This window comes from Mastigoproctus giganteus, chromosome 7 (genome assembly GCF_048544385.1).
Source record: "Mastigoproctus giganteus isolate SK-2022 chromosome 7, ASM4854438v1, whole genome shotgun sequence".
In the NCBI taxonomy this organism is placed as follows: domain Eukaryota; kingdom Metazoa; phylum Arthropoda; class Arachnida; order Uropygi; family Thelyphonidae; genus Mastigoproctus; species Mastigoproctus giganteus.
The window spans coordinates 28,096,354-28,168,442 of NC_143581.1; the positions used below are offsets into that span (position 1 = coordinate 28,096,354).

The window sequence follows — 72,089 nt, forward strand, 5'->3', positions numbered from 1 at the left end:
GTTCTGGAATATAGAACAGATAAAAAAAAAAATAGCTGGTAACAAAAGTGCATTCTGTTGTTATGTCAAACTAGTGTTGCTAAAGAATTTTTCTGTTTTGGGCTGATATTACATTTGGTTACTTTTGGAATAATAAACTGATTGTTTTACCAAAAGATACAAGTCACAGAAGATACTGTTTTCTGTATTAAGTGGCCTAAGGATTGATTTCTAAAAACACCCAAGAACATATATACAAAAAAAAAAAGTTATCGGTGTGGAAAGATTTTTCCCTCAACTCTATTCACTCAAGTGAATAGAGTTGAGGGTAAATTTGTAGGTAAGGTCGTGATGGATGAACCCATTAGACTGGTATCCCACCTAGCTAAACAGCTAGGTACAGTCCACTAAACAACTTATTTCAAAAATTAAATACAGCTTCTGCTTTGAAAAGTTAAATGGTTGACTGGATTAACTAAATTTACTTAACTGGGTCACATCTACTGAATCTCATAGGATACAAATACAACACAGGGTGCTGATAATGCATTTAATTTTTGCAGCACATACCACTGTCATTCATCTTAGTTTTACAAGATCTTAATATAGAGGATGATTCATAATGAAGTAGACACTTTTGTGGGAGTGGAGGGAGACGACTTTAGAAGATAAACCTGATGTTTGACAATATGGGTCTTCAAACAATGTTTGAGGTTACAGCTGCATAGGAAGCAGATGACAGGTATTCATATTACCAAAAGCATTGGTTCTCCAAGGTCATAAGAAAATGCACATCAGAGGTTGAAACTGTGTATTTGATATCAAATCTATTATTTCACTGAGCAAATAACAAGTATGTGTCTTTACATGCACATGACTTTAGCTGTCAGTATTTGCATATTGAGTGAACTAGAAAAAAGCAACATTCTTACCACCAATCAAATATATTGTTAATATTTATTAAAGTTTTTGAAGGTACATGGGATCTCTTTTTTTTTTTTTTTTTTTTTTTTTTAAATCCAAAAAAAAAAAAAGACATGGTGGACCCAAGTCTTTGTGACCACTTAAAAGTTAATCTGAAGTTATAAGCACAATAAACAGCTGAATCTAACTGATAAGCATACAATGTGTACTATATATACAATGTATACTACTTTCTGTAGTATACGTTGTATACTACAGAAATAAATTTGGTAACCCATATTGATTATGCAATTTTCATCTGAGGTGAAAAATGCACTTTGAGATTGAAATGACAAATACTGCCCTGCATGGATACTAAGTAATGAATAACAGTAGATAACATCCATTTTGCTTCATCTATTGCCAGACACACCTGGAACCTCCAAATTTTGAGGAGGCAGAGGACATGTCTCTTCTTTGGAACCCCCCAAGTTTTGCCACATATGAAGGTAAAAGCAAAGTAGAATCAACTGAAATGTATGTCCCCCCCCATCAAATTAATTTTAAAGTGTAGTTTTCTTTGTTTTATAGAAATTTTATTAATTTTTTAAATTAATTTCTATAATTACTCAGTATCCACATAGGATAGTGTTTGTCATTTTAGTTTTGTATACCTGTATGCTTAATAAGATAATGCCTTTTAAATCACACTTCAAAGAAATTTTAATAATAATCTATATCAGATAATCTCAGAATTTAAATTAAACAGATCTTAATAAAATATTGGATTTTCTAATGTCAAACTGTCTGAAACGAAGTAGGCCTGTAATGCAGAGTTTTTTCTTTGTGCACTATTTATACAGGAACTAAGAATAATATGACAATATACAAATTAAAAGAACTATAAAAGGGAATATTTATTTTATCATATACTCTTATATTTTTAAAAGTTTATAAAGAATCAAGGCATGTGTTTACAGCTTCCATAAACAGTATTTTGTACTCTGTGTGAGAGAGAGAGAGATGGTGGAAAATTAAAACACTTCCACAGAATGAATTCTCTACATGGGAGATTTCTGCATCTTTTTAAAAGTGCTTGGTCTGATTTTAATCTCTGTTACAGCAAGAGAATATTTTATTCCTTTCCACTGAGACCAGGCAATTCCTCTTGAAGAATTGCTTTCATCTGCTTTCAAATAAAGTCCATTAAGATGAGCATGGAAGCATTTTGAAAACCACCATCCACCATCATACATTTCTGCACAGTTCTTCTCATGGGCATCATTATCTCTGTCTCTTGTAGAAAACTGCTGTCCATTAGTATCACTGAAGGAGTCACCTAAAATTAAAATAATCAGTTGGGTTTGGTATAAGGCAACTTGTAATTGCATATTGGGCTATCTTATCTGTAAATTGCATGTGCAGAATAGTTAGTCAACTTGTAAATTAATAAATTTCTTTAATTTTATTAAGGAAATAAGATTAAATAAATTTCATTAACATACATACATATATATACAGTTTGTTAGCAATCAAGAACTTGTGGCAATTTTCCACCTCTTAACCCTTTGCAGTCTGACGTTGCAGCTGCCATAACAAATTCTGCTTGCCTGCCTGCTGATTATGAAATTTGTTTTCCTGCTTGCTGGTGTAATTACTGTACAGCCATCAGGCTTGACAAAGTTGAATGGTCAGGAATGAGAGTGCAATAGCACACACTCTTTGAGTATACTGTGGTTCAAGCCCATTGACTAATTATGATTAACAATTGTATTCATGATTTATTGTAAACTCCTCTTATTCTATGGTCATACTGGAGTATAAACAAGACCATCTATAGTTCATATAAACAATGCTGAAAACTAATGTTTATGTTCATTTGTTAACAGCAGGCAGCAGTTATTTTTCTTCATTTTAGAAATCGTGGAGTATTCTGTGTTAGAAGTGAAGTATTTATACCTGGCATCAACTTCTCATAAAAGCCTTTGGTGAAAAAAAGGAAATTGAGGAATTGTTCGAACTTTGGAATTCAGAATTTGAATGAATTAAAAGCAATTTTTAGTGGTAACATGGGACAATGAAAAATAAAATAATAATAAAGGAACATTGGTCTAAAGAATGGACATACAAAACTCCATTTTCCAGGAATATATTTAAAATAGCAGGAAGAGATTTCTTCTGCAGATATCATGAATGTTGCACTGCTGCTTACCAACAAAACAGAAAACAAATGGAATTCAAAGTAGGGAATGAAAATCAGAAATATTTTTGTTGATCTGAATGAAAGGTTTTGTGAATATTCAGATCACTAGGTCTAATGCAATGAGAGGGAATAGTCAAATGAATGATGAAATTTTACTATTTTGAAAATCAGACAACCCCAAAAATCACAACTTTTTGTGATTTTTGGATTTTCAGAATCGCACAACATTCCTGCAGCGGCCAATGTGGGTTATGGCTATGGGAGACATGTTCATAGGTTGATTCACATTTTGTGCAGGCTGGAAAAAAAAAAATCCAGAATAACTCATGGAAGAAACCCTACTCCCTCTGTCTGAAATCTACAGCCTCAGTTGAAGAGGACTTTAGAAATTCTTCCATCATCAATGGCAATCTAACCCAGATCTCCAAATGAGTGGTAAACAGCAATGTGTCATGCCACGAAGGACTTTGCCACCATCATAACTTGCTGTGCAGCTGGTTAATTGTATGACTAGTTATAATGGTGGCAGAAATCTTGGTTGTGTGGAATTAAATCTATTGTTTGTGCACATCAATAAGTTGCTTTTTATGGAAAATATTAATCAAAGATTTAATGAAGCATACATTTTACCATCTGTACCCACACCAAGCATTTTCATCTCTCTCTTTGCTGTTCTGAAGTGCCAAACTGTTCAATATTCATACCAGTGCTATTTGTTCACTATTCATTCATAAGAAGATGTGGGCTAATCATTATTTTTTTTTATATACAACAGGATAATCACATCCTTATCCCTGATAAGGATGTGATTATCCTGTATATTATTGAAAAAACTCCATGAGCTGTCATGAAGCTCAGAGAACTTCACTTAAATCATATCAGTACAAAAGTATAGTAGTACTTTAACATGTTCACTGCCTCTGATGCATATTATTATTAGCTACATGGTGCAAGGAAGCCTGAGTCTTTCCCGAGTTACCCTAAGAGAGAGAGAGAGAGAGAGTGAGTCAAAAGTGGAAGGGAATTACCAAGAGGAATGATGATATGTGTCAAATGGCACTAGAAGTGATATGCCATGCATATAAGCATTCAAAAGCACCCAAGTGGTGTACCATAAAACATAAGCAGCCAACAAACAAATGCCATAAAAAGTAAAGCACATAAAATTAACAGCTCCTTGATATTGATACGGTGATCGCACTCTGGACTATTTACAGCAACACTTGGTTTATGTATATGGAATAAAATTTTGAGGTTTGTTCTGATTTACAGCTCAGTTAAAAAGTAAGTATTCACTTTTAGCTACAAATTCCAGACTTTTACTTTTTCAACTATTATTTATGAATTTTGGATTGTTATTGTTTCTCGACATTCTAAAAATTATGGCACAATGGATCCATAATTAACATGTGAATTTCAATAAGGTTCTTAATGTAATTGAAATTGTGCAGAGTACTGGAGTCTTGCACTAACTGCCCTTGTTATATAATCCAGTGAAGGTAAGTTTTGATCTTGGAAATTTTGAGTGGAATGCAAAGCAATAATAAGCTTTATTTTTTATAAGTTTAATCTCAGTCACCATGGTGGTCTATGACTTGTGGATCGCTGGGTGAATAGTTATCACAAGTTTTCTGACCTATTAACCAGTCTCCAAAAAAAAAATAATAAATAGTAGCAAAATAAATAAATATAAAACTTCAAATAAATTTTAAAAAATGAGGATACTCCCATAATTGACCTTTGTATTAAAAAAAAAAGGTGTGATTAATTGAACCTCTCTATAAGCTGTGAGATTGTTAAGGTTATGATTACTGTTTACAAATGTATATAAACATGTATTTAGCCCACAAAAGTAGAGCTATGCACATGTTTGGGCTTTCTGTTGCCCTAACGTAGCATGTGTGACTGCTGGTATGCATGTTTAACTCTGCATGCCATTACAATTGCAGTTCAATTATAATGCCATAGTTACCATGAGCAGTTATGGTGAAGCTGTGAATGGCTGTACTGAGCATAAAAGTCCTCTTGTGGCAGCTTAGTCAGCACAGTACATCACTGTTTTTCACTTGTTTGGAGAAGTTTAGATTCAATTCCTGTAAAACGTTTTCTGTTGAGACTAATTTGAGCTCAAGTAGAGGATTTTCCCTGTGACATTCTAGGTTTTCCTGCAGGTACAACATGCAAATCAGCCCATGAACACATAGTTCTTACTCAGTCTATTCAAAGCCTTAAACACCTCAACCAGATCTCCTGATTTACGGACACACACTCCTTAATCAATCTATTCAAAGCCTTACACACCTCAATCAGGAGATCTGAATAGATTGATTAAGGTTGAGATATGCTAAGTCAGAAATATAGATTTTTCTCACTATTATAGCTCATTTATTTTACATGCAAAATATTAAGGTTTTTTTAGGACACTCAATAATGTTTGTTCAGCTTCAGCCACTACAGCAGACCAGCTTTTTTTTTTTTTTTTTCTTTTTCTTTTAACTGATGGTATCTAGCATATTCCTTCTGCTGAATGAAAAGCAAATCTTGATTTCTTTAAACTCCATGATCAAATAGTATTTTTTTTTTGTTGGTACATTATGTAAACCGAACTCTGTAGAGAATTTTCTTTGCTTTAACCCTAGAATTTCCATTTCTCTAATACTCTTTCACAATGAAAACTGTGCTACATAGTGAAGGCTACTTTGATGTTTGGAGTTAAAATGGGCATTTATAAATTTTCCAACATATATTTTCCAGATATGTGCCTAGGGTCTTTTCAATCTCCAGTTCTAAGACTGCAAGTATTAAAAAGTATGTGCAAATAAAATGGCTCAATGAATAACAAAATCACCCTGCACATTATACAGAGTACTACCACAAATACTGTCACAAAAGTAAGACTCCCATAAAAATAGAAAATAATATCGCAGAGCTGTGGGTTTTGCATCATGTGTAGCACTAATGTATGGTTTTCTTTAACAGGTATCATCAACTAGTAAAGGAAGCCAGTGAAAATGGAACAGGGAGATAAAAAGAAAACAGGACTACTGTCATAGGTCTTCATAAGGCAGGACATGATGCACCTACAATTTTTAAACTTTTGAAACTACTTGGAATAAGCCAAAGATTTGTCTACAGGGCAATTGATAGGTACAATGAACAGAGAATTGATGACAGGCCCTGGTTTGGCCACCCAAGAACTGTGAGGACCCCTGCAGCTATCAAGGTGGTGGAGAACAGAATTTGTAGGAATCCCCTACGAAAACAGAAAATCATGTCCAGAGAAATGGGAATATCACCAAGGTCAATGTGATGCATAATCAAAAGTGATCTAGGGATGAGTGCCTACCACAGGAGAACAGGACGGTTCTTAACCCCAGCTCTGATGGAATGGAGGCAAAAAAGTTCAGAGGCACTGCAGAGTCGGTACGCGAATACTCTTCACAGATGAAAAGATTTTTACTATTTAGGAGAGTTACAACTGTCAAAATGACGTGTCTGCCCATAGCTTTGCAGAGGCATGTCAGGCTGTTGAAAGGGGTCATCATCCAGCATCAGTGATGGTTTGGTGAGGAGTCTCCTACAAAGTGTAACAAAGATGCATTTTTGTGTTCATGGGGTGAAACCAGTGCAAGGGTGTACCTGAAGCCGCATGTGAGACCCCTCAATCAGACTCTCTTCAATTGTCAGCACTGGATCTTCCAACAGGACTCAAGTGCCTGCCCACAAGGCAAAGATCACCCAAACATGTCTGACAAAGAATGTGCCTGAGTTCATCAAGCATGACAAATGGCCTCCTGCCAGCTCAGATCTTAATCCATTTGATTACTGTTTGTGGGCTATTTTGGAAGGGATGGTCTGTGGTAAAAGGCATGCCACTTTGGAGAGCCTGAAGAGATCACTGGAGCATGCTGTGGCCAATTGCGTACTTCTATTGATGAATGGCCAGAATGTTTGAGGTCTTGTGTAAAAAAAACGGGGGGGGGGGGCATTTTGAATGAGTGTTGTGTTGCTTCATTTGTTGGGTGTTCAGAATAAACCCACAGAGTTTTGAGTAACTGTCTTTTTATTTTGTGGCTGCATGCAGTAATATATGTGACAGTATTTATTGCAGTACTATATATATATATATATATATGGCTGAACCTGAACAGATAAGTTAGATTTTTTTTATTTTTAGATGTCTTCCATTTTGTACTTTTGTGTGTAAGCATACTCATCCATAAGCATAACTGGTAATTTGGGAGCATAAAGGTCTGCCTGTTTGGATGAAAATAACCAATCTTTGGAGCTATTTAATCAGAAAATTCCACTCATACATTACCTGACATCATTTGCTTCAAAATATTAACTTACCAGCACTTCCTTTATAACCATCCACATGTGCTGTATAATTATTTTCTTCACTGTCAATCCAAAATTGATCATAAACAGCAAATCTAGAAGCCCTTGTAAAATCTTTTAGATCAAATCTGATTGAGTATTCTCTCTGATTTGTTAGAATGAATATTTTGTCATTGCCTACAGAGAAAAAAAATTGTGTATTTAATTGTTTAAATTACAAATTATCTATATTTCAGTGAATAAATCTGCATTAGTAATGAGCTAATCACTGACAAACTTGGGGGGAGATAACAGTTTTCCCTCCAGAAGCCTGAGTAAATTGGAACAAACACTATTTTACAATTTAAGTTTTTATCATATTAATTACTCTTTCCCTAGAAAAACAGTTTAGATCCACCCAAACTGTTTTTCTAGGGAAAGAGGTAGAAGCTTCAAAATTATTAATTTAAAATAAAATGTCACTGAATTTCAGATTAATTTGATATTTTTAAGGACAAATAATAAACTAAGTATCTTTGTATTAATAAATGTTGGCATTCTAAACACAAACAGCAAGTACTTGCCTAGCCAGAAATCTTGTTCAATGTCACCAAATCCTTTCTTATATTCATCCCACTCTTTGTAGAAATAATTTTGTGATCTTCCAAAGTTTCCTCTTCTTTGAAAAACCTACAGGTCATCATAGAAATGATTTGCTATTAGAAGTGCATTTGACTTATTCAGCTGCATACTGTAAAGTAAACTACTCATCATTAAAATCGGCACACCTAAAAAGAATGGACAGATTTACCTGAAAACTTGTATGCATAAGTGTGATTTATACGATTAGTATGTCAAGCTTATTGGCACAGTAGAACACAATGTGTCTGTTACTGCCCTCACTTGAAGTTGCTGTAAACATTAGCAAGCAATCAAAACGGCATGAATAATCATCCATGCATACAGGTGACTTTGAAATGGATTAGACTATTGGGTTGTCAGAAGCTGGATGGTCAACACTGTCAAAACACAGCAAATCATTGTTTAGATTGTGATGCCTGAATGGTTGAATGCTGTTGGCAACAATAGGTACAGCAAGGTACTGGAACATGTTGCCAGGATTCCAGTGGCATCAAAATGGGAGGATCGATAAATCTATTACAATCGGCCACATTTCCAATATAAAGTCATCTCTGTCTATTCTGTGTTGAGCAAGATTAGTGCATGACTGCAAGAAGTAAGGCAGTAAATTCTCAACACCTCTTTCTTCCAGTGTCATCCCATCATCAGTGTCTGTAATGGCCAGGGAGATGGCTGCTTAGGGACAAGAATGGTATTTTATCGTGTTTAGTGGTGAATCACATTTTTGTTTGAAATCCAGTGACAGCTGTGTGTGCACATATGGAGACATGCTGGGTACAGGTAATCTAGTCTACATAAGGAAGTGGCATGCTAGGCTAATGCTTGAAATCCTGTACAGGGAGCCATCAGTTACAACAGCCATTCACCTCTGGTCATTACTGATGGCACACTGACAGCAAGACATTACATTGAAACCATTCTGAGACTAGTGCTACTGTTCTTTCTACACTCCATCCAATATTTGTTTTCCTATAGGATAGTGCCCACTAGGGCTTACAATACCAGGATACTGGTAATTTTTTCCCGGTATTCAAATTCCGGCATTGATACAAAAATACCGGTTTTTCGGTACTAATTAAAAAAAAAAAAAAATAGTTTATAATCTAATCACATAAAGGTTATAAAATCACCTTTATGTGATTATGACGTCCTCATCTCTACTAGCAAATGTTTGATAAATTATCAATAGGACACCATGCAACATTGCAACCTGTCCACAATTCTCTGACAACTTCATGTCTGACCGTATCGTAACTCCCAAATCCCGTTCCTCCACTACTGACTTTAGTTCAACTCCACCAAGTGTATAAGTTATTTTGGGGTTGCTGTTCCCCAGGTGTAAGACCTTGCATTTTGCTGAATTAAAGCATATAGCTGCCACTTAATGAAGTCTATCTAGGTGACCTAGATAGACTTCATTAACTACTCTACTGATCTTCACATCTGCAAGTTCACACCCTATATCCCATCATAGATGTCATTTAAGATAATCAAAAACAACAGTAGTCCCAATAGTGATCCTTGGGGAATCCTGCTTCTTACATTAACCCAATCTGAGAAATAATTTTTATCACAACCCCCTGCCTGGTGCCCTCAAGCCATCGTGCTATCTATCTAAGGATTTTCCCTATGATTCCACCCTGCTCCAACTTATAAAGTAACCACACATGTGGGACTGAGTCAAATGCTTTGCTGATATCTAAATAAACAATGTCGAAATTATTCTCTAAATCCAGCTCACAAGTGACCTGTCAAAATGGCTAACCAGATTTGTTAAACATTATTTTCCCTTTACAAAGCCATGCTGTGTATCCTACAGAATTCCATTTCCATCTAAATGATCCCGAATTCCGACCTTGATCATTGCTTCCATGATTTTCCCTACTACTGAAGTTAGACTGGCCGGTCGGTAATTTCCCGTTACACTCCTAGAAACACCTTTATGTTCCAATTTACACCAATCCAACGGAATCTCTCCTGAGTCCAGTGATGCTCTCATAACTAGCCTTCATGATTCAGTGCACTCAATTGCCACTTCCTTTAAGATTAAAGGGTATATACCATCAACCACAGGAGCCTTACTCACCTGTGGGTGTGAAAGTTTTCTCATTAAATCAGCATGTGAAATTTCAACATCATTAATTACATTTTTTTCAACTTCACTCCCATAATTTCTCATTGACGTGAAGGGTTTTTCTTCTGTAAATATCGATGCAAACTAACTGCCGAGTTCATCTACAACATCAGTTGGGGTATCTAATACTATCCCACGCAATTTCATATGCATCTGATCTGATTTGTCCTTCTCTTCTTTGCATTTATATATGTGAAGAATTCCTTAACTGCACTCTTTGCTCTCTTCTTTATTCCTTATCCCCACTCTTTGCTCTCTCTCCCAGACTCAGTAAAGCTACTATAGTTAAAATTATACTTTGCTGAATAAAATGTCTTTCTCCTTCAGAAAATGATGAACATAATTTAACCACGGAAGACCGACATGGAACAGAACATCAGTGTTCCGCAAATTCTTTCCAAAATAAGAAATTGCCTGACTCCAATGAGATTTTAAAAGATGAACTTGAGTCGTAAATTAATGAAATACTTTTAACTTTTTTTGCCAAAAAAGTTCAAAGCCTAGAAAATATGGACTGAGATCATCTACAATTATCTCAGTACAATAGCACCATCCAGCATAGAATCCGAAAGGGTGTTTTCTGCCGCTAATCAAATACTGTATGTACCAAAATTAGATCCATTTTAAACAATTACTGCAATAAATGTTCATTTAAAACTTGAATTCAAGTAATTAGAGTACTTGTTTTTTCCTTACTTTATTAACTGTCATCAAAATTTATTGAGAAAAACATTTGTTTTTGGAATACCGGTATCTAGGTTTCATAAATTAAAAATACTGAAATACCGGTATTGTAAGCCCTAGTGCCCACCCACATACAGTTCACATTCTGAAAGCACCTACTTGAAAGGGACTTGTTTTCTCAGCCTGCTCACCAGATATATTGCCTATCAAATGCATTTGGGATATGATGGGGTGTTCGTTGATCTCTCCACCCCTACTACTGTTGCTCAACTTGCAGCACAAATGCAAGAAGCATGGCTCACAAGATAGAATTTGCCCCTTTTTCAATGTTTATAATGCCAATATTTCTTGTCTATATTGATATTAGTCACTTCACTTATTCTGAGTTCAAAGCATGCACCAAAACAATTCTGGTGACAAGCAGTATACTAATTAAAATTGTAAAAACTCCTGTTGTAAACCTAGATGGTCAAATGCAGATACAGAAAAACAAATTATTCTAGTTAGTAAGTAATGTCTTATGACTGTAGTTAGCTAATCACAAGTGGTTTAGATTTTTACAAGATCTGGCTTTTCATCACACAAACATGGAAACTGGCCCATTAACACATGCAGTTTATGAACACAATAGAGTACAGAAACTCTCCATCTCTATTCAGCACGGAGATTTAATTTAACTGAGTCTCAGATTAGCTTATCCTACAGAGATGATAAGATGGACAAAAAGAGTAGAAGAAAAAAAAAGTGAAAATGGGCATATCAATAAAACCATTAAATGTAAGTAAGTACACCAATATGATTGAGGTGTACAAGGCCTTGAATGGTTTGAGCAGGCTCGATGCTGATGGGATACTTCCACTTGCTGAGATTAAGAACTGGGGGCATAGATTCAAATTGAGAAAAGACAGTTGTAGAATAGACGTGTGGAAGTTTGCCTTTAGCCAGCAGGTAGTTGACTGCTGGAACAGACTTCCGTCTGTTGTTGTGGAAGTTGATAGCTTAAATAAATTTAAGGCTGAACTAGACAAACATTTGGAATGACCGGATGGGTGAAATGGGAAGGTTTTTTTTTTTTTTGACTGACGCTGTATAAGCTTGCTTTTTTGCATCATATGCAAGACTAATGCTAAAGTAAATAAATTAAATTTAAAAAATCACTGACGACAAGAAATCTTCAACAAAATTGTCATGGATAAAAAAATGCAAAGTAAATAATGTTATCTTGTAAAAGATCTCAGCTAAATCACCTAATTAATATAGTTTTTTCCAGTCGCTAAGAAAGATCAAATTCAAAGAACAAACTGGCAACCCAACTTCACTATAGTACTGTATGTGGTTATACCCTAGAGGAGCCATCTTTGAAGAGAAGGAGGTCTCTCAATAAATTTCAATTGTTTAATTATGAAAATTAAATTATTCACAAATAATAAATTTTTTTAAACAAATTTATCAAGTAATGAATTCAAAATGATATTGTGCCTACAAGAAAAGCAGATTAGAAACAGACATAAATGCAAGTAACTATAATTAGGATTTTGTTAAAAGATACCAACTGTCCAACCTCCTCCATCAGTTTCCATATCACAGTAAACATCAAAGCCGCTTGTTACTACCCGATTTCTTGGCAGGATCTCGTATATTCCACTCTTGTTGTATCCTTGTTGAAGTACTTCAGCACAGTCCATGGGTTTCACATTCAGTTGCCCTGGACCTACTGTGGAAATAACACAATATTCGCTAAGAACAGTTATTAATTTGTTCTATTGTGTCATTAATGAAATTGATAAAAGCATTAATAAATCCAGTCAGTCAGTTAAAGCACACATACTTGAAAAAGCATTAGGGATATGACTTAGGAAATGGATGGTGTCGCATGGTATATAGCCACACTTGTTTTGCATTTGTGTTTTGTGAGTAGTATGGTATTCTAACAGATGAGTGATATCACTGAGCAGTTACTTTATAAGCAGGAACAGGTTGGAATCACAGGGAAAGCCCTTAGGTGGATAGCTGAATGGCTTCGGGGCAGGAGACAGAGGGTTGTGATAAATGGTTATTCCTCAGAATGGGTTGATGTAAGAGTGGGTTACCCAAGGATCAGTATTAGGACCACTGTTTTTGATTTTCATAAATGACATTGATGAAGGGATAGAGGGTGTGATGTCTAAATTGCAGATGATGTAAAGATTGGGAGAGTAGTTAATGATTGCCGCCAATCAACTACAAGATGGAAGCTTTAGAAGACCTTTATGCCAAACATAAGCAAAAGACTGAAATGTCAAGAGCAACTGCTTGAGTTTCCAAACATTTCCATTGAATTTATCCACAGATGGGTAACATAAGCCAGAATATCAGAAGTGGATCAACATTGACAGAATACATAATGGTGATCATTTATCAGATGGAAAGTTTCTAGATAGTTTAGAAGTTGGCAGTTAATGCATTTTTCAATTACTTTAGAGTAGAAGTAAGTGCAATGGGATAATAATTGGATGGGAGGGAACTGTCACCCTTTTTAGGAACTGGCTCAATATGAGCAAATATCCAAGTAGTAAGGAAAACACCGGTGGAATAAGAAAGTGTAAAAAGCAACACAGGACAGGTGTAAGCTCGGGAGCACAGGTTTTGAGAAAAGTGGAGAAATACCATCAGGAACTGCTGTTTTCTTAGCATCAAGACTATTCAAAATTCTTCTGACATCCTTTTGATGAAATCCACAGGAGGCACTGAATGGAGTGTACTAGGAATGGTAAGAAGTGGTTTACCAAAATCATCAATACATGAGTTAGAAGAAAAGTAGGATGCTAGTAGGTCAGCTTTATCTTTAGCTGAGTTAGAAACAGAAACATTTGGTTTTGAAAGAATGGAAATAGAGATAAGCAAAAGTTGTGGCCAATAGCTTTGGCAAGAGACCAGAATGCTCCACTACCATTTGGACAAGAAGCAAGTTTTCTACTCTTAGCCTGTTCAAAATCTAGTTCTGATTGGTTAATAACTGCTTTACAATTGTTGCAATCTTTTATGTAGGCAGAAAATGAACCTGGTGATTTGGATGCAAGCCAATTGCAATATGCAACATTATTACCTTGAACGGCTTTGCTGCATTTATCGTAAAAACCATGGTTTAGTTAAAGGACGAGATTTTAAGGCAGAATGTGGAATAAAGGATTTCATCCCTACAAGAATAATTTCACCGATAAGATCTAAGCAGACACTGACATCAGAAGGTTTAAAACAGTAATCCAACCAAGGAAAAGAAGAACAGAAATCTTGCAGATCATCCCATTTTGCATTCTTGTAATTACAAACAACACAAAGTTAAGAATGGCCACAACAGAAAGGCTTCATTGGAGAAGAGACCATTAACAAGTTGTGATCTGAGGTGCCTAGAGGACCACTCACCTCAACTCTGTGTGTGTGGAAGCATTGTTTGTGAGAAAAAAGATAAAGAGTGTTGGCTGTGTGGTTAGAACTGTCTGGTATTCTGGCAGGTAAATGAACAATCTGTGTGAGGTCATTAGTAATTGCAAAAGCTACAACATCTAGACCAGCCGAGTCTGTGTGACTAGAAAATGGAAGTCAGCTGGAGTTGCCCGCATTAAAATCACCAAGGAAAATTACTTCAACATTAGGAAAGTTGAACTGGAGAAAGTTAAGTTTCAAAGAGTTCCAAGTGATTAGTGGAGTTTGGAGAATGATTCACAAAACAGATGGATTTTACAGACTGGGGAAAAGAGATTTAAGCTAGAGAAGATTCCAAATTACTAAGTCTCTGACAGGGAATATCAGAGTGGATATATGCACAAGTACCACCTTTGAAGCAAAAGTTATCATACAGTGAATAATTAGGACAACTGAGATGAGCAGTGGTTGAATCAACTGATAATTAGAATTCAGAAAAAGTAAGTGGGGCTTTGCATACTGTAAGTAAAAGTGGACATGACTGAGATTGAGACCACATATATTTGTGAAATGAACAAGTAAGTGTTTGGGAGGTTTATAGATAAGTTTGACTATTCATGATGTATTCAGGGGTCAGAAAAGGACATGTTGTATGAAGTAACAAAATATTTGGATATGGCATACACATGGAAAGAATACACACACAGCTCCTTGACATAACTTTGCTTCGACAATGTCCCCTGCATACACACTATTTGGACCTCTCCAGTCACTATCTGGCAGAGTAGAGACAGTGAAATTTGACACTAGCTGATTCAGAAGCCTTCTAGAGAGTTACAAATAGGTTCAATCTGGAAGACTATCTAGCAGCTGGCATGTGAATACTGTTTTAGAACTGTACCCTCTTAAAATGCACAATTTTGAGGAAGAATGGCTCTTGCCATGATGCCCATCATAACTTCAAAAGACATCAATCATACTGCATGATGGAAGAAATGGAGAATTGCAGGAGCTTTGCTCTGCAGCCTAAACATGATTTCACCACTGTAAGTGTCCAATAAGCAAAGTGATGGTATTGCACCGGCTGATGAGAGTCATCTACTACCTGGAATAGCCCTGTAACACAGTGGGGGAAGCATTCTTCCATGCCACCCCTGCTTACATTAGTTTGCACCTGGATGGCCATCTCCAGTATACTAGGTGCTGTATTTCAAGATTTGCACATGGGGGGGGGGGATTATACCCAGGGTTACTAACAGTTCCACCATTGTGAAGGTGGAAACAGGATTTGAGTATCACAGAATGACTCAAGAGTCACCTGAATATCAGTTCCATCAGCTTTTTAGACTCCCAGGTAGCAAGTCCAGCTTGAAAGAATGTTTCTGACAGCCTCAAGGACCAAGGACCAGAAATGACTTGATGCTGTTCAGGACTACTAAAAAAAGGTGTTACTTGTTATTAGATTGATGTAGCTAATAAACTTGCCACTTATACTGTATATTTGCATATATACACAAATAGTATGTTCATGATGGATAATTTAGAATTGGCTGACTACTGAGATTCCCCCATCTTCAAATCCATATCCCCTCACAGAGTCATAGTACTGGTAATTTTATTACTAAAATTTATATAATATGATACAATAGTTATTTTAAATAAATTTTACCTTTTATATGAAATGTACAGCTGTGCTCACATTTTGTAAGTGTTTATATTTTAGGGAAATATAAAAATTTTCTCATTCTGCAGCTATGGAACATGCTTGGTATCAGTGACCACAAAACAACCAGAATTACAAATGAAACATTAGATAATGGAAATTGCCAGATAAAACCATAGTTTTAGCATTAGCAAAGGCACATGATGCAAGAAAGCAAGCTTATATAGCATCAGCCAAAAAAAAAAAAAAAAAAAAACAACCCCTTATTTCACTCATCCACTCGCTCCAAATGTTTGTCAAGTTCTGATTTGAATCTATTTAAACTATCAACTTCTACAATGACAGATGGAAGTTTGTTCCAGCAATCAATCACCCACTGGCTAAAGGCAAACTTCTGCACATCTATCCTACAATCGTAGTAGTAGTGGCATGTGATACAAGAAAGCAAGTGTATGAGCTTAGGCAGCATCACCCAAAAAAAAAAAAAAAGAAGAAAATCACACCATTTCTTCCAAATGCCTGTCCAATTCCTCCTTAAATTTATTTAACCTATCAACTTCCACGACAGATGGAAGTTTGTTCCAGCAATTAACCACCCGCTGGCTAAAGGCAAATTTCCGCACATCTATTCTACATCTGTCTTTTCTTAATTTGAATTTATGCCCCCTTAGGTTCGTAATCTGAACAAGTGGAAGGATCCCATCAGAATTCAGCGTGCTCTATCCATTGAAGGCCTTTCCTCAATTTGAATTTATGCCCTCTCAGGCAATTATTCTGAGCAAGAGGAAGAATCCCATCAGCACTGAGCATGCTCAAACCATTCAAGGCTTTATACACCTCAATCAGATCACCTTGCAGGTGCCTAGTCTCCAGACACTGTAATTTGCAAAATTTAAGCCTTTCTTCATAAGAGCAACCCTTTGTTCCATTCACTAATCTTGTTGCCCTTCTCTGTACTCGTTCCAACAGCTCTACATCCTTCTTAAAATGAGGCCTCCAGACCTGTATACAGTACTCAAGGTGTGGCCTGACCATCGTCTTATACAAGGGGATAATCACCTCCTTATCCCTGCTAGAAAAATTCCTGTATATCATTGACAAGACACCATGAGCTACTCTTGCACTGCTCAGAAAACTTCATATCTGCATGCACAATTACCCCCAGTCCTTTTCATTCTCTACCACTGTCAGTGTAGTACCACAGAGTTGATACATTACGCTGGGGTTACTGCTTCCCATATGTAGTACTTTACATTTGTCAATGTTAAACTTCATTTTCCACCTCTGAGCCCATCTGCTCAACTTTTTTAGATCCTGTTGCAGCAGCGTACTGTCATTAGTGTCCTTAACAACCCTGCCAACCTTCGTATCATCTGCAGACTTGGACATTAAGCCTGATATACCATCATCAATATCATTTATAAATACAGAAAACAACAACACTGAACCCTGAGGGACTCCACTAATAACATTAGTCCATGAAGAGCAATGTCCATTAATTACCGCTCTCTGCCTTCTGCCACTCAACCACCCCTTTATCCATAGCAGCAATTTGCCTCCAATGCCACACTGCTCCAATTTGTGCAGCAGTGTAGTTACAAGATAGCGGCTTAAAAATTCTCATATACTCTATTAATATTAGAATGTACTGATATGGAAATATATTTATAATGTCCTTTTTTGAAACTTCTTATCTTTGACACACCCAGTTTCAACCAGTGGAGGGTAGCTAATTTTTCCAGAGTTCTTCAGTTATCAATTCTGTTTAGTGTCCATTACTATGGCTAATTTAAATTTAAATATTCAAAAAATATATATTTTAAAAAATAATTTAAAATGTGATTAGTTTTATTCAATGATTTTTTAAGTGACATTAGTACACCGAGTCATTTATAAACTGCAAATTGGATACCTTTTGCCAAAATTCCAGATAGCTTCTGCATAGCCTCTTCAAAATTCTTTTGGGCAATACTAAAGCTATATTTCACACTGTCCAGGTCACAATTGTCTGCCACAGTAACCAATAAACAAGAGAAGAGGGCCCAGCCACTTATCAGGCACATTATCTATTACAACAAGTAATGAAGTATATCATTAAAAGAGTAGCTTGCAGTAAATAGTCAGTTTAATTTAGTTAAAATATATATTTTAGAATAATTTCATTTAATAAATTATAATTATAAACAAAATTACTTAGAAGTCATCACAAGACTGCCAGTCAGTCATTTGATGACTTCTAAGTAATTGTTTAATATTAAAAAAGTAATTGTTGCTATTAGCACTAAATTTATATCTATGTACCCTGGTTTCTAAAATCAAAGGAACAAAAAAATAAATGTGACTATCTTAAACTATAACATGTATGGCCAGAAAATTTCTCTAGCTAACAGGTCAAGTTGCAAAAATAATAACCTGCCAAATTTTGAACCAAAATCACCATTTTAACAGCATAAAGAAAGCAAACAAATAAAGAGACATTAAAAACATGTGCTGTTTATAGCAACCTCAACATAACTATTACATTGAGCTGCTAATTCTAGATAGCAGTTTCAAAAACACTCACCACTCTAGAACATTTCCAAAGATCAAACATATTTCTGCTCACTTAAATCCAGATTTCATTGGCTGCATACTGCTGGTCCAACTTTTATTCCCCCATCAAGCTTCCATTTTAAATTATGTAAATTTTGCCTATGAAACCATCACCTCAGATGTAGTGATTACACAGTGCTTAAATATCAAACATTTATTAAATAAGGTGCAGCCACAATGATTTCCAGATGTTAAGTGTGTGTGTATATATATATATATACATATACACACACACACACCATCATCTCATCTACTGCATTTCATGAGCATACATACAGGATAAAATTTGTTTACTTTATTTTCTGCTTATTTAAACTTTATTGAAAATACTGCAATTTTTGAAATGTGTACATCACAGCTGATCATCTGCTGTGAAGTTAATTCCATTTCTAATAACAAATTAGAAATACATTTACGTTCTGGAAAGAACTAAAAAAGTTTTTTTCAAAGTAGGTCTTCAACAGACAAATTTTTACAATTAGGGGCAGCCTCTTCCCACTCTTAGAAACAGTTATTATTAATATTAATGGTATCAATACAGTATTAATATCAGCCCTATAATGTAAATAATAATTCCCTGACATGGGTGGAAATACATTTGCATGTGGGATATTCCCAAATGTTCAACTCATCGACCATGCACAATTTTTCCGTTGTAGTGTGCCACTGGTGGCCATATTGGCAGCCTTAACCTGGTTAATGTGTTCCAAAACAGTTTCAGACTTGAAAATCTCCATTTTTAGTAATCAATTTTCCTGCACTGCTTTTTTTTCTTTTAAGTTGTTTTATGTACCTTTTCAGTATTTAACAATATTATGATAATTATATAATAAGAATGTTATTGGTGTTATGTAATAATGGTTAGATTTTCGTATTTAAATTATTAAATTTTAAAAAAATAGTAATAAAATAAATTGTAAATATAAACATTGATAACAAAAATTTAATTTTATTTAGTGCTAAAACGCAATTCTTACAACCCGTTTCCCCAAGAAAGTACCTTGCCAAAAAAAAAAAAAAAAAAAATTGTACTTACTGGCTGGTGCACCATAAGCCTCAGGCTTCCATGCACGGTGCACCATATGGCTAATAATAATTAATAATAATTTCTTTTTCTCAGCAACTCTACAATATTTTTGTACAAAACGTTTGTGTGGGGGGGATAAGAGTAAAATGATAGTTAAAAAAAAAAAAAAGACAAAAATTACGTTGCACCAGGGCCGAAGCCTACGACATGCCACTGACTACGTACGTTAACATTACAATGTAATAGTAGTAGTGACAAATGATGCATGAAAACAAGCTTATATAGCATCAGCCAAAAAAATACCCTATACAGTACACTCGTCCATACCCCTCTAAGAATCTGTCTAGTTTTTCCTTGAATTTATTCAAACCATCCACTTCCTCAACAACGACAGATGGAAAGCCTGTGCCAACAATCATCCACCGGCGGGCTGAAGGCAAACTTCTATACATCTATCCTGCAACCATTCTTCCTCAACTAAAATTTACGTCTCCTCATGTGTGTAGTCTCAGCAAGAGGAAGAATGCCATTCATCAGTCAGATCACCACACAGGTGCCTGGTCTACAGGAGCTGCAGTTTAAAGAACTGAAGCCTTTCTAGGCAAGCGCACCCTTTTGTTCCCTTCACCAATCTAGTTGCTCTCCTCTGCACCCGTTCCGGCAGATCTGCATCCTTCCTAAAGCGAGGCCTCCAGACCTGTATACAATACTCAAGATGCGGTCCAACCATGTGTCAAATTGTCGTTTTGCAATTTCTTCAAATTTCAGAAATCAGTGAGTTCATTTTCATATCATCACCCTAAATAATTAAGAACTAGATTAAACTTACTTTAACATGCATTTCAGTGAGATTCAAAAAACTGAAACCGAAAAACTTTGAATTACATTAAATGAAAATGATTCACGTCTCTTCAAGCTATGTCGCAATAGACAAAAAAAATGAGGTTTATCTAGCCCGTTACTCTTGTGGCTGCTTCTTTACTTTGAGTGAGCTTTTATACGCCTTTAATGCATTTTAAGAACGACACTTTTTTTAGGCTAAGGGTCAAGGCTTTGAGAGCATCATCTTCGTTTTCTCCCGAAAACTGATAGTTAAAAGGCCTGTTGCCAGAGCTTTAATTTTGAAACCAAAACTAACTAAAATAAGACGATGATATCATCATACAAGTAATTCTATAAGGTGTTAATAAAAAAATGAAGATAAAAACTGCTATAATTGATAGATTTGTATTAATTTAGTAAACACTATTCCAGGTTACCTTAATTTACCCTGGTTGTGATTTGATTGTTTAATGTCACTCATTTTCTTTTGTTCAAGAATTCTGAAAAATAAATAATAAAATAAAATTTTAAAAATAATAATTAAAAAAGAAATATAAGTAAAATGGAAATAAAAAGAAACCAACAAAACTCTCCAAAAAATGAATAATAAAAAAAAAAACAATAATAATAAAAAGTACAAGTAGAAAATAAATCTCAGATTTAAATAAAGTATACATGTATAAAATCCTTTATTAATAAGTAAGAGAGATTTCAAAACATTCTTAACAAAGATACATTTATCAATAGATGCAAAAACTGGGACGCTCCTGTTCCGAAGTCATTTCTGTAATAATGTAGGGCGCCTGCTGGGCAGCGTTTAATACGGATATCAAGACTCCCAGGCAGGTTTCCAGCACTAAAATGAGAAACCAGAAAGACTAGGATTTTATATGAGCGTCTAGCGTTAAATTAGGACAAGATTCTGTGCTCTAAAACTCACCCAGATGGACGTTGGGCAAGAATGCAGCAACGAGAATTGCGTTGTGATGATTAACTCTAAGGCCCTTTGTGTATTGGCCTTTGAGCCCGCCTTTAATGATAGTCTATTTAAATATATATATATACGCTATCAAAAAGTGTGTATTTCGGAATAGTCCTGAAGAAAGATAGATCAACAAACAAGGTATAGTTTATTATACATACATGGACTTGTGTATTTATTTACAGTAAAAGAATTAATAAGTAAAACAGGGAATTAGAATTATATTATGTTGTAAGTGTTAGCTTTACTCAGGATAGCTTTACATTTTCTAGTTAATGGATAGTAGTAGCATGGCACCTTTCTGCCATTCTGTCGACATTCTTCATGTAGTTTCGGTAAACAATCGTTGTTAATATACAATAAGTAGAAGAGCATCCAGCTATTCGAATTTATAGGTGAATGTGTAAGATTGACATATAGTTATGTTTACCGTTACTGGAAACGCAGTATCCAGTAGTTGGTATAATAGATGACACATTCTGGCCTTAATATAGAAAATACATATGTGAATTTAGCTGGGAGGAGAGAGGCTAGTATGTGATATTAGGCGGGGAATATAATAGTAGCTGTGGTCGTTCAGTAATTCCAGATAACCGGTCGCTAAACTAAAGGACGAACTTACCCAAATACTTTCCTACCGACTTGCCAGGTACGACTTCTTCTTCGCTATATCTCATCATGGACGTTTTTAACTCTGTTTCCATCTTCATCCCACCAAAAAGACCCTCGGTTTTCCCATAGTCCCAATATATACACCCCTTTCCCCTTTGGATGGCCCCTTTCTTGATTGGTTAGGAGCTTATTCCTGTGGGGAAAAGCAAATCTAGGATCACCTGTCCTAGTAATTAGACACGTTTAATTTGAGAAATCTACCGTGAGAAAGGAGTAAATTATTAATTGATATACGATGATACTTCCGGGTTATACCAAGGTATTCTCTTCACTCAAAGTCTATTTACCTCTGTCCATCATTTTTCAACAAGAGTCAATTCGCAGTAATCAGTTCGAATTTCTCTCAAGAATACCTTCCTCATTCCGATTTACTCACTAGCCCCCACAGATTTTGCCATTGTATATCTGAGTAATGCAAGCGCAGCACTACTTAGCTGATCCTATCGAATGTCGGCTTCATGTAGTGGATTGACCGAACTATGGGAGTGAGATGGAAATTCGATTACTGCTTTCCTAAGAATAGAATCGGACAAAACAACTTTCAACACGGCCTTATTACTCTACACATATAGTGACTGGCAAAAGTAATGTGTGGCTATTTATGAGAATATTTTACGATATAAAAATGTTCACATTTTAATACACCTCCCGTCTACGACGAAAATTTTCGAGCAGGGGGGAAAGAAATGACCTCTTGCTCAAAATTTTAGGGTTTGAGATGCTTTTCTAATGAAAAAAAAACGTTTGCATGGAGCTTTTTGGATGGGGGGGAAAGAACCAACCTGTCTCCTCTAACAAATTGAACTACCCTAATCTAATATATATAATGCAATATCGAAAGATAATAACATAACAATTTTCCAAGAGCCTTTTGGGTTCCTCTGGACAATAAAGTTATCTTGCTACTTTGAACAGAACAGTTCCTCCCTTCTTTTGTCTCTTCAACCTACCTTGGTCGTCACAGATTTCTTTCTGCAAGATCACTGATACAAAAACACTAATATGTTCTGTAATGTTCTGTTTATGAAATAACAAATGTCTATAGGTTGTATAAAACATAAAAATGTCTCTTGTATCGCGCACTGTTCTTTATTGACTACGTTGTAAAAGTGTTCTCTCATTGATGACTGTCAATCTTGGGGAAACCATGCTTTGAGCTCCTGGAGAAACACTAGACTGACGGTCCAAAGGGCACTAAGGTAATTTTCTCTTCTAGGACTGGCTGCATGTAGCTGCTCCGTCAAACTCTTCTCTCCAATGTAACATGATATGAAACAGAGATAAACAACAATTAGTATCTGCTCTTGGCTTTAAAGACATTTACAAAGTATCATATACCTTTAGCATTAAACATGCTTCAATACCAAGTAATACGTTATACATACAATATTATTCAATGATTTGTATAGATATACATATATATATTTAGCATTGGATATGAATTTTGTTCCTGACCGTTATTATATAGTCAGCTTATACCTTAAACACACGTGGTTATTATACACTCACGTTGATAAACATTTTGGTTACACATAAAATGAACTAGTTACTCTTCAAAATACATAAAGATTTACTACTATAAATGCCCAGAGTAACTTACAATAGTAAAATTTAGGAATCTATTTATACTCAAAATTACATATTTGTGGGATTACAATGATTTAGACGTTTACATTGTCTTATCTTATTATAACAATGAAGTTAAAAAAATATTTATCATACAAAGTATATATAGTGATAATTTTAGTTAATAGGATAATATATATCTGGTTAATTAATGGTGTAAATACGCTGTAGGTTACATTTACATATAATTATAAGTGGGTTTTAATGATTACATAATGCTAAAATTTTTTTTTTTTTTTTTTTTTTAGCTCTAATATTTCTTACATAGTAATTTCCTGACACCCTGGGCTGTAAATTTTATTACTCCCACCATTCCGTTATGGGAGGAGACAGTCTCGCCTTAATCAACCCCTTACCCTCGAGCCACTGAGTGTATAAATCAGCCGTGTACACGGCACAGCGCTCGGTGGGGTGATTCCATGGACATCTAACGGAATGGTCCCTCACCGTTGGCAGTGATCCCTTCTTAAAAGTAGTGAGAATCCTAATATTGACAACGGTTCTAAAGGGAAGGAGCTCTTCAAGGCGCTGTGCCTTCGCTTCCCCCATGGTAAGGATCGTGTGGTATTCTCTCGTTATGTGCGACAACCAAGATCCAAAATGTGGTGAGGTGAGGGCCCCTGGTTTTAGGGAAGAAGTAATAAACTGGTTGTCCCAGGTGATGCAGGCGATTTCCTCCGCGAAGAGTGTAGCCTCTATCTCGTCCGAGGACAGGAAATCTATTACCATCCACTGGTTGAAAGGAACCTGGTACTGCTGGGGAGGAGGGCGTCTCATAACTGGCATCCTGTTTGTGTGCTGGGTGCGGAATGCCCCGCACACCCGTCGTCTTTTAGAAAATCTTTCTGGGGTAAGAATTAGTTCAGCCCCAGAGGGCACTTGCCGGGTAACTTCCGATGTAGTGACAGCACGTGTTACGCTTTTGTACAGCCATCGACTGTATACACCCAGGAAGGACCATAGGGCGAACAATACCCTCCTGATATTCTTCCCGATTGAAGTGGCTGAGAACAATAAAATACTTACAGTAAGTAGGGTACAAATCCCATCATCCACTCTTCCTCTTCTCTTTCACTCAAAAGATTTGCTTCATTTACTCTTGTTTCTTTCTCCTTTTATGCATAAGTCCATGGAGAGAGAGAGAGAGAGAGGGAGGGCAGAAGATCTTATAGCAATTACGCTTCTCAGTTATACTTCCCATTTATTCTTCTTATTCTCACTCTCTGTCATAATTATCACTGTTTTGCTTCCCTTTCACTCGTCTTCAAGCAAAATGGATCATTTGGTTTATTTGCGAAAGCATGCCAAACATGAAGAAACCACAAATATACTCAACAAGGCTATAGATAAGAGCAAAATTGGTATTTTGATCCAGGAGGTAAATCCTCCACCAACTAATTGATGAAACCATACTGACCAAGGTGATTGCCCTGGTGCAAAACTAGATATATAGGATACTTGTGAAAAGTTAGGGTGACTTATTTGTAGCGTTGGGTCTTCCAAACAAAACTCTATGTCTTTACAGGCTGTGATAGTTCGAGCAATTAAGCACAAATTTTCTTTGTGACATTTAGTATCTGTCTTGAACTGGATAGTGTAAGTGGTTGTTTCTTGGGTTAATTTAACTGATCTTGTGGCCACTAATATGTTTTGGAAGTTTACTGAGACAGTTCCAGCTAGGCATGTCGAAAATGCTTGAAAAGTAAGAGTAGCTAGTGTGTCACATGTAAAACATCCAATTGGTCTAGTAATGTCTTCCACAAATTTGGGGCACACTGTATGTGTTTCCAGATAAAAATCAAACTCAAAAAATGACAGATCCAGGGTCAATGGGACTGATTGTATCATTGTTGATGTGAGCCGACCTGAGGGCTCGATTTCTAACTGGTGAAAAACTTGAATTTTTGGAAGTTTATTGATTTTGTTTGCCACCATTTGTTCCAAGTAAGATTCACTTTTTTGACATCTTATCTTCTCTTCATAAAACTGACATTGAATCATCCGGTCATCAAAAATGAACTGTTTTGAAACACTGTAATTTGCTTGTACATCACCGATTTCTCCGTATTTTGGTCTGGACACTAAAGCTGCTTGGTCTAAATAAGCCTCACTATTATCACCTACCCTCAAAATCACATGATGTTCAAGGATATCGGTGGGCTGATCAAAGGTTCCCAAGACTTGAATCTCAATATTATTTCGTGTAATTGCAAAATTCTTTAGAGAAATAGTTTCAACGGTCTCATTAGCACGTGTCTGAACTTCAACTATGTAACGACAAGAAACTCCTTCAATTTTGCGGACTTCGTACACCCTTGTAAAGTCTGGAACTAACCATACTCGATAGTGTAAACAGGACTGACTATCAATGATGAGACAGTTTGAACCGCTGTCTCCTGCGATGCAGTTAGTAATTCCTGGCCAACTCAAGGATTCTTTGGTGATACCCTCAAAAAGGTAGTCACCCACACAATGTTGGCCCCAAGCACAGAAGGCATTCTGGGGGCATGCCACTTGACTTATGAGATGTAATTCTGTGGGGAAAGTGTAGTACATTCGTTTTGTCTGCCAATGACACTGCACTTGTTTAAAGGTTAACTGCAATTGGAAAAGAGTTTGTTCTGCATCAGAAACGAACCATAAGCACTGTTTGTATTCCAAATTTAACAAAGTCACACGGGCTTTAGTGGTGATTTTACAAGGTTGAGATAAGTCTGCTTGACATTCTTTTATTTTGGCATGTAAGATCTGGTGATTGGTACATGTTGACCCAACTATAAGTATAAGGGCTGATAGGTATACTATGATTTGCAGGGGTGCAGCCTGCAAAAGTCGTCTCGGCTCCATGGGGATATGTTCTTCCAAATATTCTTGTACCCTTCCTGTGGTTGTTCTAATAGTTGCCCCGGTGGTTAGGCCTGCCATACTTGTTAGGCGCCAAACAATTCGAAACATTTTCCACATGACACTAATCAACATGAAAAATCCCCTGACTGTTTGCACTATAGATTCGATGATGAGCTTAGAGTACCAAATAATGATTGCTGCTAGAATACCCAAAACTAGGTATATTAAATAAGATACAATAGGTGGGAAGCAATGTCTATTGTTTATGAATTCCCAACAAAAAATACAAGTCATCTTTTTACATTCATCTCTTCCGGCCAAATGTATTGTTCCTTGCATTATTTTCCCTTGTTGGGAAACAAAAAGAAATTTTAATGGTCCTGGGGTTAACATAAACTCGCGAGGAACTTCTGCCTGAAATGGTTCTTTATCTATTACAAAAGTTCGTTCATGGCCAAACCTTCTTATTATTAAGGTACCCTTTTCTCTCGTAGAGAAAACCGGGTCTGTAAACTTGACGTCTAATCCTTGCTCTTCAAAATGAGCTTGCTCATCAGACAACACATGTCTTGTGTGCCTAATTCGATGCACATGTTCAACGGGTGGTGTCAAACAGACTTTATAGGAAATCACTGGCGGATTCCTGATAGTCTGCGAGCCCCACTCCACTAACCAATATGTTTCAGCTGGTTGTCTCTGACATACACATGACGCTTGCTGATTGCACTCAGTTTCGAAACAATACTCAATACTTCCCTTGCATCTTTCCTTGCTACACTCACAACTCTCTTCATTTCTTTGACACTCATAAATAACTGAAGTGCCATTCTCTTTCAGGGACTGTTTTAATATAAAATGGGCTGGTGGGACCAAAGTGCCGTTTTCAAGGAGAATTCGAGATACCCATTGCTTGAGGCAATTTCCGCAGTTCATTATTGAACAACTATTCTGGGGAAGTGATTTTCGTAGAGACAAAGATGGTTTGGTCATCTCACACTTGTACACTCCATGTTTGACTTGACAAATTTCAACTTCAGCTTGACAAAACAGGAGAAAAGTTCCTAGGATGATCATTCTCAGCAAATAACTCATATTGGGCGTCACACTTGTTATAGGACACGAAAACCAAACTATAAAGGGAGGAAAAAAAAATTACTCAGGTGCGTCTTTACTGCGTCCCACTAACAACAACAAAAATAACAAAAAAAAAATCTCTCTCTCTTTTTTTCAATCTTTCCATGCATCTCTAATAAGACCCACCAAATCAAGTCCTTTGTCTTCATGTTGTGGGTCTAACCTTGATGCAAGCGGACCTAACATCCACTGTAGTGCTCTATCGACACCACTTGGCTGTTCGTTTTGATTAATATTTTCCTGCTCACTGGGTGGATTATTTGGTTCTGCTCTTTCTCTTCCCTCCGGAACTGATTCAGGAACTAACACTTCCTTTTGGGTTGGAGGTTTGATAGTTACTATATGTGGAGTGTGGGTCACATGATCACGACTGCGCAAGTTATACCCATGTGCCGGGGTTGGTTTATGGGCAGCTTCCACTAATGCTTCAGGTTGTTTTGTCTTTGTTTGCTCATTTTGATCCTTATTGGGGAGGAGGTTTAAAGGGATTGACACTGGAATAGTTGCAGCTCTTCTAGTTAGCTGGGTTGTCACTGGTAGTGGGTCTACAGGGGGCATACAATCACACTCTTCCACAAGGGGATCATCAAAGATCCAGGTTTCTTTAGGTATTGTTTCAGTACATGTTTGATCTGATAATTCACTGTCTTCTGATTCCTCCATTCTGAGATCAGGAAAAACTTTCCTATCAATTAATTTTGTCAATCTATCTACATGCACTAACTGTCTGTCCTTTGGGACGTATAAATTCTGTATTTCAAAATTGACTGGAGAGGTTTGATTGATTACACGGTACGGGCCTGTACTCAGGCGAGCTAGTTTCTTGGTTGTTCCCACCTTCACCTTAGGTGTAAAAAGATACACTAGATTTCCCACACGAATGTTTTTGTCAACAGCTACTGCTGCTCTACGTTGCTCTTGTTTCTGGACAGCTTCCTCCAAATGTTCCGAAACAATTTCGTAGGTTCTACGGAGTCATGCACACATCTCTTCTGAATAATTCTCCAGGGATGAGTATGACTGTCTCGCTTTAGCGTGCCATAAATCTGATGGTAACACTAGATCTCTTCCATAAATTAAGAAATTGGGTGTTTCTTGAGTAGAACTGTGAGTGGCAGCATGATATACAGCGACAGCCAATGGTATCATCTCATCCCAATCTGACTGGGTCTGATTTATGACGTGAGATAATATGTTCGCTAAGGTACGGTTTAACCGTTCCACCTTGGCATTGCACTGCGCATGAAACGAAGAGGTATGAATTTGGTGAATGTTCAATTTTTCACATACTTGTCGCAATAATGAGGACATGAAATTAGTACCTCGATCTGTGAGTATGTATTTAGGAATTCCATGTCTCGCTATCACATTGTTTATAAATGCTGTGGCTACTTCATCTGCCTTCTGAGTTTTGAGTGGAACTGCTTCAACATAACGCGTGAAATTATCTACTGCTAACAATAGATATTTATGTCCTCTCAAGGACATAGGGAGAGGTCCTAGAATGTCTAATGACACTCGCACCCAAGGTGAATTTTCAACGGGAACTCTCATCAGAGCTGCTTTGGCTTTAGGGTTATAACCTTTACGTTGCATACATGATGGACATGTCTCAATATAGTTCTTCACTTCCGAAAACATCCCAATCCAAAAAAAATTTTTCCTGAGTTTCTCCAATGTCTTCTGTAGCGCAAAATGGCCTCCACTTAAAGAATTGTCGTGGCATGCCTTCAACACTTCTGACTTCAGGCCAACGGGCACTACTAGTTGTTCCGTTGGCTCTTCTCTTGTCGCTCCAGGGTCAGATAAAGTGTAGTGATATAGTATTCCCTCTTTAGATAAGTAGAAGGAATCTGGGATTTTCACTGATGCTTGGGGTATTCCCTCCAACTGTTCGATTAACTTCTGCAAAATTGGATCTTCTCTTTGCAGAGTTTTAATCAGAGTTCTGGTTTGTTGCTGAGGCATAACCAGTGATTCTATGGTTACATCAGCCGATATGGGAGCGACTAACTCAGTTGTTCTTGTTACCTTTGATCTTTTTGGTTTTTCCTCTGCTTCTAACACAGGTCGCGAGAGGAAATCTGCATTTGAATGCACTTTACCCGGACGATACACAATTTTATAGTCATACTCTTGTAACAGCATGCTCCATCTCGCTAAGCGGGGCGAAGGATTTTTCAAATTGAGCAGAAAGCTCAATGGTTGGTGGTCCGTTATGAGTGTAAAGTGATTGCCCACTAGAAAAGGTCTAAATTGCATAACTGCAAAGATAATAGCCAATGCTTCCTTTTCTGTTGTACTATAATTTACTTCGGATTTCTTCAATAATCTCGAAGCATAGGCAACTGGTTGTCTTGAATTTTCATCTACTTGCGATTCTAAACATGCGGCAATTGCATAGGACGAGGCATCAGCCGAAAGAACAAAAGATTTAGTGAAATCAGGGTAAACCAATAACGGAGGAGTGGTCAAAATAGTTTTCAGCTGGTCAAAAGCCTGCTGCGTAGAGCAATCCCAAACAAATGGCGTTTCCTTTTTGGTCAGCTGGGTCAATGGACGGGCGATTTCAGCATAATCTGGGATAAATTTCCTATAAAATCCCGCCATTCCCAGAAACGATCGGACTTGTTTGATAGTCCTCGGAATTTTGCAATCTCGGATTGCCGCGACGTTGGCCGGATCCGGACGAATACCGTCACCGCTGACTAAATGACCTAAATATTTCAATTGCTCCTTCAGAAACTCACACTTCTTAGGTTTCAATTTCAGATCATATTCTCTGAGACGCTGAAAGACTTTTCGCAATTTCAGGAGATGTGAATCGAAGTCGGATGAGGCGACAATCAAATCGTCCATGTAAGCAAAAATGGAGTCTTTATGCAAATTTTGTAAGGTCAAGGCCATTGCTCTCACAAAAGAACAGGGCGCGTTCTTTAATCCAAACGCCATTTTTCAGAACTGATATAAGGATTCACCAGTGGTGAAGGCAGTTTTGTGACGATCAGCGGGGTGAACTTCAATTTGGTGGAATCCGCTCTGCAGATCAAGCGAAGTAAAGTAGCGCGCTTCCCCTAGAAGCTGAAGAATTTGATTTAAATCCGGGATTGGGTACGAATCCGAAACAGTCTTAGCATTCAGCTTGCGAAAATCTATGCAGAGCCGATATGTGCCATCCTTCTTCTTTACTAAAACTATCGGGGCAGAGTAAGGTGAATTGCTGGGTTCGATAATATTTGATTCCAAAAGATCGTTTACCTGCTTCCGGACTTCATCTTTCAACTTGAAAGGAACCCTATAAGCTGATTGCCTAACTGGTATACTGTCTGTCAATTTAATTCTATGTTTAAATACCTTTGAATTTCCTAGCTGAGCTGGACACTTGGCAAAAACATCTCTATATTCATACAACAAGTCCGATAGTTTATGTTTCTGATCACCAGTCAAATGATCAAGATCAAAATCTTTTAAAGTCACAGGAGATGCCTTATTTTCTTCTACTTCCTTACCTGCAAAAGTAACTGGATTATTTTCAACCCTTTCCAAACTAGCAATGCCCATCCCCTTTGGAAGATGTAAAGGCTCAGCCGACAAATTTGCCACCAAGACTGATATCAATCCATCGGACTGTACTTTGTCGATTGAACACCTGACAGCTAAGTCTTCACTACTTAGGTTAAAATTAGGCTCTGTTAGCACCAATTGTTCAGTGGGAACAGCAAGTTGGTTACAATATGCTGTCACTACCCTCTCTGACGCAGGGGGTAGCACATGTTTACATGTGAGCTTAGCTACCACGGGTTTAGAACTCATGACTTGTTCCCTAACACCTACTTCTCTTAAACAAATATTCAATGGAATTGATCGGATCATTTTTTTGCCTAAGTCAACTATGAAGGAAAAACGTCTCAAAACATTCAACCCCAAAATAACGTCATAATGCCCCTTAAAATTCCCATTAGCCACCAAAACATTATCCTGAAAGGTCGCATTATCCAATTTAAGATTAGCTGTAATTTCCATATTGATAGGAACAATGTAACCTGATACTCCCGTTACGGTCAAATCTGGTGACCTTGGGTTTAATACTTTCTCATGCTTGATTTTATTATATAGATCGGTACTCAAAAGGGAGACACTTGCTCCTGTATCGACTAAAAATTTAGCTGGAACATTTTGAACAAATCCGGATATTATCGGTAATTTGGCGTCATTGTCCAAAATATACACCCCATGTTGCACTATTTTATGTTGGGTACTAAGTTTGTGGGTTCTATAGTAATCTTGACATGGTAAAACGGTTCTCTGACCTTGACAGTCTCTTTTATCTAGTCCTGACCTTTGTTTTAGTCAAAAAGATCTCTCTGCACCTTGTCTACAACTTCCACTGCCTACCTGATTAATTGGCCTACCTAAAACCGCTTTAGGGGATGTTCGATCAAAATTAAACTCATTTCTAAATATGCCCCTTCTTTCCCGTGGATATGAGTTCATATTTCTGCTATTCTGACCGTTATAATACCTTCCATTTGCATTATTGCCTCTATACCCATCAAAATTGTAACTTTGCCTATTAACATGGGGCGTCCTAAATTTTGGTAATGCAGTGTATTCGTTCGCTCCGCGATTTGTGTACCGATAAGGAGAAGAAATTGGCGTCGGGCGATAGGTGCTCTGTTGGCCGCGATGTGTAGAACGATTCTCCCTTTGTCTTGCTCCACAGGCAGTATTTGGTAATAGATGCCTCTCAGCATGGTGTGTAGCAGGAGAACGTCTCCAGTAAGGTCCTCTGACCTGCGCGGTCAAGGCCACGGTGTCTCCTTGCCTGTTTGGCTGTGGATATTGTGAACTAAACCCTTCACAAGTACTGATAAGGGGGGGTGCATAGGCTACTGTCTTGCAATTTTGATAGCGGTCTATTTCATTAACAGGTGTGACTCGGTTTTCTGAATTATTATGAGTGGGATTGTTAATTGTCAATGCATTTAATGTTTGTTGGATGTTCTGTATTTGTTCTTGTATGGGTCTAATAATGTTTTCAAAATAATTTTTGTGTTGATTCCCGACTTCATCATTGTTAGTTTGACTCAAAATAGCATTAATTGGCCTATTTCTTGTTTCTATGATTTCATTATTGGTTTCCTCCCTTTTTGCTATTGTAACCGCTTCTGAAAACGTTAGGGGGTTCTGGGTAAGCACCGTTCGTTTAATTTTATTAGAAATCCCCCTGAGAAATTGGGCCAACATAGCCTGATCAAGTATATTTAAAGATTCTTGAGAATCATTTTGAGTTTTAAACGCTAAGAGTGCTAAGTTTTTCACTCTCGCACTGTAGCTGGCAATTGGCTCTGCCACCCCCTGTATAGCTGTTGCGAATTGGTGAAGGCTGGTTACTAATGGTTCTGTTTTCTCAAATTGTGCCAAAAAGGCTTTTTTAAATACACTATAATTTTTCTCTTTGCGTAAATCGGTTGATTGAGCCAAAAATTCGGCTGCAACGGAGCGAACTTTTGCCTTACAGACTAGTAATAATTCAATGTCCCGCCAGAGGGCTAACTCTCCAACGCTCTCTAAGGTCTCAAAAAACATTTGTACTGAGGGGCCCTCATCAACTTTTCCAAAAAAAGTAGGCACTAAACCAATGTAGCCTGCAATATTAGCCAAATGGGACCTAACTGGATCAGGAGGGGATGGTTGTGTCTGTTGCATCTCAAACAAGGGGGCTGATAGGTCTACTTCTGTAATCTGTGTAGTCTGGGGGCTCTGACCTTCCATTTTAAATATCTGATATCTGGGTAAAATCAAGTGACCCTATTTATATCTTTGATTCTAAACTGGGGTGAGTCTATCTGTATTTTGTGGAACCCCCAAAATAGTGTCACTTACCTTTCCGTTGAGCTAGAAGAAATTATAAGGTTAATAATCACACTACTAAAATAATAGGTGTTCCAACATATAGCAACTGTACAAGGGAAAAAAAAAAATTACTCCCCTTTTTTTTTTTTTTTTTTGAAAATAAATAATTCAAAAGGTTACTAGTTGCTAATTGTTAACTAGTATGAGTGTACTTTCAGACGTCTGTGTTGTTTGTACAGCTGAAAGGGAAAACAATATTAGATAAAATGTCTCTGACTATTACTCAGGCTGTCAAAAAAAAATTTTTTTTTTTTTTTTTTTTTTTTGACTACTTCAGTAATCCCCTTTATTTCATCCCCTATTTCTAGTGTCTCTTATTGTCACTCTCCTCAGTTTAGAGCTCTTAGAATTGATCATAAGCATTGATCAAAGAGTGATTTTTCATCCCGCAAAAACACAATAAATCCTGGTCGCGCTATAGCACCAGTTGTTCCGAAGTCATTTCTGTAATAATGTAGGGCGCCTGCTGGGCAGCGTTTAATACGGATATCAAGACTCCCAGGCAGGTTTCCAGCACTAAAATGAGAAACCAGAAAGACTAGGATTTTATATGAGCGTCTAGCGTTAAATTAGGACAAGATTCTGTGCTCTAAAACTCACCCAGATGGACGTTGGGCAAGAATGCAGCAACGAGAATTGCGTTGTGATGATTAACTCTAAGGCCCTTTGTGTATTGGCCTTTGAGCCCGCCTTTAATGATAGTCTATTTAAATATATATATATACGCTATCAAAAAGTGTGTATTTCGGAATAGTCCTGAAGAAAGATAGATCAACAAACAAGGTATAGTTTATTATACATACATGGACTTGTGTATTTATTTACAGTAAAAGAATTAATAAGTAAAACAGGGAATTAGAATTATATTATGTTGTAAGTGTTAGCTTTACTCAGGATAGCTTTACATTTTCTAGTTAATGGATAGTAGTAGCATGGCACCTTTCTGCCATTCTGTCGACATTCTTCATGTAGTTTCGGTAAACAATCGTTGTTAATATACAATAAGTAGAAGAGCATCCAGCTATTCGAATTTATAGGTGAATGTGTAAGATTGACATATAGTTATGTTTACCGTTACTGGAAACGCAGTATCCAGTAGTTGGTATAATAGATGACACATTCTGGCCTTAATATAGAAAATACATATGTGAATTTAGCTGGGAGGAGAGAGGCTAGTATGTGATATTAGGCGGGGAATATAATAGTAGCTGTGGTCGTTCAGTAATTCCAGATAACCGGTCGCTAAACTAAAGGACGAACTTACCCAAATACTTTCCTACCGACTTGCCAGGTACGACTTCTTCTTCGCTATATCTCATCATGGACGTTTTTAACTCTGTTTCCATCTTCATCCCACCAAAAAGACCCTCGGTTTTCCCATAGTCCCAATATATACACCCCTTTCCCCTTTGGATGGCCCCTTTCTTGATTGGTTAGGAGCTTATTCCTGTGGGGAAAAGCAAATCTAGGATCACCTGTCCTAGTAATTAGACACGTTTAATTTGAGAAATCTACCGTGAGAAAGGAGTAAATTATTAATTGATATACGATGATACTTCCGGGTTATACCAAGGTATTCTCTTCACTCAAAGTCTATTTACCTCTGTCCATCATTTTTCAACAAGAGTCAATTCGCAGTAATCAGTTCGAATTTCTCTCAAGAATACCTTCCTCATTCCGATTTACTCACTAGCCCCCACAGATTTTGCCATTGTATATCTGAGTAATGCAAGCGCAGCACTACTTAGCTGATCCTATCGAATGTCGGCTTCATGTAGTGGATTGACCGAACTATGGGAGTGAGATGGAAATTCGATTACTGCTTTCCTAAGAATAGAATCGGACAAAACAACTTTCAACACGGCCTTATTACTCTACACATATAGTGACTGGCAAAAGTAATGTGTGGCTATTTATGAGAATATTTTACGATATAAAAATGTTCACATTTTAATACTCCCATTTGGACATAAAAGTAGATATAGGGTTCAGAACACTTTGAAAGGCTCAATAAGTCAAGGATGTATGATGTTTTGAAGAGTAGCAGAATGAGAAACTCCGAATGAACATTTACAAAGATGTAGCTGGGGCCAGTTGGACAAGGTGAAAAGCACTGACAATGGCTCCAAAAGGATGTTACTGGTTGGGGAACATTTTCTTGCAGTAGTAAAGTCCTTTACTCTCTGTTCTTATTTTATAATTACTTTACATTATCATCTGCTATTAATGGCGATGTTATGTTCTACGTTCTAAAGTAGTGCTGATTTTAGCTATTATACCTTGGATCATACTAGTTGGGTAGCACAGTTGGTAGAATCACCATCCTCCCCACACTGTGCGGAAAACACCTGAGTTCGAGTCCTGTCGATAACGTGGGGAATTTTACGGGCCATTTTCACAACGTGGCTGAGTTAGTAGGTCTCAAGCAAGGGTATCATGGTTTTTCCTCTCGGAAACTCGGGATTTTCATTCAGTAAAACATTAAATCGACCACAAAACACACGTAATTTACAGACAGTGTATACGAAGGAATATGGCCTTAGTCGCTGATACTCCTAAAAAAAAAAAAAAAAACTAGTTGGCTACGTTTAAAATAAATAAATTTCTGCTTATATTCCAGGATGGTATATAGGCTCAGAGGAGTTAGCTAGAATATAAGAATAGAACCGTATTTAACAGTCATATGAACTAGAACCACGGTCAGCTTAAAGACATGTGCTAATGTGCCCTAGAGTTGCCATCTCTTGTGTTTGACTTGGAATCTTCGGGTTTAAGCATAACCTGCTCAGGCTCCGTTTTTGTAACAATTTTCAGGATCGTAGAACAGTAGAGAAAAAAAAATAATTTCCATTCAGTTTTGAGGTGAATGTGATATGACCATTTGTTATTATATGCTTTAGAATGCATATAATTTGCGAAACTATTTAATAATTGTATCGTGTACTACAATGTTTAAAACCAGAAGCTGGCAATTCATGAAAAACGGTAGTTCAACAACGAGGATGGTCACAGAATTGCCCTGTCACAATTTTTTACAACTGTGTTTTCAATAAAATGCAATAATTACACAATTATTATAATATTTATAAAACACATTAGGTAAGTAGGTACATAAAAATGTGAAGGAAACTTAAAAAATTGAAGGTGCTGTTCAATCTAAAACTATTATGTTTAAGTTCAATTTAGAACAGTGAGAATACAGTGATCCGTATACAGACTCGATGTACTAACACCTCATGATCTTATTCGCCTTGAAGTATTAAAATAACCCAACCCAGCTCATGAATGAATTGTGTTTATTTCATTATTACCTTTTTTATATATTGAATTTTATTATTATTATAAACAACTTTAATCAGTAATTTGGGTTATAACGAGGATACTTAATAATAATTTTTTACAATTTCACTCGACTATAGTGGACTTAACCTGACAAGGAACCTCATTCATCCTATCGTTAGTTCCTATTTGACGCAATACAAAATTTTCTTGTTCACATTTGATGTGAGGATAACTATTTCAATTTCTAGGAACGACAGTCTTACAAGGGGGTGGACTCTAAGAACGCTTCCGATTTAAGTGGGTAACAAAGGTCATGGTGAGGATATTCATCACGTTCTAATTAATATTAGTGGCAAGAGTAATATTAGTTTACACTCTGCAATGTCTGTATATTAAAAGAAACTCTCATATATTAAAAAAAAAAAACCAAAAAACACGTGTTTAAACTGTTGGCTTTTCGTAATTCGAGCCCCTTTGGTAACTAAGTTGCAAAAAAGTAATCATATTACCAACGAAAATCCCCTGACGTATTTCAAATGAGTTACTTTCAAATTGACGCATGGGTGATATTTTTCTTAAAATTTTAACCAAGAAATGCAGAGAATCTTAAAGAACGTTCTCTTACCTTCCATTTATGGAAATTTGCAGTAAAATTAGAGGAAATATTTAGGACACCAAGTCTATATATATCGACTTCAAAGATTCATTCTGACTTTATTTAATCTTATTGCAGTCATATGTTTTATCATTTGCAATTAATATATTAAAAAGGTAAGTTGCAGCAATTAAAGATTTCGATTTATTTTAACGTTCAGTCTTTAATATCTAATTTCAATAAGATTTAAGCTAACTGTCAAATAATTTTACGCTGAAAGTATGGTATCATGTTAGTAGTACTTTTGGGTGCATCTATCAAACAGACTATAGATTTATAAAGTGTTAAATTAAAATACAGCATTTAATTTTCCAGATGATCAAGATAGCTATTTGTATTTTCATGCTTGTCATGTCGTGTTATAATACTCACGCTACAGACAACAAAAAATGTGACATTGCTGATTCCAGAAAGAAGATTGAAGAGGCTTGTAACATGGTAACGGACGTATTGATGAAAGGTCAGGATTTTCCTGTCATCTTATCTCTTTTTCTTGTTCCAGAATTTTACTTTTAATTATATGCATATGTGAGCAACAGAAGTAGAAAAAGGAAGGGGGTGGGAGGAGGTATAAAGCATTTTTACACTAATTTACAAAAGTTGGGGAACTAAAGTTCATTTGTAGAATTATTTTTCATACGGAATAAAATCTAAACTTAAATTTATCCACTTTAAGTACTTCTCAACCTAAATATTACATGAATATCAAAGAATTTCTCTTGTAAGTGTTCAGAATATCTTTTCCTCGTGTGTTTCATAGATTGGCGGTTATAGGTGACTGCGCAGACTCAAGATAAGGTCAAAACATAGGAGTGGTTCAATGATATTAGATGATACAAATTTACAAATGGTGATGCTTTTCTACCTTCATCTTTTGATACAATGTGCTAATTATTTCTGTTTACAATGGTGGAAATATAGAGCGAACAATATTAATACATGTAACTTCAACCTGACATGGAAATACACGGACTGCATGATTTTACAGAGGTTCTGAACAATGGAAGTTCAAGTATAACAAAATACTTGATAATAGAAGAAATTTAGGATAAATTTTATAATTTTAAATAATAATAAAATGTCACACTAGAGCCACCCGTAATATCAGTTAGTCTGCCCAAGTGTTCTTGAACTGTGTGTTCTCTGGTCGATTTGCCTGTTTTTCCATCCGAAAAACCCGAGTTTCCGGTGGGAGACTTGAGACCATATGAAAAATTGAATTAACCAGTGGAGCGTTAGGGCTCCAGACTGTCTAAATCCAGTATTAGCTGTTATTTTGTAATTGATAAGTTCTATATATTTAAACAGGGATCAGATAAATATTTCAATCAAATCGGTAAAAGAAATTAATGATGGAGACATAAGTTGCATGATGTTTAATGATTTTTTTTAAGGATATTACACAAACTTTGTTTCTTTGCATCACTTTCCTGATATTAACGCTAATACTATCTAGTTTCGAATAAAGATCCATATTTTTAATCTATCCTACTCAACAGAATGATTTCTATTTTACTCTTACAGTATTATATGAGAACGCAAATGATAATCATTTATATTTCTAATTATTATCATATATGTTAACAGCTGAAAGTCACCAACAGTGCATGCCGATTGACTGTGCAGAAATATATCAACAGGGCCATATCAAGAGTGGAATATACAAAATATGGCCCAGAAATAGAGCATTGATGGATAGCTTCGATGTATATTGTGATATGGATACTGATGGTGGAGGATGGACAGTAAGTAGATCTCTTTCGTACGCATTGAAAAAAGAAACTGAAAAAGTCGCTTTCTGTAATTTTCTCCCTAATAATTCAATCTCATTTTACAATTTCTACTTATTCACATACAGATTTACTTTTGTGTAATTGGCTTGGTTAGTTTAGTATTTTTTGGGGGGGGGATGCATCTGCAGTTGGGATCATACTACATATTTTGGTGTTTGAGAAGATGAACAGGTAATGCAGCGTACTGTTTACATTTAGTTGCAATAGTGCTGCTACGAAACTTCCTAATAATATTATGGTCTTCAATAGGTGCACGAGGGGTATATAAAATTCATTAGAGGAATGGTGACAGTCCCCAATGACAAAAATGTCTAGAGGATGTCTTGTTCGAAAACAACCATATAACTATTGTAAGGCGTTTCGAAGAAAGCTACAAGTGGTCAGCATCACAAGAAGTTGTTCAAAGAAATGATGAGGTACAACAAGAAGCCTGATTCATTCTGCAGAACACTAGTGTAAAAGCTTAGGAATTCATTTCTTCGATGGATGCCTAAGCTTTTCAATGATCCATCTTTCATGGCGCATGTTCTGTTAGTGCGTTAGTTTGCAATTTGCATTTCTTAAAAGCAAACTTGAATTACTGAAACACGACATCATTTAATTTCATGACAGTGCAACATCCAGTTGCCACCTCGATGATCAACGATTGCTATACACCAGGACCTGGAGATGCTGGACCTATCCCAATTGTGATTACTTTGAGTAAAGAATTCCAAATAGAAATACTAATAATTTAAAAGGATCATCTAGATTTGAAAAAAAATAAGGTTGAAGTAAAAGAATCGAGACATTAAAATTTTAAAAAAAGGTAACAGGAATGATACATCTTTAAATCCAATAGTGTTTAAACGCACACAAAAATAAGAGTTTACCAAGTCTTGCCAAGATAAATTTTGTTGTATAGAAATGGAATATGACGAGAGATAGGCATGGTAGGAATACATGTGGTGTACAAACGACAGTTCACTATTTGTGAAGAAGACCCTCGTGCATAGCACACTTGGTATAATCATTGTCCTCCCCATACCGGGTGGAAAGGACCTGAGTTCGAATCCCGTCAATGACAAAGGAATTTTTATAGGCATTTTGTCACAACTTGGCTGAGTTAGTCGACGAGAGCAGCACAGTTTTTTCTCCCGGAAACTTGGGTTTTTCGTCCAGCAAACAGAAAATTGACTACAGAACACACGCAATTTATAGACATAATATGTGGTGCTCTAAGAACTTGCAAAATTCACCGAATTTCTCTGAAATTTGGCAATATATCATATATGTTTTGTAATAGCATTACCCTATTGCATCATCCATCTCTAGCAATCTCTCTTAGTTGATATCTCGTGCCATACATGATTGCATCACTCTAGCGGCAGTATAAATACAGTGCCTGTCACCAGCCCAGTATTCTGTGCTACTGCATTGGCTAAGTTTTCACAATGAACACCACGTAGCAAAAATGTTACTGATATCAGAAATTGGCAGCCTAAACAGAAAGAATGGAAGTGGACGTCCACGAATATCTCCTGCAGCACAGGATACATTTCTGGTGCGTCTGAAACAGAATATCCTCTTTGGCAGATTTCAAAACAACAGGGGAGGAGGAGGAGGAGGAGGATACAGGAATAAAGGCAAGTACTGCTACAGTACATAGACCTTTTCTCATCGGGATTAATGGCATGTCGTCCAATCAAAAGGCCACTCTTGACGCAAAAAAAAAATTAAAGCCCAGCGTCTGAAGTGGGCAAAAAAGCATGCTAGTTGGTCTGAGGAACCGTGGAAATGTGTTTATTTTCCTGATGAATCAAAATTGAATTTGCGTGATTCGGATTGCCACCAGACTGTTAGACGAAGAAGAGGAGAAGAATATCATCCTGACTATATTGTCTCCACAGTAAAACATTCTGCATCTCTCTCTTAAATTATATGTGGCTGTATTTGACACAGAGGATTTGGTCGTCTTGAATTTATGAAGGGTACAGTGAATGCTGAGGTGTACAAGACATTCTTGAGACAAAATTACTTCCCACAGTTAGGGATCACTATGGGGATATTGCCAATTGCATTCTTCAGGACGACTCTATGTCATAGAGCTAAAACCGTAAGTATTACTTCATAAAAATTAGCAAAGTTTTAAATTTATGAAACGTTGCGCCCTTGCTTAAATAAATGTTATTTATTTCACTGTCTTTACTGTCCGCAGGTAAAAAACATGGCTGAAGTCAATTCGCACAATAACATGGCCTGGGATCAGTCAGACCTCAATCCAATTGAAAATTGTTGGAAAAATATGGGCGATTTAGTAATGCAAAAGAAACTAAAAACACTTAGAGAGCTGCAGGGGACATTAATCCTTGTTTGGTACCATTAGATTTCCAGTAATACATTCAGAACCTTATCCAAGGGTAGGTCAACGAAATATTAGTGTGCATTTTGTTGTGGTTTTTGGTTGTATAGCTGCCTGACTTCCTAATATGATCAAAGTAATGAAAAAATCACTGCTTTCATATAATTTCTGTTATTATATGAACCATGTAACATGCAGTTATTTTGGAGAAAAGTATTTATTTCACTGTGTATTTATACGTAAGGCATAAAAGCAATTTTTTTTTTTTTTTGCAATTAATAGCTTCATATAAGTTGATGATGCGCCTAAAATCCTATACCAACCAATCTTTTTGGAGAAATATGAATCAATGAACCTCCACGAAGAAAACAAAATTTATATGTAATACATAAATGGACTGAAGAATGGATTTGTGAGAATAAAGAATAGTTCTGTAATAGTCTCACACGAGGAATTATAAGCCAACGACGTCCAAGGCAGGGGTGGATGGAGATTTTCTTGAGCTGAACACATCACTAGGCCTAAATACAAAAGGGTACTGAAAGTACTCTTTTGTGTGACGATGACAAATATTATAAATACCAAAATTCTTAGGATATTTTTCACGTACGTGATTTCTTTTCTCATTCTTACAGGTTATTCAAAGAAGAGGTGACTTCGGAAGAGCAAATGATTATTTTTACAAAGGGTGGCAAGACTACAGAATTGGGTTTGGAATTCTGGATCAAGATTTTTGGTTGGGTGGGTATTAGTTCTCTTTGTACGTCATAAATATAAAGCATATTGATATGGTACTTAATTTGAAATCATTTCAAACCGTTCACTATAGCAATAATTTTTTTTTGTTTTATTACTGTTGGAGACTAATTAACTGAATTTTTACCAAATTTCTGATTGAAAAGGTTTGTTATATTTTCTGTGCACATTATGAATTTACTGTTTAAATTTATTATAATTGAAATTCTTAATTATAATTTATAAAAACTATATATTTAGTAAGTTAAGATCTCAACCTAAGCAAACATAACTAGGCTATCATTTCAAAAATTTTCATTCACTCACTTAAGTTGCTCAGATTTCGTGAAGTTTTGAACGAAATTCATAAAATTTGGTTTTGTTGATATACACACACACTGGCCATAAAAAATATGAACCTTTATTTAGTATCGAATCGGGCCGCCTTTGTTTGAATAACAGCAAGTGTGCGGCGCGGCATGGATTCTGTAAGGTGTTTTAGTGCGTTTTGGTCTAATTGTAGCCTTCTTCCAGCAAAATATCGCGCAGTTGAGACAAAGGAAAAGGACTTCGTTGCCGAATAGCTCTCTCTAGCATCCCACACATGCTAAAAAGCATTGAGATCATGTGACTGTGGAGGGCCAGGAAAGATAATGGAAATCTGTGTAATGTTCTCAGGACCATTCTTGCACTATGCTTTGTTGCATTGTCATCCATGAAGTGGCCATCGCCTTCGTGATGAAAGTGGAACATTGCGGGGTGCAGTAGATCCGATATAAAATTCGAGTACTTCGTGGATGACATTCGATCTTCCACTGGGTATCAACGGATCCAGTCTGTGCCAATAAAAAATTCCCCATACAATGATACCACCTCCAGATGGTTGGGTTGTCTTAAAGCAAGCAGGGTCCATCACTTCGTAAGGTACTCGCTGCAGTTTCTGCCTACCATCAGTGCCAAAAAATAGTGTATCATGATTCGTCTGACCACATGATTTTCCTCTATTGTTCCACCAATCACGACGTTACCGGCACGCACCGCAAGCGGATTTTTCTGTTTAATCCACTTGCGGTGCGTGTTGAAATAAGTGGCTTCTGAAATAGCAGGTGACTGTCTATACCCAATTTCTTCAATTCCTTGCGCATTGTGCAAATTGAAATAGGGCAGCTCTCGGCTTGGCTGAATTCAGAAGTTATTTGCTATGCACTGGATGTCCTATTTTTCTGTACAGTCCTCCTTAGAGTACGACGGTTTCGCTCTTGAAGTATTGTTTTTCTGCCACATTCACGCCTTTCAGATGTGGAAGAACTGCATGCTTTCCAGTGATTAAAAACCTTTGAGAGTTATGTCTTTCGTTTCTTGAATCGCAGCTCTGGCTAAAAGTGCACCCACGATAAGACCCTTTTCAAAATCTGATAGATCACGCCTTTCCCCCATTCTAATCTGAACTGATCTACACTAATCTTAAGCCAGAAGGCTTCAGATTAGTGCAGTCGAACAGCCTGCTTGTGCAGTCTTTGTACTCAAAGAGGCAACATGTCACAGCATTCTTTGCAACTATTTGCATTTATTCTCATTTATTTGAATTTCTTCTGGCTGTGACTCTTAATACAAATGTTCGTATTTTTTTGGCCAGTGAGTGTATTTCAATATAATTTATTTTTCTCTGGTATATTAAAAAGACTTCTTTTTCTCTAGGCAATGATAAAATTCATGCTGTTTCAAACCAAAGACCCAACTCCATCAGGTTTGATTTGAGCGATTTCTCTGGAAACAGTCGCTATGCTGTTTATGATAAGTTTTGGATTGACAGTGAAGAAAATCAATACAAAATGCATGTTGAAGGTTACCGTGGAAATGCAGGTGCGTGTACTCTCTCTTTCTCTCACACAAACAGAGACATGCACACACACGCGCGTGCAACAATACAGATTCATGGCCGCTTCATGCGATTAAGATGATTTTCATGTATACCATGCATTGAGGGACTTCAGGAATCGCTACAGTGAGAACCCTGTAGTTTTTGTCTGGGTGTTTTTTTTTAAATTAATCATACTATTTATTTCTTTGTAATTTTGCAATCTTCAAATTTTTCGTAACAACATTGGAGATTTGGTTGGCAACGCTGAATACTCCACGAGTTGTCCTAGGGTTCAGTGGTTTATAACCACTATCCTGAGGTGTCCAGCAGAGAACAGACATGGTCTCTAATGTCCCCTGATTTAAACATAAGTGATTTTTTATCGATTGGGTTATCTCTAAGATAGAGCGTTTCAGAAGAATCCATGAACCATTCCTGCGCTGAAGAAAGTGATTGAAGATGAAATTTTTTCTGTGTCGGAGGAAACATTAAAGCATATTCTTCACACTTCGACTGCAAGACCATATTGATAAACGTGGTAAACACACTGAACGTGTAGTAATTTCCCAGACTGCTAAATACAGTTCGGGCGTTCTGTTTCCAAACAATATTTGATGTTCTTCAGATGAATAAAAATTCACGCTGTAGTTGAACATGTGGTGCATAGAACTCAAGAAACTAGAAACTATCAGAAATATAAGAACAGTGTAGGAAATTGCGTACCACCCAGTCTTCCACCGCGTGGGTGTGGGTTATGAAAGGTATGGATATGATTATAAAAGCAAACGCAATCGAATTATAATTTTCAGGTTTTAAAATCAATTTTTTGTAATGATCGGAATGGCATGATTGTTAAAAAAAAAAAAAAAAAAAAGCAGGTTCTGTTTGGAAATCTTGTAGCAAAGCGGAATTATGAGTAAGATTTTTATGGCGGGCTCATTGTCACTGTTATTACAACCTTCACAATCAAAACAGTTATAATCACCATATCTATCCCTGGCATAAAATTCCCCGGGATCGAATTCCGTTAATCAGGCAAGGAACCTTTATCGGTTTTTTTAATCTGTGGCTGAGTTAGTCGTTCACAGATGAGGACAGCAAGGTTTCCCTCCCGAAAACTGGTTTTTCATCCAGGGAAACTGCTGAGAGAAGGCAATTTATGGATATAATGAACTTGGATGGATGGGGTTGTTCTTGGGTTTTTCATCCAGAAAAAACAGGAAACTTGTACTGTTTCCTTGACGAAAAATCCGAATTTCATTTCCTGGCGAACTAACAATGCTGTACTCACCCAAGACCCACTAACTAATCCACGTTGTGAAAAATGCCTCTAAAAATTCCACATGTTTCGATGGTCCTTGGAAAGCTTTTTAGATCAGTCATAGGCCCAACCCTCGACTACACAAATCCATTCACATAAATATTTGAAAGTATATTTCTAGAAAGAAAAGTCGAATCGAGGCCAAATTTTCAACCTACATTCTTCTTCTGCTCCTTAGGAAAATTTCTGGTCCAGTTACGATTGCACAGATCTCGTTCTTTCCCACCCTACAAAAAACGGCAAAAATGAAAGTATATTTTTGCGTTAATCGATAATAAAATTGCGGATTGCTACCAAATTTTCAACGTATGTTCTGTTGATCCCTGGGATGGTTCTAAGTTCCCTTCCGATTTCATAGAATTCCCTACCAAGTTCCCATATATACTATAAATTTAACATATTTGCTAACATGCCTGAAATGTAATGTACCGGGTACATTAACTACTCGTAAGTTGTTTTTTCACGAAACCTTCAAACACGAAAGATATTAGATCCTAAAGTACCATGCATGGCAAAAGAAGATACTTGTTGACATTACATTTGAATTTCTGTACATTTAATTTTCAGGAAATAAATATGAAGGAAAGTTGTCTCAGAACACAGAAGTAGAAGGGATAACTGAGAAAAAGTTGGTTCTGTGAGTTTGAAGTTCGACAGTAAATGAATGCAGACTTGTTTTCTACAAATGTATTGACTGGCTTGGAAGAGAGAGAGGGGGAGAATTATAGATGTCAGTTCAGAAGAAGAGTGCCAATGGAAGTATCTATGGAAAAGACATGCAGCAGAAACAGAAAGCAGAGAGTCTTTGTAACAGACGGGTCACTAATTAACCTCACTTTCCTCTTTTGAATAGAGTATAGAAGCCTAAGAGAGAATCTGAGTGTAGCACCTCAGCTGTGGGAACAATATTCCATGGAGGATTTGATATTTGTACAGAGTCAGAAGTTGTTCAGAAGAAAAGTAACACCGAGAGCAAAAAAAGGAAAAACCAGTTTTTTAAATGCAGAGGAAGTAGTATTTGTGATGTGCGTATACCAAGAGAGATTAGAAGTCAGGGTCGAAGTAGCAGCAGACTCCATTTTGCGAGATATAAGACAGGAGGAGGGAGTTTTAGAGGAATTGAAATCAACTAAGTTATTTTTGCCCTACTGGGGAATTACCTGGAATTCAATATTTAAGGAATTTGTGGTGATATTCGAGAAATTGAAGCTGTATGTGCAGAGCACGGTTTCTCAAACTGGAAGGTGGAATACAACGTACTGTCATCTGCAAAACTATGAATAGGATTTCCAATCAGAAAAGGGTCATTAATATACAAAATGAAAAGAGAATGAGAAAGAAATGAACCTTGAGGAAGACCGCATTAGCGGAGAAGAGAAGACAGAGAGCTACCATCACCCGCAGTGAGCAGTCATTGAGAAAACTGGATACCCAGTTACAAAAAAAAAAAAAAAAAGTTGGCAATCCATAAGATGGAAGCCTCTTTAGAAGTCTTTTATGCCAAACACGATAATAAGCCTTAAAATGTCAAAGGCAAATGCTTGAGTTTCATCAATATTTCCATTGAATTTGTCCATAGATGGGTAATATAAACCAATATACCACTAGTGGATCGACATCGACGAAATCTGTATTGGTGATCATTGATCAGATGGAAGATTTCGAGTTACTCTAGGAGTTGGTTGGCGTTTAATGGATTGCTCCATTACTTTGGAAAGAATATAAATAAGTGCAATGTCACAATAATTGGATAGAAAGAATTTGTTCCCTTTTTAGGAACTGGTTGACTACGAGCATATTTCCAGGCAGTGAAATAAGAAAGTGTAAAACAGCGACAAGGAACAGAAGTAAACTCAGGGTACAGGTTTTGAGAACAAATGGAGAAAATTGCTAATAAAAAGAGAAATGTCTGATATTAACCACTTCTTCCAATAATCAGATTCAAGAGTTTCCCAGTCTCGTGCCATTACGGATAGAGAAATCATGCAATTAGCAGAGTTGCAATTAAATTAACCATTTACAGAATAGCATGGTATCTTAAAAGTTTGTATTTTTGCCTTCGTTCTCATACATCAAATTCTTGCATACGATTTACCGAAATGATACATCCTCCAAAATTGTCCATCAAACTATAACATAAACGAACTGTCATGCACCTAAATGTACAATGAATTGAAGCTGACCCTAACCGAAGATTACATGCCATTATAGACAAAATACGCTCTGTAACATTGAAATTGCAGCACCCTGAAGGAACAGGGTGCAGCAATTGCAATTTCAGTAACACGCCCTCATAAATGTGGGCATGGTATAGGCCCATCACATGACCAAAATAAAATCAGGAATCCGCAAACTGACACCATTCATTTCTGTACCGTATCATGTTTTCATTTTGAGTAAGCATCACAATGACTATTAAATATTTTGCTGATATGAAAGAATAGAACAATTTAAAGTTTTCCAATCCAGTAAAATATTTTATCTCTTTCCAGGGAATTCTTTTGCTTATCCTCATGATGGTTGTAATTTTACTACCAAGGACAGAGATAATGACTTCCATGAAAGCAACTGTGCAGAGATCTATAAAGGTGCCTGGTGGTATAAGAATTGTCATTCCTCCAATCTTAATGCACTATATTTAAAAGGAAACCATAGTAGTCACGCGAATGGAGTAAATTGGAGGACATGGAGAGGTGTTAATTACTCTCTCTCTAAGACTGAAATGAAACTGAGACCGTTGGATTTTAGGACATTGTCTTCTACAGAAATACCACTGTGAAGAACACGGTAATTGCTAATGCAGTTAATTTGCGTATGGGACGGTAGATGACACAAGTTCGGGTTATGAAATCTTCTGCCAAAAGACCAAAAACTTGAATCCACATTTGGACGTAAATTATTTACATTTGTCGAGTTTAACCTGTAAATAAAGTTTATTTGTCTCAGAAGCTTCTTGATTTCCAATTTTTGTAACAAACGTGCTAATTGCGAGGGCGAACTTGGAAATTCAACCTCGAATATTCGGTTCAATCATGTACAATGAGTTGGCTTTGCATTAGTAACATCTACCTAATACCTCGTCGGACTACCATTTGCTGGTAATACAGACTGTACACACGTCTTGGCATGGACTTCACAATGCGTTGCAGGGAAGTACTACCAATGCGTTGCACAATGTGTCCAGTAATGTCCGTACATTATCAGGTCGTAGCATCGAATGTCCTTTTCCAGTAGGCCCCAAACATGCTCAATTGGGTTGAGATCGGTGATTTGGGCCATCAGGAAAGGAAAAGAATTCATTGTCATTCAGACAATGAATTCAAAATTCCTGAAAGTTAGCATAGCAACCTGCCAGGACTTCGATATTGTGCATTGTCTAGTTGATAGACGCCCGAGTTTCGATGCACTGTGTTCACGAAGGGGTGTACTTGATCAGCAACGATAGAGAGGTAGTTCCTTTGATTAACAGTGATCAGAGGACCCAGCGCATGCTGTGAAAGCAGTCCCCAAAGCATAACACCACTGCCAGATTTCCACATGTCGACAGTCCGGTGTTGGTGCTGACGTGTCCATGCAAGGCAGAGTTTATTGTGTCTCGCATTGAGCAGTATGTACGTGTTGGCCGTCGACTGCCTTAGCCTATATCAGCTAAAGGCCGGTATATAGTCTATTTGGATATGAGCCTTGATATGGCGGTTAGCTAGGCCACTGTGTTAAGTCTCTGCTGTGATACGAGAAGGCAGACGACGCTCACAGGCGTCGACCGTACGCGTCGCCACCGTAATAATATTGTCATGGTGGCGATGGTACGTGGCTGTTCCACACGTGACCCTTGATTGGTGGTTGAGCCAGTCACGGTAGACTCGCCACACCACAGAACAGGATCACTTAACCATGTTGGATGTTGTCATGATACTGGTACCTGCACTTCTTGCTCCCACAATCATTTCACGTTCGAAGTTGGAAAGATTTTGAAGCCGACCCATTTTTCCTTGCAGACATTCAAAAAGTGATCGCCACATGTGCATACTGGAACCTTACGTGAGCTGTTCCCGACCTTGACCCTTAACCACTGTCACAAACCAGTCGGTTAATACACAAGGGAGTGTTATAATGTAAAGCCAATTCAGTGTAAACAGATATCATATAAACATTATTCTTGTAAACAGTTCCCGGGAAGGAATATCAAAATTTTAGTTATAGTATTACCATAAGAAAGAAATAGTAATAATTCATGATATATAACAACAACAACAACAAAGCAACGATTTTTATGAGCGAAACGAGAATATTCCACTTCTGTGCATCCTCGACATTGCCCATTCAATCTTTTGTGGATATGATAGTAGTAGTAGGAGTGGCATGTGATGCAAGAAAGCAAGTGTATGAGCTTATGCAGCATCAGCCAAAAAAAAAAAAAAAATCACACCATTCCCTCCAAATGCCTGTCCAGTTCCTCCTTAAATTTATTTAACCTATCAACTTCCACAATGACAGATGGAAGTTTGTTCCAGCAATTAACCACCCGCTGGCTAAAGGAAAATGTGCGCACATCTATTCTACATCTGTATTTTCTTAATTTGAATTTATTCCCCCTTAGGTTCGTAATCTGAACAAGTGGAAGGATCCCGTCAGAATTCAGCGTGCTGAACCCATTCAAGGCCTTATACACCTCAATCAGATCACCGCGCAGGTGCCTAGTCTCCAGCTACTGCAATTTGCAGAAGGTAAGCCTCTCTTGGTAAGAGGATCCCTTCATTTCCCTCTCCAATCTTGTTGCCCTTCTCTGTACACGCTCAAGCAAATCTACATCCTTCCTAAAATAAGGCCTCCAGACCTGTACGCAGTACTCAAGGCGTGGCCTGACCATTGCCTTATACAGAGGGACAATCACCTCCTTTTCCCTGTTAGCAAAATTCCTATATATCATTGACAAAACCCCATGACCTGCCCTGGCAGCCTGTCTGCATTGCTCAGAAAACTTCATATCTGACTGCACAATTACTCCCAGGTCTTTTTCATTTTCTACCACCTTAAGTGTAGTACCACACAGTTGGTACATTTCTCTGGGGTTACTTCTACCCATATGCAGTACTTTGCATTTTTCAAGGTTAAACTTCAGTTGCCACTTCTTAGCCCATCTGCCCAAATTATCTAGATCATCTTGCAGTAGCACACTGCAAGATGATCTAGATTTATCAATATCATTGATAAATATACAAAACAACAGTGGACCTAACACCGAACCCTGTGGGACTCCACTAATAACATTAGTCCAAGAAGAGCAGCACCCATTGATTACCACCCTCTGTCTTCTCCCACTTAACCATCCTTTTATCCATTGTAGCAACTTACCCTTAATACCATTCCGCTCCAATTTGTACAATAGTCTTCCATGCGCAACAGTGTCAAAAGCTTTCCTGAAATCCAAATATATGATATCAAAATTATTTTTTGCATCCAGTTCCTTTGTAACCACATCATAATATCCTATCAGATTTGTCAGACAAGACTTTCCCTTAACAAACCCATGCTGTGTCTGAATTATTGCTGCAGTTTTGTCTGGATGATTCTGCAATGCATCTTTAACCAGCGACTCCATTATTTTACCCGGAACAGAAGTTAAATTAACTGGTCTGTAATTACTCGTGTCACCCTTCGATTCCCCCTTTGTGAATTGGGGATACATTTGCACATCTCCAATCCGTGGAGACCTCCCCTGAGTCCAAGGATGATCTCATAATTATGACTAAGGCTTAGTTGCTGTTGTTGTTGGTGAAATAATAAGCACTTCAACCTGCTTGAAGTATAAGCTGCCTTTAATTCCTTAAAGAATTACAGATTGTTCTCAGACTTCAAAATTTTATAAGAAATTTTGAAACTTTTTAATTTTTTTTATTTTATTTTAAGGACAAATATCGATGTTCTCACCTTATTTTATAAATATTTTTTTCATAAAGACAGTAACGAAAGTAGTGAATTTTAAGAAACAAAAATAATACATTAGGGCAGTGTTGCAATAACACAGAATATTAATGCGTATTTTACTCTTCCAGGAAAGTAAACAAGAAATATTTTATAAACAAAGTATAATTACTTTATAAGTAATTTCTTTTTAATTGATGTTATTCTTATCTTCTTAACTGTTTTTATATTTTCCGTTATTCTAAAGAACTTTATTCACCGCCACTTGCCTGAACAGTGAGCACCAAGTACGATGGGTCCATGGACTCGTGTTGCTTGAGGAACACAAGAAGTTGGCGTAATGCACAAAGCATTTGGACTCATCCGATCAGCACACTCGATTCCAGTCCACCAATGTCCAATCAGCGTGTTATTAACGTGTTATCAGACGAATACATTTAGTATCATATAATAAATATAGTAGTAATGCTATCTTAATTATATTTTATAAAACAATATAGAGTATTAAATTTTATTTTATTAATTAAAGAATTATTTTACAAAATTTTGAATTTCTAAAAGAATTTTAATTAAATTTTATGCACCATTTCAAAAGATGCATAATGTTCTTTATCAATAATGTTTTGACAATTTTAAGGTTTTGCTGAAATACACAGAAAATGTAGTTTTGCTACACAGAAAATGCATGCTCTTCCCACAAACGATCTTCGATCTTCAAGCAAATGGACCAAAAAAACCCCGAAAGATAGAAGTGTATATTTTTTAAAAATGGCTATATAATCTCATAAATACTATTAACGTTCTGGTTAATTCTTCACTAATTAAGAAATGAGGCCAGAAGATTGGTCAAAAGCGAGGGAACAGTAGTACTAGTGTTTGACTTGACCATGCTTCGGAACCACGTGGTGACAATAAAAAAGTGCGATTTACTGACTAAAACTAGGCACTGGAGATTGGAAGAGGGCTAGAATATGGGGGAAACAGCCTGACTCCATGAACTCATTTGGCAGGTATCAACAATGCAGGTTGGAGGTGGTGTATTGGTGCAGGGACCATGGGCTCCGTTATACAAGTAGAGCAATATTTGGATGTCACCGTTTCTGTAAATTGTTTCCGACCAGGCGCATCTCTTCATACACTAGGGAGGAGCAACCTTTGTGTCTTTAGCAAATGTGGACATTAAACTTCATACCCACACCGTTAATAAATACTAAAAACAGTAACAGGCCAGGCACTGAATCCTTCCTAAATCCACTAAAACATTAGTCCCTCAGCAGTAGCCATTAATATCCATTGTCTGCCACTGAAAGATTTCTTTAATAATGACCCTCAGCATGATGGATAATGAGTTGAATATGAATAAGGAGAAGATTCATCAAATTATGCTTGAAGATTTAGAAAAGGAAGTTCTGTGGCGCATAGCCTCACGGATGAGCAGAAGCAACGAAGAGTGTCAACATGCGAAGTCGTCATCCAGACTGACAATCCTAATTTCCTCGACTGTATTTTCACTGGAGATGAGCGTTGGATGTTTCAGTATGATCCTGAGACAAAGCTTGACAGCATGCATGGACCTTCAAAACCATCATCGAGGCACATAAAGTTTCGTTTACAGAAGTCCAGGATCAAGACGGTACTGACCATGTTTTTCGACAAATAGGGTCTGATTCACGAGGAATTTCTACCTGAGGTGGAGAGAGAGAGAGAGAGAGAGAGAGAGAGTCGATGATAACCTGAATACAGGTGCTTCAAAGACTTATTAAATTGCATTTCCTGGATAAGTCCGCAATGTTTTCGAGAAAAAGGCAGCTGGTTCTTGTTGCACGACAATGTCCCTTCCCACACTTGTTAAAAATATTTTTGAAAAAACACGACACTATACAGATCAACCATCCCCCCCGACCCCTATTCTACCGGTCTAACACAAGCTGACTTCTTCCTCTTTCTCAAGATGAAAACTGCTCTCAAAGGAGAAAGATTTCACGATATTGTGGATAAAAAGAAAGACTTAACCGCCGAACTGAACAATATCTATTTGGAAGCCTTCGCCGGCCCTTTTCAGAAACTTTTAGAACACTGTAATAAGTGCATTTAACTTTGAATAAAAATAAAACCATCCTTGAGCTCCCAGTCTTCCAAACACTGGAAAATTCAGACGTGGCAATTAAATTAATTGTACGAATATCTAAATTAAATCTTATACACTGAGTGATCACTGAATTATTACCACCTACCTAATACTTCGTAGGTCCTCCTTTTGCCCTCAGTACAGCAGCAGCTATCCGACGTGGCATTGATTCAACAAGATGTCGGAAGAGTTCGGGAGGTATGGCCAATCAAGCTGTGTGTAATGCGGTCAGCAATGTAGGTATGGAGGTGATTGGTGCATACAGACGCCTGATATGCCTTTCCACAGTGTCCCACAAGTGCCCTATGGGATTGATATCGGGGGAAGTTCGGATGCCAAATCGATATGCTGGAAGTCAGGACTGCGAAGTCAAGTGCCCGATGGCTCGGCGCATTGTCATCTTGGAAGACACCATCGCCATTTGGGAAAAAGTGTAACACAGTGGGGTGTACAGAGAAGCAGTTGACGATAGATACGTCACCACTGGTACGTTGTTCCACATTCACCAAGTCCTTGCCAGTGAAACATCCCCTACACCATACAACCGCCTCCACCGGCCTGCACTTTTGATACCGTGCATGATGGATGAAGAGCCTCATGTTGTTGACGCTAAATCCGTACGAAGACCATCCACGGTGTGGAGTAAATAACGTGACTCATCCGACCAGCACACCTTCTTCCAGTCTTCTAATGTTCAACTTGCATGCTCTTTGCACCAGGCGAGTCTTTTCGCAGATGAATCTTGGTTAGGAGAGGATGCCGTAGGGATCGTCTGCTGGTACAGCCCATATGTGCGAGCGTGCGACGAATGGTCATTGCAGACATGTTCCGGGTTAGCCCATGTTGTATTGGGTAGTCAACTCTTCAACAGTGCTGCGCCTTTACGAGTCGTCGGACCCGGCGCTCACCTCCATCAGAGTTTCGCTGACCTTTGTAGTTTTGACGTGGGGTCGTTGTTTAACCATTTTGACGCCAGTCCTGGTATACTTTAACTACAGCGGCTCTCGAACACCCCACCAGTTCAGCCGTTTGGGAAATCGAGGCACCAGCTCTTCGTGATCCCACAATCAGTCCTTTATCAAAGTCTGACAAATCCTTCCTTTTACCCAACACACTCGGAATTTTACTACCTACTGAACCACTGACATCTTATCTATGCTGCGTAAGTCGACTAACTGCGCACTCTCATACCTCACGTGGTCAACGGGTCACATTCAGTTTTCATAGGGATGGTCATAATTCAGTGTATTTTCATATATATTTAGCAACAATATATTTTATTTTCACGCATACTTAAGTCAAAAAAGGAAAGCTGAAAATTAAAATAAAAATTATTATATTAAAGCTGAAAATAAAAATACGATTATATCTTTTTGGGGAGGGGATATTGTTCCCTCTTTTGCCCTTGTTAGAAGTCAGAAAAGCGCATGAGCTGTTAATGTGGATCATTTGACATTTTAGCTTTTCCCTTTTCGAAGGAAAATTAAAAAAAAAAAAAAAAAAAAGGTATTATTAAATGCAATTTTATATTTTTTAAATTAATTTTTTTTAATTTTTCAAAAAATTACAAATTTTCATAATAAAACTACTCACGTGCATTTTAAAAAACTTAAATGCGAAATTATTTTTTAATTAAAACATTTTCTTTAGTTTTAAAAAAATATTTAATTTACTAAAAGATGAAAATTGAAGCAGTTTCTTTTCAAGGAACCAAAACGGCTTTTTAGCAAATGAGAATATAACCAATTCATATAGAATATTTGTAACTGTAAATAAAATTATTTAAAATTTTCTATGAAATTTTAAAAATTAATTAATTAATTTTAATTTTAAGAATGAACATCTATGTTCCCACATTATTTTATAAACATTATTATATTTTTCTTATAGATAGTGACGAATGTACATTAAAAATGTGTTTGGCAGTGTTGCAATAGTAGGTCTTAATATGTAATATCAATGCACATCCAGCAAAATAAACAAGAAACATTTTATAAACGCAGTATAATACTTCCTTTTAATTGTATTTATTCTCATCTTAGATATTTTTATATATTCTCTTATAAATAATAATAATAAAATAAAGCAAAACATTGATACTTGGGAAGTAACTTATTCCAGTGTTGGACAACCCACTGCCCATAGGTGAACTTCACAAAGATCCAATCTTCTCTTATTCCCTGTACTTTTATATTTATGCCCCTGCATCTTGTTTCTTATCACGACTCTATCTCTCAGCCAGCTCGCGATCCATCGTATGATCTTACCAGTAATCTTAGCTAGTTCAATTTGTTAATCGAAATTGCTATTATAGCATGGATTTCAAGGTAAGTCCTTTGGAATTGCTTCTCATTAAATTTCTAATGATTCTATATTTATATACATTGAGTGATCACTGAATTAGACTACATACCTCAAATGTGTGTTGGGCCACTGTTCACACGGATAATAGCCGCTATTCGCCTAGCCATTGATGCTAGATGACTGAAGACGTCCGTAGAACGTCTGTAAGACTTTCATGGTGTCAGACTAGATGACGGTTGCGATACGCCTCAATTCCCGTTCCAAGACATCCCACAGGTGTTCGATTGGATTGAGATTAGGAATTTGAAGGCCAATCAAGACGGATGATATCTTCACTGTGTTCCTCGAACCAATTTTGCAATTGCGGGCAGGGTGCAGATGGACTCCTAAGAGCTAGACCTCCCCAGTGAATTCTCACCAGGGGCCCTAGTTCTTTCTAGCAAAACATGCCCTATATTATGCCACCACCGCCACTTGCCTGGATAGTGAGCACCACACACGATGAGTTCATGGACTCGTGTTGCTTGCGCCACACACGAAATCATCCGTCAGCGTGTTGCACAAGGCATTTGGACTCATCCGACCAGCACACTCTTTTCCAGTCCACCAATGTCCAATCAGCGTGTTATTAACACCACAGCATTCACTGTCGACGATGATCAGCTTTGAGGAGAGGGTGTCTCTTTGGTCGTCTGCTGTGTAACCCCATACGTCTGAATGTACTGAGCATCGTCATTTGGGATATTGTTCTTTCATTCCCCATATTGTACTGTGAACTGTCGCACAGTGATCTGCCGTTGAGGTCATACAACGCGCTGCACCCTTCGCTCACCACGTACCTTGCGTAATCCTTTACATTTTTGTAATATATTCCCATCAACTTCAACTTCAACTTGCAAAATTTTGTAGACACCCCCTACTAGAGATGAGACACGAATTCTGGCTAACGTAGGTTTCTCTGACATTCATGTGGATGTTGTGTCAGTTTTCCTCTAACCGTACCCTCTTGACTTTTAAATGTAATCCCTTTTCTCAGTCTTTGCTTGTTATTTCTAATCGAATATGCTGATTTTGAAAAAGCTGGTTTATATTTCTAAATCTTTCCATAATCACGCCTTCCTATGAATTAATGATGCACAGGGCCGTGCAAAAGTACTTGGGGGCCGGGATGCAAAAGGGGGTTAAGGGGCCCCATTTGTTTATGTTGAGACTTTGATGGACTTCTTGATTGGGGCCTCTAGAATTGGGGGGGGGGGGGTTCTGGTGCGGCGCATCCAATGCAACCACCCATTTGCAAGGCCTTGAATTGATGCATGATACTGGTTTGACAGGTGGATTAACGAATTGCCTCCAACTCGATATCATGTGTGTATTTATTAACTGCTCACTCAAAACTGTGATGGTCCACGCATTCAACTGTATTATTCAAGCATAGAGTCTGTATAAATCGAGTAATATGGTGTTGTAGCCTGAAGCTATTTCGATTTCAATGCAGCAAGGAAAGACTCAAATGGGAAGTTCGTTCGCTCCAAGATTTCCAGGGGTGAAAGAGTTTTTTTGGGCCAAGGTCATTTCTCTGGAAACCAATGTCTGGATATCTCATGTTTTAAGATTTAATTGAATAATCTATTAGCAGTTTGTTTCTCCTTGTGAAATATCCGACTTGTCCAGCATTGTATGTAACAAGGAAATTCTTATGAAAATTACCAGTGCCAAATGGGGTGCACGTCCGTTCGTGGCAAGACATTTTGTTGTGTGATAATTTGATTTTGGTGAAAGACAATTGGCAGCTACGACAACTTATTCGGTGAATACGAAAAATCGGTGTATGACACAGAGATCAGAAATTACAGCGAAATGTCAGGCATCGAACTGTCCATCCCCTCCTCCCCGACATCGGGTGGAGAAGACCTGAGTTTGAGTAGCTTCAATGACGGAAGGAATTTTTAAGGGGCGTTTTCACAACGTTGCTGAGTTAGTCGGTCTCAGGCGAGGGTTCCATAGCCAGCATACCGAAAAATACATGCTATTACAGACGCAATATGCTGATACCTCATAGCCTTAGATGCGTTGGCGCTTAACACACACCTACAAAATGCAAATAACATTTTATTCGTGGTAAATTTGTGATCAGTTAATTTTGCAAGGTGCAAAGCGCTGGATGTTGCCAATATCCTGCTGCCTGTGTTTTCTATCGAATCTTCTGAAACTGAGTACATTCGATCATCGATTACTTTAATTTTTATTTCGTGCTTTAGTGGAATTTAAACTCTAACCCCATTATAGTCGAAAATTAATCCCACTCGTGACTGCGTTCTATTGTGCTTGCTTTTTAAAAGGATGCTTCTTGAGGAAATTAACGAACTGTTGCAGAATATGTAAGTACATTAACAGTGAAATGATTTATGCAAATTAAACCCCTGCAGTCGTCATCTTTCAAATATATTCCCGTAATCAAATGCCACTATCAAATTCTTTCTTGAACTTTGCCAAGTTCTCCACCTTGTCTATCCTTGCAGGTAAATTATTCCAACGTTCTCTAATACGCTGCTCGAAGGTAAACTTCATTAGATTTCGTCTTTACTCCCTAAGATCCCGATCCCCTCAGGGCCTTATACGCGTCAATCTTCAAATCTACCTAAGAAAATTGCCTCTCTGTTCTTTCAGTCCCACCATTAATTGAATCTATGCTGTTAAAATACTAAACAAATTTTGTTGGTACTCCTAGAGCTCCACACAAAATCACAGGAGATTCCAAGAGAGGAATCTCCTGGATGCTCTCACCTAAAAGGTTACGAAATAATTCTTTAATATTTAAAATATCTTCTATCTATCAAGAATTTTTTTTCTAATTATCTTCCAATGCATACTTCTATTGCGCCAACCAATCCTTGTGTATTTGCTATTTTTATGAGACCATCTAGCAAACCAATTTATTTTGAAGTACGCAGGTCCGGAAGTTGCGTATGAATATAACCGGAAATTGCGCATATGTGACGCTATATCACATGGCAACCCTGCCTCCAAGTAGGATAGCCATTATTCAGATAATATTGGTAATTGTAATGGTAATAATGGCAATTGTAATATTGGCAACTGTATCCAAATTTGTTTAAGGTAGATTCAATACTTCAATATTTGAGCAGCTGCAGTGTAAAGTCTATTTAACAATGGAATGAATTATGCAAATGAGACTAATGCAGGCGCCATATTTAAAATGATTGTTGAAAATGGTTTTATTGTTACGAAACACTAACCACAAGATATATTAAATAGTGTTTGCTGCTGTTGGTACTTGCGGTGTACAATAATCAAGATTGTTTCTCATTTCAGTCAGTTTTTTGATGTCAATGGGGATGTGGAGTCACTTACTGGGACACAGAAATAAAACTATTTGACGGTCTGTCGCAATGCGTCCATTGTGTGCTGGGATTTTAAAGTTGGCTAATCTGATCAGTGTTCAGGTAAGATTGTTGGGTGGCTCCTAGCAGTTAGACTTTAGCAAGGCTAGTGGCAGTCTACCTGCTAGCAGTCAGATCCATAGAATTGTGTATCTGCTTTATAATTTTGCCTGAAACAGGCTGTTATAGCAGTCTGATCGCTTAAACAAATGGCCAATTAACTTATCGGTGACCGTCTGAAAGTAGTGCAATACCAGAAAACTCGTTGTAAAAGCAAGTTTGTTCTTCTCTAGGAATTAAGATCATTACTGTATGCAGTTTAAATCATGCTGCTCACAAAAATAGATTAAAGAACAACATAGTCTTGCAAGCATCTTATAAAGGGAGGAATATCATTCATTTTTTTTGCATGGATTCTTAAGCAGAAAATTATCCCTCCGCAGAAGATAGGGAGGATGGTACAGAAGAACTCATACCAAGTGTAGTTGTTGTTGCAGCCCGAGTTTACACAGTTTAAGGTAATGCGCTGATTTCTGATGATGAAGTAGATGCAGCAGTGGTCGATGAAGCCATAGTTGTTGAAGGAATAGTTGAAGCTGTAGTTGTTGTTGAAGTGTCCACGGGAACAGAAGTTGCACTATTTAAGTCAGAAGTGAGAGGTAGTCTTCTAGCAAAGACATCATGAGCAAACAGTTGGAGAGCATGAAAAGCGTTAACGTTTTGAACTAACAGAGACTCTTGACAGGGAGAGAAATTTTCAACTGACCTCTATGAGTGTTAACTCATAGAGGGCGTGTTTTCAATTTTCAATCCTAACGCAAGCACAGAGATCAGTTTGGGATAACCTAAATTTGTATAATTTCTCATTTAGAGATCCATGTCCTGTTAATAAATAAGAAGTGCGCAGATTCATAGAGAACCAGGTTTTAATTTTCTTGCTTGACATGAAGGTAACTACAGGAAAAAATTCTTTAGTGACAGTACTCATAGATGTGGTGTCTCAACGCCAGCGGTATAAGTTGCCATAGGGAGGAAGACGGCATTGTAGTAAACTTGCATGGTCCGATGCGAGAGACCCCAATCAGTTCTCTGGAGACCTTCACGATGGCACCAGTAAATTTTCTAATTTTGGCAGTTACATGATTAAGGTGTGAGAAAAAATTTAATCTACAGTCCACAATCACGCCCAAATATTTTGTTTCCGTGACAATTGGGAGTCGAACATTGTTAACTTTGACTTGTGGTGGGCGTTGAATATTTAATTTGGAGCCAAAAATCATAATTTTAGTCTTCGAAGCACGATGGATAGTTTGTTGTCTAGACTTCAACCATAAAGACTTCGATAGCTGCACGAGAGTGACCACTGATCAAAATGGTTACATCATCGGCATAGGCAATTATTTTGGTGTTGTCAAAAGATCTGGAATTCCACTCGTGAAGGATGGTGTACCAGATTAGGGGCCCCCAAGATAGACCACTGGGGGATACCCTCGATACACCTGCCTGGAGACCTGACAGAATTTTGATTTTACGAGCACATGCCGGTTGTTGAAATAACTTCTAAACAGAAGATAAAGTTGTTGAGGACAGTGGCTGGTGCGGAGACGTTCGAGGGCACTTTCCCACCAGAGGGAATCAAAAGCGCCCTCAAAGTCGACAAAAATAGCAAGAGTATATTTTGATGTTGAATTTTCGATATGAGAGGTAAATTCAACCAGGGCGTTCTCACAGGATCTGCCTGTCGTAAAATGTATTGATTGGATGACAGTAAATTCTGTGACTGTAGGATATTCATAAGGCGCAAAGCCATGAGTCGTTCCAGCAGTTTCTCTAGATTTACAAGACGGGCGATAGGAATTTGGTTCCAAAGCTGGTTTGTCAAGTTTTTTTTAATAAATTTTAATAACGCTGTTTTCCATATGTCTGGGAAGAAGCCCTCTTGCAAACATATTATAAAGATTAATCAGTACTAGTGGTCTTAGTTTAATAATCCTTAAAATAAATAAGTGTCCTACTAGATCCAGACCTGGGATTTTTTTTAGCATTAATTTTCTTTGCGACAGTTTCAAGTTCCACAGAAATAAATGGAGGTGTAGCTTCGTTAGATTTATATTCAGCGTTTGCAGAACGAGTATTTGAGTGGGCTTGTGTATCAGTTGAGGAGTCATTAATTGCGAATAATCTGTCCAAAATAGTGTTAACAGAGTCCGACCAGTCAGATGTCTCAACAGAATTGTTGACCACAGTACCAAAAACTTCTAATGAAGTGGTCTTGTTCCTTGAGATTTTGTAGAGAAGGCCTCACTGGTTTGCGTTGCCAGAGCTGTGGACGAAATTCACCCAGGTCTCTAGTTTTGGATAAGTTATAGCTGTCTTCATATGCACGTATGAAGAGGATCTTGACTTTGTAGAGAATCTGAATGTAGTACCCTGCTTGATTTCATCGAGGGTAAAATCGAAACCAGCTAAGCTTTTATTGTACAGATTTTCTATTATTTCCTTCCTCTTTTGGAAGGTCTTTAGGGACGTCGTAAATTATCCAGAAATACACTCAATATTCGAATTTGTGGCCGTTTCCAGAACAACGCCTCGGTTTCGAACTAATCTGGGGGACTTGACTTTTAGATTCTTAAGTTCAGTTTTTAAGGTTCGATCACATTGATAGGACACGTCCTGAATATAGTCTTGTCTTTGACAGTCAGTTATAGTTACAGCGGAAGGTGAGAAGTCTTCTGACTGTGCAAGTTGTTTTCCATCCATTATAATGAAGAAAAGAAATACAAGATGGTTCTAAGATATAGAGAGACAGAGTAAGTCGTTCAAAAGTTTAAAAAAGACTTCTTCCGGGTCTTCGTGGTATCTGAACTCATGCCTGCAGCAGAGTGAAACCACTGAGGTTGACAGTTTAAGCATAAACAATACTGAAGGAATTTGTGTACTTACTTTGAAACTTTACCCTGAGGGAGGATTATTGCCCTACTGACCTTGATATCAGCAGTCCCGAAGACGGAAAGGAAGAAATGACTAAGGTTGTACTCGTGTTGAACATTATCTTATAGTATACGTGAAAACGCTTCAAGTAAAAATTTTTAGGAGTTGACATGCTAAGAGCACATATGGTAGACCCCCCCCCCCCTGGAAAGATCGGTTCAAAGTGCCATTCTCTCTACTATCGTGTTCACTGAAACAGGCACATTGATCACTTGGCTCAGAATGTCATATGCTTGTCTCAGGAACCTTATCTGCACGAACGATAAGCGAGGAGAAATGAGTCTCTCTCTCTCTCTCTGTCACTAAGTCCAACTTCGGTAAATGCGATGGAATTTCTGGGTAGACAAAGCCGTTCGATTTAGATGCACTGGAATGGTGTTGTTCTTAAGTGATCTTCTACAGCTGTTACACACAAAGATACCGCCGACGTCAACATCGGGAAATGCAGTGCGTATGAATGGTGCACGTTTGGAAGCTGGTTTCTTTATATCGTTTTCTTCACGTTCTGTTCCTCCCATCGGCATGAAATAGCAGCAGCAGTCGATTGATTGATTGATTGATTTGGTAGTTGTTGGCGCATCGGCTTCTGTGGCCATATTGCACCTCCCAAGGTTTTTGCAGTACTTTGATCCAAGCCCGAGGCGGGAATCGAACCCGCGACCTTTGGGTTGCCGGGCAGGTACTTTACCCACTCGGCTAGCCCGGTCGGCAAGCAGCAGTCACGATTCGTCTGAATACGCAAGGAATTGCTAAATCTCCACTTGTGGAATTAGTGAACCCACTCTAACTTTTCTTTTTTTGTTGTTGTTTTGGTGACAGGACCTGACTAGCTTCGACTTGATAAATATTTTGTTCGTCTATTGGGACTGCTAGACAAGACTGGAGGAGTTTCCAAGATAGAGAATACACGAGGATATTCATGTGTTATTGAGGCGGATCCCAGGGTTTCCCCCATTAGCCGCCGTTGTACATCTTGTGTAGAAGCTTATGCCAAAACCGGCCATTTGTATGTAGTGTGTTGGATGTGTAAGTGTAATGACATGGTTTGTTGATATGTTGTCGCCTAGCAGATGGGAAGTAGTACCACATGGTCACCACGTCCCATCCCTGCCACGTGGAGGCGGCCAGGATCAACTATCACCTGCTGGACTAACCCAGGGCAAGAGACCCGGGCGAGCCCAAATAAGGATGAAATGAAAAGGCTATAGGAGGAGAAGTTTGGGAGCTGGAGAGGTAGAAGAGAATAGAAGAGAGGAGAATCAAACAGAGGAACCCTCCAATAGTTAGAAAATAGAAGAAATAAAGCAAGACTAAATGAAAAAGTGTGGAGAAGTGGACTGACTTCTCATGCCATGGAAAATATTCCCACGGAGGATCTCATCCTAGGAGCTAGGATCAGCAAGATTCCTGGAGATATAATTATGTCTATTCTCTTGTCGACATTGCTCCAGGTACTTCCTCTGGAAACAAGAATATTTTTTTACCCCAATCACACTATAAACAGGTTCCCCTTCAGAAGATCACCAAAAATTTACATTATATACAGGAACACGGTCAATGTCCAGCAGGGTATATTTGGTTACAATGACTATCCAATCATCATCAACTCTTGATAAAATCATCCCAAATTAGCGAGTCTGATCTTCTCTCGTCTTTTAATAGAACAAACGTGTTCAGTGCTGTAAATCCTGCTTGAGATCGGATACGCAGGTTTATTTCCCATTGCGAAGGTATCTGAAACAAGCTGGAATTCACGCCTGGAGTCTTGATAATATTGACATTGATAATATTGTCTTGATAATATTGATATTTTCTCATTGCATTTAAGTTAAAGAAGATGGTAGATACCTAAAATCAATCCACACGAACAGTAGGACACAATTCGCGAGGTCTGTGGGTACCTTCTTTATAAAATGAAATTGTTTTTTGTTAATATCCAGGAGACTTGTCTTCCCATTTAGAGATGCTAAATAGAGAAAATGAACTTTCGCAGTTGATTTCAGGAAACAAACGTGAATTAAGGAGTATCATCTTTTGAAATGGTGCATAAAAGTTCAATTAAATATTTTTCAGAAGTTTATGAAATAATTCTTGAAATTAATAACAAAATTGAATTTTCTTCATTGTTTTACAATGAGTGATCACTGAATTATGACCACCCCTATGAAAACTGAATGCAACCCGATGACCACGTGAGGTACGAGAGTACGCAGTTAGTCGACCTACGTAGCATAGATGAGGTGTCAGTGGTTCAGTAGGCAGTAAAATTCCGAGCGCGATGGGTAAAAGGAAGGATTTATCGGACTTTGATAAAGGACAGATTGTGGGTGCTCGACCAGCTGGTTCCCCGATTTCCCAAACCCCGATTCCTCAAAATGGTCAAACAACGACCCGACGGCAAAACTGCAAGGAAGGTCAGCGAAAGGTTGATGTTAGAGGTGAGCGCCGGGTCCGACAACTCGTACAGGCAAACAGGCGCAGCACCGTTGGAGAGTTGACTACTCAACACGACATGGGCCAACCCGGAACAATATCAGGCATGGCCATGGCTCGCACGTATGGGCTATACCAGCAGACAACCCCTACGGCATCCTCTCCTAAACAAGGTTCATCGGCATGAAAACTTGCCTGGTGCAAAGGGCATGCAAGTTGGACGTTAGAAGACTGGAAGAAGGTGTGCTGGTCGGATGAGTCACGTTATTTACTCCACACCGTGGATGGGCTTCGTACGGATTTGGCGTCAACAACATGAGGCTCTTCAACCATCATGCACGGCATCAAACGTGCAGGCCGGTGGAGGCGGTTGTATGGTGTGAGGGCATGTTTCACTGGCAGGAACTTGGACCCCTGGTGCATGTGGAACAACGTACCAGTGGTGACGTATCTATTGTCAACTGCTTCTGTGTACACTCCACTACATTACACTTTTTTCCCGAATGGCGATGGTGTCTTCCAAGATGACAATGTGCCGAGCCATCGGGCACTTGTTGTGCAGGAATGGTTTGAGGAACACAGTCCTGACTTCCAGCATATCGATTGGCATCCGAACTTCCCCCGATATCAATCCCATATAGCACTTGTGGGACACTATGGAAAGGCTTATCAGGCGTCTGTATATACCAATCACCTTCATACCTGCATTGCTGACAGCATTACACACAGCTTGGTTGGCCATACCTCCAGAACTCTTCCGACATGCTGTACTGAGGGCAAAAGGAGGACCTACGAAGTATTAGGTAGGTGGTCATAATTCAGTGATCACTCAGTGTATAAGATTTAATTTAGATATTCGTACAATTAATTTAATTGCCACGTCTGAATTTTCAAGTGTTTTGAAGACTGGGAGCTCAAGGATGGTTTTATTTTTATTTAAAGTTAAATGCACTTATTACAGTGTTCTAAAAGTTTCTGAAAAGGACCGGCGAAGGCTTCCAAATAGATACTGTTCAGTTCGGCGGTTAAGTCTTTCTTTTTATCCACAATATCCTGAAATCTCTCTCCTTTGAGAGCAGTTTTCATCTTGAGAAAGAGGAAGAAGTCAGCTTGTGTTAGACCGGTAGAGTAGGGATCGGGGGGATGGTTGATCTGTATAGTATCGTGTTTTTTCAAAAATATTTTTAACAAGTGTGGGAGGGGACATTGTCGTGCAACAAGAACCAGCTACCTTTTTCTCGAAAACATTGCGGACTTATCCAGTAAATTCACTTTAATAAGTCTTTGAAGCACCTGTATTCAAGTTATCATCGACTCTCTCTCTCTCCACTTAAGGTACAAGTTCCTCGTGAATCAGAACCTATTTATCGAAAAACATGGTCAGTATCGTCTTGATCCTGGACTTCTGTAAACGAAACTTTATGTGCCTCGGTGATGATTTTGAAGGCCAATGCATGCTGTCAAGTTTTGTCTCAGGATCATACTGAAACATCCAACGCTCATCTCCAGTGACAATACAGTCGAGGATATTAGGATTGTCAGTCTGGATGACGACTTCGCATGTTGACACTCTTCGTTGCTTCTGCTCATCCGTGAGGCTGTGCGCCACAGAACTTCCCTTTCTAAATCTTCAAGCATAATTTGATGAATCTTCTTCTTATTCATATTCAACTCATTATCCATCATGCTGAGGGTCATTATTAAAGAAATCGTTAGTGGCAGACAATGGATATTAATGGCTACTGCTGAGGGACTAATGTTTTAGTGGATTTAGGAAGGATTCAGTGCCTGGCCTGTTACTGTTTTTAGTATTTATTAACGGTGTGGGTATGAAGTTTAATGTCCACATTTGCTAAAGACACAAAGGTTGCTCCTCCCTAGGGTATGAAGAGATGCGCCTGGTCGGAAACAATTGACAGAAACGGTGACATCCAAATATTGCTCTACTTGTATAACGGAGCCCATGGTCCCTGCACCAATACACCACCTCCAGCCTGCATTGTTGATACCTGCCAAATGAGTTCATGGAGTCAGGCTGTTTTCGCCATATTCTAGTCCTCTTCCAATCTCCAATGCCTAGTTTTAGTGTCAGTAAACCGCAATTTTTTATTGTTAACACGTGGTTTCGAAGCATGGTCAAGTCAAACACTAGTACTACTGTTCCCTCGCTTTTGACCAATCTTCTGGCCTCATTTCTTAATTAGTGAAGAATTAACCAGAACGTTAATAGTATTTATGAGGTTATATAGCCATTTTTTAAAAAATATACACTTTTATCTTTCGGGGTTTTTTTGGTCCGTTTGTGTGAAGATCGAAGATCGTTTGTGGGAAGATCATGCATTTTCTTTGTAGCAAAACTACATTTTCTGCGTATTTCAGCAAAACCTTAAAGTTGTCAAAACATTATTGATAAAGAATATTATGCATCTTTTGAAATGGTGCATAAAATTTAATTAAAATTCTTTTAGAAATTTAAAATTTTGTAAAATAATTCTTTAATTTATATAATAAAATTTAATATTCTATATTGTTTTATAAAATATAATTAAGATAGCATTAATACTATATTTATTATATACTTATTATTTAATATATGATACTAAATACATTCTTCTGAAGGAAGACAAACACGTGCATTGCTTTAGAATGAATCCCTTAAACTGGCATTCGTTGAAAAAGAACTTGTCAAAAGAAAAAATCCACGCACAGGCTAACTTTGCCTCCTCCAAGAGGCACAGAATATATTATTTCAAGAAAAAAAGCACATCAAGGTAAAACCGCTCAAACGTCTTACATATAGACGAATTACACCTAAAGTCTCAATAAATATAATAATATATTAGTAAATACTGCAGCCATCGAAGAGAGATTTTGGAGAACCCCGTTTTGTCCTCCCCTCCCCAACACGTTGTCAACCAATAAGTCTACCGAACCAAGCCACAGCTAGCGCAGATGGTCTTCCCATCCCCTCCGATCATCTACAGTTCGTATATTATTGATGCTTTAACAGACATCATCAACGATTCAGTCCATCATGGATACATACCTGATTTCTGGAAGAAATGCCTAAGTCAAACCTTTACCTAACGTAAGAAAGTGTGATAACCCAAAACATCTAAGGCCTATTTCCATTAGCAGCACATTCCTAACAATTTTTGAAAAAGCAATTCCCTTCCTTTTGGTTTTGCATTGTTCTGGACTCCGTTGACTGGCATGGTAGTTGGCGTTGCGTGAGGCCAACGGAGGATGATAAAACGGGTTGAGATCCACAACCATCCAATTTCAGACAACCGTGGAAGACAATTGAGTCAAGATGGACAGGCATCCCTGTGGTGTGCATTCCACACCTCGGAGTCCATCTGGTGACGAATCCAGGCTGTTTCTGGGACGCTAAATGCTTATTGAGTCCACTTGAGGGTCTGAAACTGTCTTTTGCACTTAAACCGGGAAGGCTTTCGCCTCCCCTTAAAACAAATTAGTTTCAAAAATGGGAAAAGAAGAAAAACAACTTTAATGGAATAATTACAGATGATGAGCAGTCATTCGAATTTTATAATGGTGTGTTAAAGTAATTTTAAAAATTTTAAGGGTGGTAAAAGTATCTGAAATGAATATCCAATAATATTTATTTTTAAAAAATAAGTGAAAGAATGTTAATATCCTAAAAGTTACGATGAATTAAGAAAATTATGGGCTGAATTACTAAGCCAATAGAAGATGGGAGAACTGTAAAGTAAAATTAGTACATCAAACTACCAATAAACCAAAAATAAAAGTAAAAAGTGGTACAGCTGTCATCAGATATGGGAGGAACATATTTAGATAATGGTCGAATATAGGTAAGGCAAATGTGCTTGATCTGATGTCAGCTGAAACAAATATTGATACGTGATCAAATCCAAATACAATAATGGATAGGGCATGCGCGTTAGTACTCTCTGGATTTTGATGGCTGTGTTAGTTCCATGTTCATACAATGGCGCTGGGAGTAATTGAGCAAGTGTCCACTCTGTATCTTACTACTCTGTGGCGCATGGCTAACTGTTATCACCGCGGCCCAGCAATAAACATACGAGCACTTCATTTGATCAGAGCGTACTTGGAAGGGTAGTAAGACAATCTCCCCAGACATTCCTGAAAAACATTAACCAAGAGTTTAAATGATCAGCAGAAGATGATGTCTGTACGAACACACAATGCGCAAGGAGCTCCACAGCGTCGGTTTTCATGGGAGAGCGGCAACACGTAAGCCTAACATCCCCAACAGCAATTAGCGGTCTCACCTTAATTGGTCCATAGAATAATGGTTCTATGGAGTGGCGAATCTCGCCTTATCCAACAAGTTACAGTTTAAGAATGTCCCATTTGCTGCTTTGTTATCCAAAGCTTTAGATTTTCCAAAGCCTCCCAAATTTGGAGTCAATTCAGAGGGGATACAAGGAAGGTTTATTGGTTATTTAACTTTTAAAGAATCGCTCTTTTATTACAGACAGCCATAGACAGCACCACAGACAACTTTGTCGCTATTTTAAACTAATTACACTTGAAAGTAGGACTGTCCTGGAACTCAACCTTTCCCACAAGATAACATTAGACGGAGCAATATGGCCTTAGTTGCTAATGCTCCTAAAAAAAACCAAATAACAAATAACATTAGGTGAAAGTCAAGAACCAGAATTAATTCACCAAATTTCCCTCTGAAATTTATGTTCTCAGGAACATTAATCTTCCACATTAAGAGAACAAAGCTTAACCTAGCCAAGAATAGTTTCTTAACCAGATTTTCAAACGTATTGAAAACAAACGATGTCAGTGTCACAACGAATTGCTAAAAAACCTGCACAGGTTGATCGAGTGATCATGGAAGACAACAATTTACGACCCCGTTGGAAACCCTTATACCCATTGGACCTGTGATGTACTGTGGATGAACAAAAATGATTTCTTCACCTTGGTGAAAGTCTGCTTCTTCCAAGTACACCAACTTCATTACGTTAACCAGAAAGCTAACTTTGTTATTTTGTTTATAAGGATCACCCAATACACAGGATGGAAAATTAAAAAGGCTTTTTTAACTCCTATATACGTGAGTCCACATCGGAAATGTCTTATGGGCAGGTCTTTGAGCATCACTTTGTGAAGTTGAAGAATACGATTTGTAAGTCGCCCTTAGTCCAAGATGGGCATCCGAATTTGCTGGATACCAAACTGCAGCGCGAAAAAAAGCCCATAAAAATTCCAACCGTTCGGACAGGATTCGTGTCCAGTTCTTTTCTATATGGCTGGGTTCGAATTCAGGTTCGCATTAGGATAACCAAATAACTGCTGAGCATGTTGCAATTGTATTAACCATTTATTTGGTTTTAGATAGTCGGAATAGAGATTCGCAATCATCATATAATTTGTAACAATTATTGGAAAACTTGAGTCAATACTATTAGACCTTTTTTTTTCTATGAACAATCGATGTTTTTTTTTTGAGATATGCACACTTCATGGCACACGATGTCTTCACCTACTACGAACAAAAATTATCACTGAAATTAATCAACAAGGTTTAAATGAAACATAACTTTTATGCATGATGGTACTACACGCCATATTAGCAATGCCAACCAGCTCTTACAGGAAACCTTCAAAGAACAACGAATTATCACTCGCTAGTTTCCACATCCTTGGCCTTCAAGATCCCGAGACCTAATACTAACAGGTTTTTGGTTGTGAAAATATCTGAAACGGAGTTTTCCCTTCAAGTCTTTACATGTTGAAAGTTAAATATTTGAATATTGAAACGATATATCACATTTTTTTTTATTCGATAATAGGGTAAGCCATAATCAAGTAAAAGTATAAGGTTTAAAGCAGTTTTAAGGTTTAAAGCACAGAATTTATTAGTGCTGTGTTGTTCCAAAATTTATTTTGGAACATAATCTAGATGAACTTTAACCAAAATATTGAGAACATGTCATTGGTGAACGCATTCTTTATAGATTTGCATGAAACTTACTTAAGACGCTTCTATGTATGAAAAGGTGAATACTTCTTACATTAAACATTAACTCTTCAGTCTCTTTTCTTTCTTTGTCTAGCTGCAGGGCAAAGAAAGATTTCTCCTGAGAAATCAAAGAGAAACTCCTCTGAGACAGTTGGTACCTTGACGTGGTTCAGAGGCTTTAAAACTAAATCCAACTGGCAGTATAAATACTCTAACTGGGATGTAAACTTCTGATTTTCAGAACTTTAAAAAATAAATTTGCAAAGTTTTTTTAATAACATATGCGGCATGTAATATTTAAAAAAAATACTAAATTCTCTTGAGTGTAAATCCCTAAATATACTTGTGCAATTACATCCACACATTTTAATGAGTAAAACGTATGCCAGAATGATATCTAGTTACAGATCATGATATTTTGTATTTAACGAATGTTTCGTTCTATTTTTATTTGTATTTTTTAAATACGAACGCTAATGGATTTTTAATCCATTAGCGTTCGTATTTAAAAAATATAAATCGTATTTATATAACGAAATACGATATATAAAAATATATATCGTATTTCGTTTATTCTTCGGTCTGTTTGCTGGACGAAAAATCTGGGAAGGAAGGTGTTTATAAAACTCAACTTTATTTAGACGCCTTTCCGATTTTTTTAAAGATGAAACTTTTAAAATTTAACTCAAAATTAAGAAACAATTGCCCGTATACACATGTTTAAACACGATACACAACTGTAAAACACACAGTAAAAAAAATAAGACGCACAAAAAAAAAATAATAAAATAAAAGATTAAAAAAACTGGAACCTTCTATGAATCAGTTCCTCATACTATATGAAAGGTTTTCATTAACAGACGGAGTGGTCATCTATTATTGACACATCAAAAACGAATACACCTCTGATTTCTTCCACTCTGATCATTCTTCTATCATTGTCTCCGACTTTTACATTTCCAATAAATGTAAGAAGTCTAACAGCCCACCCCACAGTGCTGCCTGGAAGTCGTATCCTCAGTTCAATACCCTTTTTTGATTATGCAGCCAATAAAACTGTAAGAGTCGGTTCTCGTTCCACAGCATGGTAGACATCTGAGCTGACAACGGTGTTCAAAACCAAGCAGCCCCATCAGAGCAAGTGGAAGTCCTTTGACGCTGTCATGGACCGAGTTGCGTTCTCCTACTCTAGAGCCATCTTGGATTACAGTAAGACGGTCGTAATATAGCTTAAATCGCTGATGTGCCTAAAACCTTACATGGTATCATTAGTCTATTTGTTCAATCACAATCACAAACTCTCCACACATGTACAGCAGCTTAATGGGGCCCAACTTCTATCTTGGTTAGCTAATTTAATTCCAAAATATGCAACA

General features: G+C 37.5%; 2 protein-coding genes across 3 annotated transcripts; one reads left to right on the top strand and one right to left on the bottom strand.

Moving 5' to 3' along the window:
* Positions 1-1,720: 1,720 nt before the first annotated feature.
* LOC150082758 (techylectin-5A-like) lies at positions 1,721-20,509 on the bottom strand. 2 transcript variants are annotated; one of them, XM_090376809.1, is made up of 6 exons: positions 18,494-18,552; positions 17,843-17,996; positions 12,419-12,579; positions 7,990-8,095; positions 7,439-7,603; positions 1,721-2,221 (listed from the first exon to the last, which is right to left on the bottom strand). In XM_090376809.1, exons 1-6 carry the CDS (start codon positions 18,521-18,523, stop codon positions 1,944-1,946), a joined length of 894 nt encoding a protein of 297 aa, XP_090232935.1. In that variant the 5' UTR covers positions 18,524-18,552; the 3' UTR covers positions 1,721-1,943. The 2 variants fall into 2 exon arrangements, with proteins under 2 accessions (XP_090232935.1, XP_090232936.1); XM_090376810.1 differs by lacking the exon at positions 18,494-18,552 and adding an exon at positions 20,379-20,509 and having other exon boundaries at positions 1,722-2,221.
* Positions 20,510-37,785: 17,276 nt separating this feature from the next.
* Positions 37,786-48,478, top strand: LOC150082759 (techylectin-5A-like). Its single transcript, XM_090377583.1, has 5 exons — positions 37,786-37,945; positions 39,073-39,230; positions 42,255-42,360; positions 44,053-44,217; positions 48,029-48,478. The coding sequence occupies exons 1-5, from the start codon at positions 37,801-37,803 to the stop codon at positions 48,313-48,315; spliced, it is 861 nt and encodes a 286-aa protein (XP_090233709.1). The 5' UTR covers positions 37,786-37,800; the 3' UTR covers positions 48,316-48,478.
* Positions 48,479-72,089: the final 23,611 nt, after the last annotated feature.

Coding starts and splice junctions, on each gene's coding strand:
- LOC150082758 (XM_090376809.1), bottom strand. CDS start 18,523: ATGTTTGATCTTTGGAAATGTTCTAGAGTG. Junction 8,096..12,418: donor CTGATGGAGGAGGTTGGACA/GTTGGTATCTTT, acceptor GATGACCTGTAG/GTTTTTCAAAGAAGAGGAAA. Junction 7,604..7,989: donor TGAACAAGATTTCTGGCTAG/GCAAGTACTTGC, acceptor TTTTCTCTGTAG/GCAATGACAAAATATTCATT.
- LOC150082759 (XM_090377583.1), top strand. CDS start 37,801: ATGATCAAGATAGCTATTTGTATTTTCATGCTTGTCATGTCGTGTTAT. Junction 42,361..44,052: donor GGATCAAGATTTTTGGTTGG/GTGGGTATTAGT, acceptor CTTTTTCTCTAG/GCAATGATAAAATTCATGCT. Junction 44,218..48,028: donor AGGTTACCGTGGAAATGCAG/GTGCGTGTACTC, acceptor ATCTCTTTCCAG/GGAATTCTTTTGCTTATCCT.